Source organism: Protopterus annectens, chromosome 4.part0 (assembly GCF_019279795.1).
Source record: "Protopterus annectens isolate FY-2018-M chromosome 4.part0, PAN1.0, whole genome shotgun sequence".
In the NCBI taxonomy this organism is placed as follows: domain Eukaryota; kingdom Metazoa; phylum Chordata; order Ceratodontiformes; family Protopteridae; genus Protopterus; species Protopterus annectens.
In genome coordinates, this window is record NC_056733.1 from 1,343,801,510 (window position 1) to 1,343,873,598 (window position 72,089).

Below are 72,089 nucleotides of genomic sequence, written 5' to 3' on the forward strand. Positions count from 1 at the left end.
ATGCCACGTAGCTTCACTATGGACTGCACCTGTCACTCTTGGACTTTCGAATACTGGCTAAGGCTCTTGCTACCACCATAGTGCCTTTTTTCGGAAGGGCTCAAAAGACAAACCCACCTCCATAGACATTACAGAGTAAATGAAACTAAGGGTAATGCTGCTCAACACCAGATGTGTTACCCTCAAATTGCGCCCACACAGGACTCTCCTCAGTATGGAGAATAGCGATATCTGTGCACTAACAGACGCCTGATTCAGGCTCACAAATGCACACCAGCACTACCAGGTTATGTTTCATACCATGCTTTCTGACCACAAGTCTCGGAACGGACAACACAAATAGGGGGAGTATCTATATACATCACAGATACACACACCACCACCACCCGGAGGTGTGTGTATCTATATACATCACAGATACACACACCTCCGGGTTAGTAGCACTGCACGAAGCATCACAGACCATACATATGCAACTAACATTGTGCAAAACTGCCTTTCAGTTTGTCGCCTGCTACAGACCACCCTCCCAAACTCAGGAACCACACTCGGCTTTCCTGGCAACAATGGAGAATATGAAGGTCTCCCCAAAGACCATTATATTGGGTGACAGTGACTTCAAATACCCAAACATTGACTGGGGATACTACTCAAGCCCCAACACCCTCGCCCAACAGTCACTACTATTTGTAAACTCATATGCTATGGCACAACTGGTCACCACACCCACAAGAGGGGAAAACATATTGGACCTGATCATCACCAACATAGGGACTCTATGTTCCACACCAGCGATATACCCCTCATTGGTAAGTTCAGAACATACATTTATTTCACTGGACATCCATATCCCATCCCCACATCCATCCTGGGTAATCTTGGTGGACTTCTCATAAGCCAACGTCTCACTTCACCAAAGCAAGGTGGTATCCTTCAGAGACCCTGGGACAGTGGTAAATATGGCTCAGACTGCTGAATCCTTTACATACACATTTTATGGACACCTAGTGGACTGCATGGATTGTGCTATCCCAAATAACAACAAGACTCACTCCTCCAATGGTAGGGGACCTGTCTGGTAGACCCCAGCCATTAATAAGCTATACAACGACAGGAGGAAGCTACTACATGATAGAGCACAATCCCAGACAAGGAAGGCATCTGTGATCTGTACTAGCAGACAGCTACGATCACTCATGAATTTATCTAAGGCCCGCTTCTAACGGACAATTGCACCAGACACATAGGACAATCACAAGGCCTCCTTCAGTTATGTCAGAAACCTGGGTGGACACTCACTGATATGCTGTGAGTTACTGCATACTGACTAAACATACCCTGAACCCACTGACATTGCCAACATCCTGGCAAACAGGTTCAGTGCAGATGTCTCCCCCCCCATCCCCCCTAAGGAGCACCTATCCATCCCAACAGAGTGTAACCTCCCTGACATCACAAATTAACAGGTGAGTGCTGGCATCCCCCAAAGTGGACAACGCAGCATCAATGGGACCAGATGGTGTCCCGGCCTGCATCTTACACGAGCTTCATGACAGACGTAACCCTCACATTACGTCACTGTTCAATATTGGTGTTACTACAGGATATGTACCCAAGGAATGGCATACAGCAATAGTGGTCCCACTCCACAGAGTTGGTGCCACAACGGACCACAGACAATATCACCCTAGAAGCCTAACTAGCCTGTTCTGCAAAGCTATGGAGCGTATTGTCATGGGACTCATACACATAGACATCGGGAACCTACAGACACTGTGTCCTACACATTTCAGCGTTGTTGTGGGCAGATCTTGCCTGTTGAACCTGTTTGCATTTTTAAACAGTTATCAGGTCCATCGACGTAGGGATGGTTGTCCACACAGCCTACCTGGACCTTACAAAACCCTTCAACACAATACCCCACTCGGCCATTATGCATAGGCTCACCAGCGTCAATATGGACACATATCTCAAACGATGTATTGCTACCTGGATCAGGGATAGCACCCACATGGTCAGTATTGCAGGTGCCATGTCTGACTATACACCAGTTACACGTGGCATCCCATAAGGCTCAGTCCTGGGACCTCTCTTGTTCAGTATATATTTGTCTGACGTACAGGCTAGCACAGGGGAAATATGGCTGACCATGTTCACAGATGACTGCAAACTGGGTGCCATAATCAACTCTCCAGCTGGCACATGCATACTCAAACAGGGTCTCACAGAGATGGATGACTGGTGCCTGAGCCATGGCCTACAGCTAAATGCCATTAGTTGCATAGTCATCCCCTTTGTGAATAACAACATGCCCACACATTACCACATAGGTAGTAATCCATTACATACGGTAGGAGTTGTTAGGGGTTTGGGGACACATCTTGTTTGTACTGGCGCCTTTGACAATCACATTTCCAAAGTGGTTAGACAGACCTTCTATATAGCCCACCTTATCCCATATGGTTTCACATCTAGATCGAGTGAGGTCATTGTGCCCCTATACTCATCACGACCATGTTTGATTACAATGCCACATTTTGGATGTACCTTACCCGACACCTGCAGCAACTGTAATGGCCACAAACGTTCCTCACCAAGCAGATCTAGGGACTCACACGGATGCCCTGCACAGTTCAGATACAGTAACTCCAGCTCTACTCAGTCGCTTACCACCAACTCGAATATGATGTGTGCCTGTTGTTTACGGAAATACCCAACCCAGAATTACTGGACAGGCTCCACCTTAGGATATCTGACTCCCTTGGAGCTACACACTCCAGGGACATATACCTCAGCACAGATGTTAATAGGACATGCTGGAGGGACAGATTCTTATCCCAGAGGCTCCACTCACTCCGGATTGTAATCCTGGTTTCGCATAGGCAGAGCCACCCAATGACCACTTACAGGAGACATCTTGACAACTGGATGGGTGATCGGATGTTTACCCCTGGGATATCTTCTGGGTCCCTGCTAGACATAGACACACTAGACTAAACGTACGTGGGCTAGCTTGTGCGACTTACTATTCACAGGCACAGTGTAGTAATCTGACAGGGTTGCGAAAGCCAAACACACTCTAGCTAGGCTTGTACATGCCCTAGGGCAGATAGCCTAGTATCGACCTCTGCACCTATGATAATGTTCGGGATGCACAATGTTTATTGCTGATACTGTTTGCAGGTTTTTATTGTCTTTGCTTTCCCAGTTTCTAAGAACAACTTAGGTATCTGCAGAACATATTTGATTATGACAGGGTTCCACTATATTATATATGTGTCTGTTGTCATATAACTGTGTGCACAGGGTGGATTGCTGGATAGTGAGAGGTTCCTGGGTTAACACATGCAACTGCCAGATATGTGTTGCCCACTGCTGTACTCAGACATGGCCTAAGTGTGTGAGCATGCCCAGTTCAGGCTTTCCGTGTTTTGTTGCCTGACATTTATCTCATTTATTCAAGTGTGTGAGCATGCCCAGTGTGACCTTTCAGTATGTTGCTGTCTGAGGTCCACTACATTTGTTGATGTGTGTGAACATGACCAATAGTAACATTTATACTGTGTGTGTTGGAAGTCAGGTTCTATTCTTACTGCAGGACTCACCTTTGTGTCATAACTCGACAGGGATTATGCTGTGCCTACAGGGTTTCCATTAGATACACTGCATAGACTTATTAACATTTCTTCATTCAGGCTGACCACTGCAATACTGTCATGGTTTAGTAGTTCCGTACTATGCCTATAGTGCACAGTATCCTGGGTTCAACGCCCATCACTGCTTTATATTTTCATACTGAGGAGACCAGACTGCTTAAGGGCCAGTAGAGCAAATATGAGCATGTTGGCTTTTGTTCAGCTATGCCCTACTTAGACCAGGCTTGGCTGACATTGCTCAATATTCACCAACATTGCTGGACGTTGCCCAATATTACTCAACATTGACCACAGTTGTGTTAGTTGGTGTGTGCGATTTTGTTTGCATATACTACATGGTAGTAAATGCTGTTTAGCACTGCTTTATATTGCTTAACAAATGGCAATCATGCCTCAGGTGGTGCTGCAGGGCTGCCTATGTCAGATGCACATACTACACTCCCTATACGTTTGAAAACAAGTAGTGTCAACTTAGGCATCCCTTTTACTATATGTGCGAGTCAGAGAGTGGTATCATTTCCAGAGTTCCTATTGAGCCAGTGTATGTGCTATGTGTTGCCTCTTTGCCAAGGCCAAAGCATACTGGGCATGCCTCCTTCTGCTTACTGGGGCAGGCTCAGGTTGTTCCTCCTCTGAGTCACGCTCTGCCTGTGATGACCTTGGCAATGGTTGGGGGCTGTTTGGCCCAGGCCTATGCTGGTCCTGCTGCAGCTGTTTTCGCAGGATCATATTATGTAGCATAGCACATACCATGACAATTTGGGTACATGTAGTTGGTGAGTACTGCAAGGCTCCACCAGATGTGTCCAGGCACCAGAACCGTGACTTGAGCAGCCCAAACACACGCTCGATTACATTTTGTGTTTGTGCGCGTGCCTCATTATGGCGTTGCTGTTCAGGTGTGTGTGCGTTTCTTATGGGTGTCATCAGCCACGGCTCCAGTGCATAGCCAGCATCCCCCACTAGGTGACCATGTGGGATGTCCCCATTGGCAAATGTCTGGTACAGCTGTGTCAGATGCCAGATATGGGAATCATGGTAGCTTCCAGGCCAGCCAGCACACACATTCAGTATTATGCCCTGGGCATCACACATGACCTGGCAGTTGATGGAGAGGAAGCCCTTGCAGTTGAAGTAGACCCTACCCCACTCACCAGCTGGTGCTTTGATGCATATGTGCGTGCAGTCTATTGCACCCACTACCTCAGGGTATTCCGCTATTTGCTGGAAGAGACGCATATTGCTGGCCAATACCTCACGTGAATTGGGGAAACATACATGATCACCAACATGTGCTGACATGGCATCCAAGAACTGGTGCAGTACCCTGGATGCTGATGCCTGTGATATCCCCATCATATCACCAGTTGGTCTCTGGAAGGTACCTGTTGCTAATATTCTTAGGCCAACACATACCTTGGTTTCCACTGGGATGGGTTCCCCTCTGTTGGTTCTGTGTGTGAAGCGTGGCCTGCACAGCTCAACAATTTGCTGAAAGAGGTCTCTGTCCACTCTATAGCACTCCACTATCTCCAGCTCATGTAGCCCCTGGTAGGTTACCCTGGGTCTGTACACTCTTCTCCGTCTCCTCACTGTGGGTTGTCCAGCAGCATTTGCATTGTCACCACCCTCAGCATGTTGCATATGTCGCCTTATTACAGCAATGGCAGCCCCTAACATTTCTTTGTCTCAGTAAAGCTTTTTCAGTTTTCACTTCTATTAGCTTACTGCAGTGTTGCAGTGCCTCTTGTGAGAAACATAATGGACTGTTGTTTGCAGAGTTTTAAGTGCTGGGCTGGGCTAGTGTACTGCCTGTGTAATTGCCTGATTCTGATTATTTTCACCTGCTAGCTCTGCTAGTACTCCCTGGTAGCTTCCTACTATTTGTTGTGCTTCCTTTTTCCTTTCTGTTTCCTCAGGGGGGCAGCGTCATGCACACAAGTGCAAACACGTGCACAACAGCTCACACGCGTGCACACACGCTTACACGGACTAAAACTTGCTTATTCTTGTTAGAACGCGCGCACACCGGTGCAAACGCGCTTACATCTCCTTAAACAGCCTTATACATGCTTACTCCAGCTTACACGCGCGCACAGTGTCTTACTCGGGTTTACAGGCGTGCACATGCACGAATACCCACTCAGCAAGAAACTTTAGTGTTATCCATGGCATACACCTTCAATTTCTTGCCTTTACCTAGCATACCTGTTGACACACCTCTTTCAATGATGTGTAAATGACAGCTGACACATGCCACTCTGCTCCAATGAGCTTCACTTCTTTCATACATACCCCCTCGTGATGTCACCTATCTTCTACTCTGTTACTCCCCTTACCCTACTCCTACACTCTACTGACTGTGTTCATTTGCTATGTAAACTTGCGATTCACTATCCTAACCCTCATTTACATAGGATTGCCTACTAATGCTTGGTTGCATCTCTTAGACTGAGCATCCCCCCTTAGCAACCTCTACTCGGTGGCCATGTTGTCATCAGCCTGTGATTCACTTGCATTGTAAATTCATATTAGCATTAAAATCCACATTTGTGGATCTTCATTACTGATTTTCTGGTTTTTTGAGCGCAACGCGTTTGTGCGGCACGGCGCTGCATTACGCTTAAACCCCAGAGATCGGGATGACAAAAAAAAAGTTATTTTATTTTTATTTTGCATCACTTAACGTTGCCAATGGCTGTATTTTTGGCCATTGGCATGCTTACTCATGTGAATGCATCCTTTTTTTGGAGCTGTCACGGCTCCATTTTGCTATTTGCAGAACCGTACTCAGTTGTCAACTGAGTACATTTCTGCAAATAACACTACTCCTACTCAGACAGGTTCGGGTTTCCTGGATCACAAATGTACCTCAATTGCATAGCTTTCGCCTGCAGTTGAGGTAATTTGCATATCCCAGCCCTGTCTGTGTAGGACTCGTTTAAGGAGCTCTGTTGCACGCCCCTACCGGCTGTTCCTGGATCGCTCGCATGGAGCCATGCAAGCCTTCGTGAATCCGGCCCTGTATCTTTCCGTGGCACATCTAGTATGCTAGTGCAGTAACCTGTAGCATATCTCTGAGGATTTTAAATAATGATGTATAATTTCCATTGTAGTTAATATTGCAGCTTTTTTTCTAGCACAGATTAATGCTGTGTACAAGGCATAATGCTGATATTTGTGTGGGTAAAGAATTGTTGTATTTCACTGTTTCCAGAAGCTGATTTCATGGGATCATCTATTTTTAAAAGATGCATTTTGCTAAGGAATATTAAAGCATCATGTTGTGGAGTGTCCAGGATTTCACCTACAATTTTATTATGGGAAATTGTCCTTGCAGGTGTGTGTATAATGTTTTCTAGCAGCCATAACGCCACAATGCATTTTCAGAAAAAATTGTTAAAGCATTGAGCCCTCTGTCTAGCAGTTTCTTAATAAAATAGTTCTTCCCACAGATGCTTTTCTTAGTGTACAAATTTAAGTCCTGCAGTGACTATGTGCAAATGCCTTTATTTGACCAACTGTCTTAAACAAGATGTTCATGTAGGGATTTCAGTCTGTTGTAATTAACCTTTATTGTGTTTGCAACACAGAGTGTAATTCCATTACATTTCATATACATTTTCCTCTGCCTAGTTTGTGTTTTTGGAGCACCTTATTCAAACTCAACAATGCATTTATCTGGTGGAAGCTCTGGCTAATTCAAACAAGTAATTACCCAGTGGAGAATTCAAATCACCAGACCTGCTGCCAAATATTGCAAAATCTGTACCATGTTAGAGATAATGGTCCTGAAGTTGTTTAGGTAGATAGGAAACTTGATGTCCAGCACATACAGTAATAAAATCCACTGTTTTGACATTGATGTTGGTCATGTTGCCATGGTTATCAGGCAAATGTTCACTCTACATAAATAGTGTCATCATTAATAATCATTAATAGAGATAATACTTTATGCAATATAGCAGTCTGTCAAATGATATGGATACAGTTCTTGCTAATCAGTGATGATGAATGCATTTAACAAATTTGGAAAATTAAGGTACTTCCCAATTTTCCCCACTGTGACTTCAAAAATAGTTTTGAAATTTATGTTTTGACCAAGCTGTTTTTTATGTTTGCAACATCTAACACAATGCCTTCCTTAGCGTAGTGCTGTTAAATGCAAGCTTTATATTCATCATTGTTCTTAGTATACCAGGATGGGTTCACAGAAGTCTCATGTGTCCCACTGAGGTGCAATTTGATATACTCTGAAAAAGGATTGTGTAGTGTGGCAATGCCAAACCTCATACACATCAGATAACTTATGCCCCATATTCAATGCTGCTTGTAGCTCAGCTAAACACTGGGTACTCTGAAGGGCACCATAGTCATTGGTATGACTACATGATTCACTCTTTAAGCTTTTTTATTAATTTTGTGCCCCTAAAGATTATTGACAATTAGTCTCAGTCAACTGGCCCCTTCCTTCCCCATATAATAAGGTGAAAATCAACCAAGTAGAGCCATAATTTACACACCCATTGGGGTGGTTCAGCTTTTCTTTATTTATTACCTTAAGCCCACTGCTCATGCCCAGTAATACACCCAGGGTTCAGCATGCAATGGGTATCAGTGTGGGTGTGTCATCCATTTTCAAAAGTGACATAACCCTGCAGGACTAGCCTGTCTACATAGAAGCCAATGTTCTCATATGGTCTCTGTTCTCCACTGGCATTCAACTATAACGTGTACACACAAGGGAATGTCATTCTAAACCCTCACCTGAGAAGAGGTGACCCAGCAAAACTCCTGTCCTCCTTCACGCCAACTCTAGCAGGTGTCCAAGCTGCTAACTGAGCTCAGGTCACATGTTCTGAAACAATTCAACAAACTGACTTGCCAGGTTTATAGTCAGGTCTATTCCTTTATGCCAATAGACCTGACAAATCAGTTTGTTGAGTTGTTTCAGAACATGTGGTAGATAGCATACATTAGCTTACTGTCTTTCCTACCAGGTAAAATATATTAAAGATGTCATGGTGGATTGACTGGTCTTAATATGACCGAATAATGTCTGATTTTTTCTACAGTTATCATATATAATATAAGGGTATCCTGGGGGGGTTGTCTTTGTTTTGTTCAAACAGGGGTAGAAATGGGTGAAATTATAATAATGGATTTGTATATTCAGATTGTATGTGGTTATATAGGTGCATTGCATTTGTGCACCCTCCATTCACCAAGTCAGTTGGATCTAAGGATGATTGAAAAAATATTTACATGTCACAAACAAGTCTTTTGGCATATCACTCAGTTTGAGAGAATTCACTGATTCCTAAATACAGTGGCCTCAAAATTCTTAGTTATAAAGATAGACTGGCAGCCATTTAGTTTCTTATAGATTCCTCTGTGGAGATCTGTGTCTAGCTTTTTGAGCCAAGAAAGAACTGACTCTATTTGGCTTTATATTTCGTCATAGAACAACTTGCTCTTCGGATACCTTGTTAATGGAACTATACCTTGATCAGAAATGAATTAAGACAAGTTGATGCAGTAGATTCATATCCCAACAGATCATCCACCTCAGGAACAAACTTCCATTACATCTACTCCCTTCAAGATAATCCTAGATATTTGGATAGGCAACTTCAAATTGTCCTTCGGTCTGTCTTGCATTGCCCTCCATGAGGCTGGAGTGAACTTCTGAATATGGGTAATTGGCTGAGATTGTTATGGTCTGCAGAGTAATTGCCAAGTATTTGCCTATGAGGCTATTTTACAGACCTGCAGTATAATGTCTATAACAAAAGAAAATGGAGTAGGAGACTCAACAGACAGCATATAATAAAAATGTTCATCTCAGAAAATTTTAACCAGGAGATAAAGACATTTTGTTAGTACATACTGCTGAAAACATGTTCCATGCAAAGTGGCAATGACCCTTTAAAAATATACAAAAAGTAAGTGAAGCAAAATTCATGGTAAAGCAACAGTGAAAAAGGAAGCCAGAACTATAATACCACATAAATGTTCTGAAATCTTGAAGAGAACCCGACGTTTCTTCAGTAACTATGTTTCCAAAGGAAGACAATGGTCCTTACAGCATGTCCTGAAGCCAGGATAGATGAAACATTATCAGTGTATATTAAACTATAAGAAAAGGAATTTGTACTCAAAAACAAAGACATATTTTCCAAGTTGCCTGGTAGAACCAGTTTAATTCAGTATAATATAGAAACAATGCCTAATGAGAAGGTAAATTTGAAACTGCATGGAATACCAGAATCCTAATATCAGACAGTTAAGGAAGAGGTACAGAAAATGCTCAAACTTGGGATCATAAGAGAATCACACAGTGAGCAGAATAGCTCAATTGTACTGGTCCATAAAACTAATGAATCTATACATTTTTCCAACAACTTCAGAAAATGCAAAAGAATATTTAAATGTGATTCTTGTTTCATGCTCCAAGTGGCTGAACTGATTGAAAAATTGGGCAAAGCTAGGATTCTATCCACTTGGATTGCTTAAAAAAATTGCAAAATCTGTTTCTATCCACTTCGGATCTAGCCAAAGGCAACTTGACATCTTCCACTATCCCTACTACTGAACAAAAATGGTGTTTTCCACAACATATGAATTTTTTAATTACAGAGTCCTGTCTTTTGTTTTACACTGAGCTCCTGCAGCATTCCAGAGGCTGATTGACAACATTTTTAGACCACATATGAGATATACAGCACCTTACATAGATGGTGTCGTAATATTTTGTGAAGTCTGAGAAAGACATTGCCTTAATGTATAAGCCGTTTTAGATTCCTTCATCAAATTGGATTTACTACTAACCTATCTAAGTGTATGTTGACATTGCAATAACCCATTGTTTGAGTAATGTAGTAGTCTGAGAGACAGTGAAAGCAGAAGCAGAAAAAAATTGCAACAGCACAACGCAGACCCACACTGACAACTAAGAAACAGATTAATACTTTTTCAGGCCTGGCTAGCTATTTTTATAAATGTGTCCTCAATTTTGCTACCACTGCCTACCCACTCTGACTGACCTGAATAAGGTAAGGATAAAGCTGTCTTGAAGGTTAAGTGGACAGCTGAAGCAGCCAAACTTCTAGGCAACCAGAAGATATGAAGTGTTCATAACCAGTACTTCCACTCCAGACTTTTCTGAACAATTTTACTGGATATGTATGCTTCTGAGGCAGACATAGGAGCTATTTTGCCACTGATTATTGATGGGAATCAGCATCTCATAATAAGTCAGAAACTAAATAAAAAAAGGCTCAACCAAGAAAATAATAGAGAGTCTTTTGGCTTTTTCTAGTTATGGATCACCACAGCGGATCACCGGTCCACTATTGATTGGTAGTGGAGTTTTATGGTGTCGAGTTGCCAACCCAGCACCCAACCTTCACAGAAGGCACACATATTCATGGCCCTACCTGCATGTCTTTAAAGCTCACTCGACCACAGGGAGGACGTGCAGACTCCACACAGAAGGTGCTCCAGCTGAGAATCGAACTGAAGAACCTCTTGCTGTCTCAACCAAGATAAGAATATTTTTAATAAACAAAAATGAAACTGTCATGAACAGAAGAATGTTTACTACCAGTTGTTGAGTTTGTGTGGATTATTAATATTTTTTAATACCAAACTTTAGTTAGTTACTACTTTCATTGTGTAAATGGAAAAGACTTCTTCAGAATGAGGCATTGAAAACTGAATCCTATTTAAATAGTTAAAACGTTCATCAAATGGCTATGACATAAGTGATAGAACTGCATAATCAATTAGCATTCAATAAAAATTCCTTTCACTATATAAATATTAATGTTTTGTGTGATTTGATTTAAGTGCAGATTTAAAATGTAATGCATCATTAAGCCCAGGAAGATCAGATGCATCTAATACCAACTGTCATTTATATTCCTTATCATTAAATTCATTTTTTATATTGCCATCTCTCATTCCTACTTTTGATCACATAAATATTCACATAAACGCCATTTTTAACATCCTGCTTGTACTTCCAATATAAGAAGAATCACAAACAGAAAAAAATAGCACAGTTATTCAGTAAATTATTTTGTTCCACTGCACATTGGCATTCCTAAATCATTTTCTCCATACTGACTTCTTTCTCCCTTCAGGCATTGGTGTCACTTCCTTCTTTTCTCTAATCAAGTTGATTAAATTCTCTGGTACATAACTGTTCTATGTTGACTGGATCATTGCACTTATGGATTCCTCTGATATTTTCACATAGTTAGGACCTTTATGAAGACCACCACTCTTATTTGTTATGCAAGATGATCATGTCAGCTGTTTGCATTCTCATCAGGTTACCATTACAAGAAGGTGTGTCTTGAAGGAGAAATGGCAGAGCAGTGGGAAGGCAAGCCAAACAAAGGCACTTCTCTCCATGGCAACAAACACGGAGCAGGTGACATTAGATGTAAATTGTGGCCACTACCCCTGAGAAAATTAGATTCTTGACCTCTGGGTTTAAAGAGGGTTCTGTAGAGGGGTTCCTAGGAAACTATATGAAAGGGACAAAAGTAGTCCAGTAGGTCTCCCTGAAACCTGGAAAAGGAGGTAGGAGCTTTTGTCTTGCTGAGAGAAACTAATGAAATTGCCCATGCCTGCCTGGTAAAATCTGAGGAAGGAAGACTGAATTCATCGGACTTGTGTTTCCATTACTTGTGAGTATTGTTTATTTTATTATTTATTTGTTTGTTTGTTTGTTTATTATTGTTTTTTGTACTAATTTTTGTGAAATGTTATGTTGTGTATAATTTAATGAATACTGTACTTCTGTTTGCTGCTAAAAGAAAATACTGTTCAACACTGCAAATGAATCTCATTTAAAAATAGAACACCTGGCTCAAAATTGTTTTCTCACTGCAAGCACAACCAAATTGCAATATAGATAAACAGATAGATAAATAGATAGATAGATAGATACATGGATAGATGGATGGATAGAGAGAAAGACAAATGAGTTCCTTGTAGTTCATCAAGTGGGTTTTATCAAATAGTGGTAACTAAGACTGATAAGTTTTAAAATGTGCATATGTGGCATAGATCTCAACTCTTAAAGCAAGAAATCTGGACAAAGCCATACATAATGGGGGACAAAGGGACAAAAATAAGGACAATTTTTAAATATTGCTTTGACAAACTTAGAAAGTTGATAGAATAACAGGTTTTGTATTACCATGAATTTTCTGAAGGGTGTGAATTCTGAAACTCAAACGTCTGTCATTATTTTATGACTTCAGTGATTAATGATACACCACTGATTTTATGAATAATGGACCAAAACATGAGGCCAAAATCTGGACTTTCTGTGAAAATCTGTACAGTTTAAAGGTCTGATATGTGATGCTTTGGGGCATACCATGATGAAATATTTAAACAGCTCTCATATTGTACCCATGACATTAGATTACACTTGGACCCTACAGATGATGTTAAAAGAACTAATCAGTGATGTTAAGGATGCTAACAATCTCAGAACACCTTCAACTCTAACTAATGAAAGATGCCCTGAGGAAACAGAAATGTTATATCTTTCCCACATTCTACAGATCAGCAACTTTTCCTGCAGGATGACCAGTAGTCTCAGGGAATGGCTCCCTTACTGAACTACTCTCTGACTTCTAGGAAATGAAGCTTAAACTTTTATTAAACTTCATAAATCTAAATTAAAGTACAGGAATGACTTTTTAAGTTAATACATTAAATACATAGTAAGAATTGTTCATGTAATTGTACATTGAATGCACAATCTCCATATACACACGGCTAAAAGTTAATTTTTGGTTAACATTGTCTGATATCTATATACCTGACTACATCATGTTTCTGCTTGGTTGCTTTGTACAGTGTTGAACATAATGTCTATTTAACTGAAGGAAACAGTATGACCCACCTATGTTAATTTATTTATGGGATATGTGGAGAATGAATTCATTTACATAAGGGTCAACAGCAGGTTTCTCTGTCTCATGATCATGGAGCAGAGATATCAAGATAACTGTTGGTTGATATAGAAAGGCAATACCGAAAACCTCAGGGATTTTGTAACACACTTATACCAAAATGCATTTGGTTTCACTTTTGTGGCTAAACATGATTTGATTACAGTAGATTATTATGTGTTTCAGTTACACAATTACTAGTGGGAACTACACAGATTACTTCATGCAGGAAACCATTTACAAGAAATTCATTGTTAGCCACCTCCATCTGCCATCTAAACCATGTAGTAAACCACATCCCCATCCCTGTCACAATCCTGACATATTAATAGAATCTGTAGTGATGATTATGAGTTCAAGAGACAACCACAAGATTTTGGTAATACATTTATATCTCACAATTATAATCAACAAGATGTAACAAGTGCACATAGATACATTTCCTGTCAGGAAAGAGACGCCCTTTTGAATTATGACACCAACAGAAGACAGATACTGACTTATTAAAGCTTATTACTACCTTTGGTAACACATACATTTTGAAATACAGGTAACACATACATTTTGAATTAGAGAAGCTATCGATCAGTGTTGCCAGTTACTGAAAACTGGATAAAAAGAAAACCCACTGGAGCCACCACGACCAGTTAAAACTTTATTTAACACACAGATAAACACTTTCGAGCATTAGCTCTTCATCAGATCTAAAAAACAGTTAAAATCAACCATATTCAAACAAATAGCAACCAATTAGAATCAATAGCCGAATCTACACCCCTTCAGTAAGGGTTTTAAAGGCATACAAGCATTTAACCCAGCTTGCAACTCAGCTATCCATCTTAATTCAGTACTATGTACAATGTCACCCCCCCCCATACTCACTTGTTGAATGTATAACACCAAGAACTGAAATCTATGCTCTTTATTTCAATATGTTGATACAGAGCATTACTTCTCAAACATAATCTTATGTCACTGGTTGCAATATACGTTGTTTTAACATTCTGTTAGTATTCCCAACATAGAATGTTTGGCACGATGTGCACTCAGCTAAATACTCCACATTTTTAGTTCTGCAGTCTGTATGTTGTCTAGATATATACTCCCTGCCTGACACAGGATGTACAAAGATATTATTTTCTTTAATATATTGACATGCCCTGCATTTCTTGCATTTAAAAGTTCCCAACTTCTTCCCATGTATTGTGGACTTGTTGGGAAATAAGTTCTTGCATAAAATCTGCTTCAGATTTTCGCTGTTAGTACAAGCAAATGTTGGTGGGGACCTACTAGTGCTTTCAGCTTGTCATCAGTATGTAAAATCTTCCAGTTCTTTTTTATCACCTGGGATATGACCTCATTACCTAGAGGAAAACAGTTTTTGTACTTACTCTCCTCACTTGCTTAGAGAAAAACAGCTCTTGTAGTCACTTTCCTCACTTGTCTAGAGGAGAATAGTTTTTTATTCAGGCATGTCCAAGGGTCAGCTCCCAGTTTTCTTTCCTGTTTATCTGATGAATCTGGGCATCTTGGGCAACGTAGCAATTGCCTCGTGTACACAGAAAACCCTCTCTTCCTACCACCTAACACTACAACCTGTGAGAGATGCACTTATCTATTCAAACTGGAGGTAAAGCTCTCTCCAACCAAGACTGAACTTGACAGTCAAGAGGAGAAGGTAAACACTTGCACCACACCACACTCATCACATAGTCCCACTAAACCTGCACCACCAAAATCCACACATAAAAACACAAAAACATTCACGGAGGGTCTCAATAATAATCTGCTCAAGCAACAGAGACCTCCAAACAGAAACACAAGCAACCTCCAGCCCCCAACACAACCCAAATGACACATAGCCGACAGACTCAGTGTGCCACTCAACTACAGCCCATAAGGCAAAACAACGTACCCAACACACTAGTCACAGGGGACTCTATAGTCAGGCACACTGATGACCCACTCACCAGGCTAAACAAGGAGAAGGTTACTGTCAGCTGCCTGTCGGGTGTCAGGATCCACCACATAACCCACGCACTCAGGTCACTCCACAACAAGTACAAATATGACTCTGTCATTGTCCATGTTGGTGTGAATGACCTGAGACGTACCTCCCTGGACTACATGAAAAGAGACATGGAAGAGCTCTCTGATCTTGTAGCTCAGGTAGGAATGACCCTAGCCCTCAATAGCTTCCTGCCATTGCCCAGAATGATACCGCAGTACAAGGACAAAATGACTGACTTCAACAATTGGCTAAGCTTCTGGTGTCATTCTAAGGGGATCCGGTATCTGTCTGTCTAGGATGACATGGTCGACAGACCACGATGCTTTGCCAGAGATGGCCTGCACCTGTCACCCCTGGGATTCTGAATACTGGCTAAGGCTCTTGCCTCCCCTATAGTGCCTTTTTAGGCAAGGTTCAAATGACAAATTCATCACCATAACAGGAACAGGCAAGCAAATACTGAGGGTAATGCTACTCAGTGCTAGACGTCTAAATCTCAAAATGCACTCCCTCGAGGCACTCCTTAAAATGAAGAACACCAATATCTGTGCAGTGACTGAGACCTGGTTCAATGCTTCAGAGAGCACCCCTGCATTACCAGGCTATAACTCATACCACACTTTTCAGCCCCCTAACATGGACCAGAACACCAAAGGCGGAGGTGTGTCCATATTTATTAAGGATATCCACACCTCCAGGCTAGTTGCTCAGCATAATGCATCCGAGGTTATCCAAGTGCAAATAACTTTGGGCAAAACTGCAATCCAAATTGTAGCTTGCTACATATCCCCCACCATGCCTAAGGATTCCCACTCCTCTTTTCTTGATATACTGGAAAATGTTAGGGTTCAACTAAACACACTAATAATGGGCGAGTTCAACTACCCCACCATTAACTGGGAAAACTACTCATGTACTAATTCCTTTGCTCAACACTTTCTGGAATTCATAAATTCCAGTGCCATGGATCAACTTATCCACACCCCCACCAGGGGCAACAATATCCTATATTACCAACATGAGTGACCAGTGTTCCACACCAGAAGTCAACTTCTCATTGGTCAGATCCAACCATAAGCTAATCACCCTAGATATCCAAATCCCGCCCCCACCCCCCATTAAGGAAATCATGGTAAAAAATTTCTCCAAAGCCAACTTCATGCTTCTTAAGACAGAAGTGGTGAACTTCATGACACCCATGCAGATGGACAATACAGTTACGACTGCTGAATCCTACACAAATGCACTCTATACGCACTTACACGAGTGCATGGATCATGCTATCCCAAACAGAACCAAGATGCGATCCTCCAAAAAAAGGAAGCCAATCTGGTGGTCCCCTGCCATAAACATACTCTACAACAAAAGGAAGAAACTGTTGCAAAAGAGAGTAAAATCCCATGAGTGGAGGAGCTCCCTGGTCAGCCTCAGTAAGAATCTGAGATCCCTTATAAGATCCTCCAAAGCTAGCTACAAAAACAAATTTGCCACTGATTCTAGGAACAACCACAAAGCATTCTTTAGCTATATCAAGAATCTCAATGGCAACACCCAGATCTGCTCTGAGTTACAGCACAATGGCACAAAAATTACAGAACCAACTGATATTGCCAGCATCCTGGAAGATAGGTTCAGTGCTAACTTTACCCCGCTCTCACCCCTTAAAGGGCCCATAGCTATACAGGAAGAATGCAGAGTCCCTGTAATCACAACTATGCAGATAAAAGATGCACTCTCTAAAGCCAAAAACACAGCATCCAGGACAACATCCCAGGCTGCGTTTTACACGAACTTCAGAACAAATTGGCTCCCCACCTAAGCACCATGTTTAATCATGGCCTCACGTCAGGCTTTGTGCCCACTGAATGGCACACAGCAACAGTTATCCCACTCCACAAAGGAGGAGCCCCCACTGATCCCAGGAACTATCGCCCTATTAGCCTGATGAGCTTTATCTGTAAGGCCATGGAATGTATCATCATGGAACTCATAAACAAAGACATTGGTAACCTCCAAACTCTGGACCCCACCCAGTTCGGGTTTGTGAAAGGCAGATCATGCCTCCTGAACCTGATCAACTTCTTTGAGGCAGTCACCAAAGCCGTAGACAAGGGTAAGGTGGTTCACACAACCTATCTTGACCTCACCAAGGCTTTCGACACCATCCCCCATTCTGAAATTATAGCTAAACTCACTAAACTAGGTATAAATCCCTACATCACAAGATGGGTTGCCAACTGGCTCACTGACAGGACCCACACTGTAAAAGTTGCAGACTCCAAACCTGACTTCAAACCAGTGACAAGTGGAGTACCACAGGGTTCAGTCCTGGGACCTCTCCTGTTTGGTATCTACTTCTCTGAAGTACAGGCTAACACAAAAGGCCTTTGGCTAATGAAGTTCACAGATGACTGCAAACTAGGAGCCATGGTCGAGTCCCCAAATGATGTGGACATCCTACAGAAGGGCCTCACTGAGACAGATGCCTGGTGTCAGAGCCATGGCCTCAAGCTTAATGCCAAAAAGTGCATTGTCATCCCCTTTGGTAAAAGATTTGTACCCATGAACTACTGCATAGTTGGCAGTCTACTACTTAATGCCGAATGTGTGATAAGAGACCTTGGGACCCAGGTGGACAGTAGTCTCTCCTTTGATAATCACATCGCCACAGTAGTCAGGAAATCCTTCTACGTGGCACACTTCATCACAAAAGGGTGCTCATCCAGGAAAAAAGAGGTCATTGTTCCCTCTACTCGACACTCATTAGACCCATTATAGAGTACAACGCCCCTTTTGGAATGCACCTCACAAGACATCTGCAGTAGCTGGAAAGGCCATGGAAGTACCTCACAAAGAGGATTACTGGCCTCAAACAGATGCCCTACACTGACCATCTCAAAAAACTCCAGCTTTACTCCATAGCATATTGCCTATTCCGAGGTGATCTCTGCCTAACATATAAAGCTATGTCAATCCCAAAGCTCTTGAACATGCTACACCTAAAGAAATCCCAATCCCTCTGAGATACACACTCTAGGGACCTAAACCTTGTCACCACAATAAACAAGACATGCTGGAGATATAGATTCCTGCTCCAGAGACTTCCCATCCCCTGGAACAAGCTACTCATCTATGTCAAGCAAAGTTCCTAATTAGCACTGATCAAGAAAAATTCTTGATGAGTGGGTGGGAAATGGGAAATAGGAAATACACCCCGGGGATCACTTCTGTGCCTCTGCTTGACAGGGGCACAGGAAAATAACTTTCTTGGGTGGCGTAAGCCAGGGAACCTTGTTGGCTAGGCTTACTTAGGCCCTTGGGCCGATAGCCTAGTACCTACCTATGAACCTATGAATCAATATTACTATTATAGAGTAAATTTATTCTCACAAATGGGTTATTTCTTATCTTCTGTTCATTAACAATATTCCCATTGTCAGAACTGGCCATATTACATTCACAACATGGCTTGCCTCTATTCCTAATGCTCAAAAGGACTTATCTGTGTGTTAAATAAAGTTTTATCCGGTCATGGTGGCTCCAGTGGGTTTTCTTTTTATCCTGTACGGTATATTGTACCCCTGTGGACTTTACTTCTTCCTTAGGTGCTTTGTATCTTTATTGTTGTCACTGTTGTTGCTGCTTCACATTCTGCTGAGGAGGCAGACATGGCTTGTGCTGATCCAGAAGCTATTGAACTTGAATACTGTCCTGCGACACCATGAACAAGGACATTCAAGAAAAGAGCAAAGAGAATGGTAAATATGAACAATAACCCCCTATTATTTGTTCAACTGAATGCTAATGGACAATGCAGTGACCTTGATATGTGTGAGAATGAGGGCCTCAATGAAAAAATTGTGGAACTAGAAAAAGAACTGTTTAAACTTAAATGCATGCAGTGGCAAAGACTTCACTTAGAAGCATGCCTCTATTTTAAAATAGTTCCAAGAGGACTGTGTATTTTATGTATACCTTCCTATGGGGAGGCTTATCTGAATTGTTGGCCAGATGGCAACCCCTTAATTTTGACACCAGCTGTAAGTATATACAGTTGTCGCTGAACTTTTTTTCACCTATTGAAAATAAACTGGTTGAAAAAATAGAGAAAATGCAGAATAAAATTGAAAAGAACTTGGACAGTGATGTGTATTTTGCAAGGCTAGACACTCTGTTTCATTCCTGTAATACTTATGATGAAAAACTTCAGCGTATTAAAATATGGAAGTTACAAAGAGACTATACTGATTTTTCTAAGGGGAATGTCTTTGTTTGGCCTAGATTCAACCCTGGTACTAAAACATGAAAGAAAATGCAACTGAGGTTGAACATTCAGAGGGAAGGACTCAACCGGAATTGAAAGGACCTAGCACTTCCGGTTTGGCTGCAACAGTATGAGAAGTACCAGCATTTTCTAACAACATAGTGGTGAATGAAAATGAGTTACAAAATGAAAATTTGAGTAAAAATGGCTGTATACTGCAGTCTCAATGTGATGCAGCCATTAGCAATGACAAAAGCTCACATAAAGAACTGGGAGCCAGACCGAAAGTGATGCCTTTGATTGGTTCGGGTTTTCCTACCCTTCCAGTCTCCATGAGGATGAAAAACACACAGCAGAAAGAAAGATCACCCAGCAGAGGCAGGAAAAGAAGAAAACTGATGAGATAAAGGGTACTGGAGTTCATACTGATGAAAGTATTGCTTACAATCTTTCTAAATATGTTTTATCAGACTCTGAGCTTACCCTGCTGAACAGAGGTATGTCTTTTATACCAGCACAAAGTGTCAGAACACATGGAGTATTTTCTGACTTACATTTATTTGGGAGAAAAGTTCTCCTTCAATTACTGTTTGGTCAGCAGAATAATGATAGTACTGAGATACCTTTGAAGAAACCAAGTACATTTATACCAGCTGCACATCCTGTTATGGACACTTTTTTAAATGTATGTACAATGGAAATTTCTGATATGTTAGCTACAAAGAAGAGACATGGTTATTATAATTTAACTGAGTGTGAACTTTAAGCTTTTTAACAATTTGAAGAACAGCTTTGATGTTACTATCAGATCAGGTGATAAGGGGGTGGAATTGTAATACTTGATAGAGGCGATTACTCAGAAGATATGTTGAAAATGCTTAGAGAAAATGTTACTTATCAGAATATAACATGCAACCAAGAGAGTGATTTTACTGCACATGTAAAACATACTTTAGATGATTTATTGCAATCTAATGTTATAACTGAAGATATATATAGGTTTGTGATAGCTGAAAAACCTATGTTGAAAGGTTTACCTAAGATTCATAAGAATCTCCTCAAACTCCCTATAGACCAATAGTGGGCCGGATTCATGAAGGCTTGCACGGAGTCTAAGAGTAGAGTAAGACTCCATGCAGCCAACATGTCTGACGAGCGATTCAGGAACAGCCGGCAGGGGCGTGCAAGAGAGCTCCTAAAACGACTCTTGCACAGACAGGGTTAGTTTATGCAAATTACCTCATTTGCTGCTGAAAGCTATGCAAATGAGGTAAATTTGCGATCCAGGAAACACTAACCTGTCCGAGTAAGAGTAGTGTTATTTGCAGAAATGTACATGGTTGGCAACTGAGTACTGTTCTGCAAATAGCAAAACGGAGACATGACAGCTCCAAATAAAGGATGCATCCAGTCAAGGAAGCATGCCAAATATACAGCCATTGGCATTTTTATTCGTTGCAAAATAATAAAAAAATAATTTTTTTTTCCTTGATCTCCGATATTTAAGCATAGCGCTGCGCCGCGCAAATGTGCAGCACTCTAAAAACCAGAAAAACAAAAAATAAAAGCCACAAATAGGGATTTTAGTCAAAATATTCATCTGCCATGCAAGTGAATGGCAGGCTGAAGACAACATGGCTACTGAGTAGAGGTTGCTAAAGGGGGGGAAGCTCAGTCTGAAAGATGTAACCAAGCATTAGTAGGCAATCCTATGCAAATGAGGATAAGGATAGTGAATCCTAATTTTTCCTGCTATGTGAACCATGTCCCTAGAGTGTAAGAGTAGGATAAGGGGAGTAACAGAGTAGAAGATGGGTGACATCATGAGGGGGTATGTATCAAAAAGACTGTAAGCTTATTGGAGCAGGGTGGCGTGTGTTTGCTGTGAGTTACTCAGGACTAAAAGAGGTGTGTCTACAGTTGTCTAAACTGAAATCCAGAAACCAAAGGTGTATGCCATGGCTATCACTAAAGTTTCTTGCAAAGCTGCCTACACTGTGTGCATGTGCGTGCGCGCGTGTAAACCCGTCTAAGCCTGTGTGCGCATGTGTGCACCCGTGTAAGCCTGTGTAAGGCCGTCTAAGCTTGTATACACGAATGTGCACCCGCCTAAGCCTGTATAAGCTTGTGTAAGCATGTGTGCGCGCGTGTGCGCTCGTGTGTGCATGTTTGCGCTTGTTTACCCCCTGTGGAAACAGAAAGGGAAAAGGAAGGAAAAGAAGTAGTAGGAAGTAAACCAAGGAGAACTAGCAGAGCTGCCAGGTGAAATCAATCAGAATCAGCAAATTACACAGGCAGTACAGTAGCCCAGCCCAGCCCAGCACTTAAAACTCTGCAAACAACATCCCTCCATGTTTTTCTCAGAAACACTGCAACACTGCAGTCAACAAAGAGAAGTGAAAACTTAAAAAGCTTAAACTGAGACATAAAAATGTTAGGGGCTGCCATTGCTGTTATAAGGCAACATGTGCAAAATGCTGAGGGTGGTGCCATTCCGAATGCTGCTGAGCAACCCACAGTGAGGAGACAGAGAAGAGTGTACAGACCCAGGGTAACCTACCAGGGGCTACATGAGCTGGAGATAGTAGAGCGCTATAGAGTGGACAGAGACCTCCTGCAGCAAATTGTTGAGCTGTGCAGGCCACACCTCACACACAGAACCGACAGAGGGGGACCCATCCCAGTGGAAACCAAGGTATGTGTTGGCCTAAGAATACTAGCAACAGGTACCTTCCAGAGACCAACCGGTGATATGATGGGGATTTCACAGGCATCAGCATCAAGGGTACTGCACCAGTTCCTGAATGCCATGTCAGCACATGTCGGTGATCATGTATATTTCCCCAATTCCTGTGAGGTATTGGTCAGCAATATGCGTCTCTTCCAGCAAATAGCGGAATACCCTGAGGTAGTGGGTGCAATTGACTGCACGCACATACACATCAAAGCACCAGCTGGTGAGCGGGGTAGGGCCTACATCAACTGCAAGGGCTTCCACTCCATCAACTGCCAGGTCATGTGCGATGCCCAGGGCATAATACTGAATGTGTGTGCAGGCTGCCCCTGAAGCTACCACGATTCCCATATCTAGCATCTGTCGCAGCTGTACCAGACAGAGTCACCTAGTGGGGGATGCAGGATACGCACTGGAGCCATGACTGATGACACCCATCAGAAATGCACACACACACCTGAACAAGAACTCCATAATGAGGCACACGCACAAACATGAAATGTAATCGAGTGTGTGTTTGGGATGCTCAAGTCACGGTTCCAGTGCCTGGACACATCTGGTGGAGCCTTGCAGTAGTCACCAACTACATGTACCCAAATTGTCATGGTATGTGCCATGCTACATAATATGATCCTGCGAAAACAGCTGCAGCAGGAACAGCATGGGGCAGGGCCAAACAGCCCCCACCATTGCCAAGGCCTGCACAGGCACAGCGTGACTTGGAGGAGGAACAACCTGAGCCTGCCCCAGTAGGCAGAAGGAAGCATTCCCAGTATGCCTTGGCCTTGGCTAAGAGGCAACACATAGCACATACACTGGCTCAGTAGGAACCCTGGAAATGATACCTCCCTCTGACTCGCACATAAAATAAAAGGGATGCCTAACTTGACACTACGTGTTTCCAAACATGTATAGGGAGTGTACTATGTACATCCAACATAGGCAGCCCTGCAGCATCACCTGAGGCATGATTGCCATGTTTTAAGCAATATAAAGCAGTGCTAAGCAGCTTTTACCAATATCTAGTATATGTAAACAAAATTGCTCCTGCAATGTTGGTCAAGGTCGGACAAAGTTGAGCAAAGTCAGTTAAACATGCTCATATCTGATTTACTGTTCCTTAAGCAGTCTGATCTGGCCAGCATGAAAATAAAAAGCAGTGACAGGGCTTGAACCCAGGATACTGTGCACTATAGTCACAATACTGAACCACTAAGCCATGACATCACTACAGTGGGGCAGACTTAGCAGGACAATTGTACACTAATGTAAACACAAAGCAATGCTGCATCATGCCCCTAATGAGGCAAATGGGTAACCTCACCCACATGCCTATGCAGACAGAGAACATCAGGCCAGGTGTTGTGATGTGGGTTGTGTAGGCTATGAAGTCGCAAGCTAATGTATGTGACAATGGACACTAAGATCTGTAGTACAGTAGTATGCCTCAAGCCAGTATGATAGGCAACAATACATACTGTAATGGTGTCCTGTACATAGCAGTGCAGGTACAACAAATGTGTATAAGTGTCAGGTGAAACCCACATCCTATGTACACCCACAGTAACAATCCAGTGTGCCCACGGGTAGAAATGCACAAAGAATAGCTGTCCCCCCTGTATGTAGAAATGTTGATAAGTCTATGCAAAGTGTCTCATGGAAGCCCTGCAGGCACAGCATGATCCCTGTTGATCTATGACACAAAGGTGAGCCCTGCTGTAAAAATACACCTTGATTTACCATACACATATAGTATAAATGTGTATACTGTGTGTGCTCACACACTCCAACAAATGTAGTGGATTTCATTCAGCATCACACTGAAAGGTCATACTGGGCATGCTCACACACAAAGAAACGAAGCAAATGTCAGGCAGGAAGATACTGAAAGGTCATACTGGGTATGCTCACACACTTAGGCTAAATACAGATGTGAGAATAAGGGATCTATGGACAAATGTGTATAGTCATCTCTACTTCCAGAAACACATTCACAAAGTGGTCTGAAAATCCTGCTATGTGTTCACACAAACTGCCAAGGTCTGTGCATGTAGGTCAAAGGAGGTTGCCACTACTCAGCAGTCATCAGACCTGTCAGAGAGTATCACAACACACTTGCAATGAATCTGACTAGGCACGTTCAGCAGCTAGAAAGACCAATGAAGTACCTTAACAAGAGGGTTACTGGCCTCAAATAGTTGCCCCATACAACAAGAATGACTGTAACCCAAGCTGTACTCTGTTGCATACTGTCTACGCAGGAGATCTCTGCCCAACCAGATAGGTCCATGTCATGGTTACACTCAGATCTGTTCTGAGTTACAGCTCAATGGCACTAAATGTACAGAGCCAACTGATATTGCCAACATCCTGGCAGATAGGATCAGTGTTAACTTTATCCCCCTCTCACCCATGAAAGAGCACATGTCTATAATGGAAGACTGCAAAGTTGCTGTCATCACGGCTGCACAGGTAAAAAACACTCTCCGAAGGCAGTATCACAGCAGCCATGGGACTAGATAACTACCAAGGCTGTGTAGTATCTACTTCCCTGAAGTAAACATTAACATGGAAGGTCTGTGGCTACTGAAGTTTCCAGAGGACTGAAAACTATGAGCCATCATTGTAAACACTAAAGATGTGGACATCCTACAAAAGGGCCTCACTGAGACAGATGGCTGTTGTCCAAGCCATGGGCTGTAGCTCAATGCCAAAAGGTGCATTATCATCACCTTTGTTAAAATCTCTGTAGCCAAGAACTACAACATAGGTGATAGTATACCTCACACTGTAAGTGTGACAAGAAACCCTGGGTCACAGGTGGACAGTGGATACAACTGTGATAAGCACATTCCCACATTAGTCAGGAAACCCTCTTATGTGGCACACCTTATCACAAAATGTGTCTCATGCAGAATAAAAGAGGACATTGTTCCCCTCTACTCACCACTCACTAGAACTATAAAAGAGTACAACGCCACTGTTGCCATGTACCTCACAAGACAACTGGAAAGCCAGCAGCAATAACTCACAAAGAGCATTAGTGGCCTGAAATACATGCCATACACAGACCATCGCAAAATGCTCCATCCATACTCCCTTGCATATTGCCTACTCAGAGGTGTTCACTGCCTAACATACAAAGCTATGTCAAACATAGAGCTGCTGGATATGATCCACGTAAAACACTCACAATCACTCTGACCTTTAGACCGAAAACCACAAGTGAAATACAAAAGGAAGGGGTGTAGCCATTTACCTTATGGATATCCACACCTTCAGGTTACTGGCACAGCATGAGGCCTTGGAGACCATAAAAGTGCAACTAACATTGGGCAAAGCTGCCCATCAGATTGTAGCCTACTACAGATCGCGTACCTTGTCTCAGGAACCTCAATCAGTATTCTGAAGAACAATGGCAAATATAAAGGTTCTATCAAACACCATTATATGAGGAGATTACAACTACCCAGACATTGAGTCTGTGAATTACTCGTATACAACGTCGTTTGCCCAATGTGTCCTACAGTTAAGAAACTCTAACACCCTGGAACAGCTGGTCAGCACATCCACTACAGGTGACAACATACTGGACATGATCATCACCAACATGGGGTACCAGTTGAGATAAACCCCTCGCTGGTAATATCAGATCATGAAGTAATCACACTGGACATCCACATCCCACCCCCACATCCAGTCAATGAAACCACTGTGAAGACATTTGCAAAAGCAAACTGCACACTTCCCAAGACCAAAGTGGAAAGTTCCAAAGACCTCTTGCTATAGGATAAGGGTATGCAATCTGCAGAAACATTTGCAAGTGCATCCTATGAACATCTACAGGGATGAATGGAATGAGACATCACAAATAAAACCAAGATGCACTCCTCCAAAAATAGGACAGCAAGCAGGTGTTTGTTGTCCATAAATAAGCTAGACAAGAGAAGGAGGAAACGAACACATGATAGATCCAACTTCACTAAAGGAAAGGCATCACTGATCATTATCAGGAAGAAACAATGATCGCTCAAACAATAATCAAAGGACGGTTTCTAAAGACAAATAGCCAAGGAATGTAAGAATAACAACCACAAAGCCTTCGGTAGCTATACCAGACATGTAGGTGTCAACTTCCAAATATGCTGTCAGCTACTGAAAAAAGGAATGAAATACACCAAACCAACTTTCATTGCCCACATCCAGGGGGACAAGTTCAGTGTAAACTCCCCCCATCACCCCCAAAAGGGCCTGTGTCCATCACAGAAGGATGCAGAGACCCAGATGTCATGGACATGCAGGTAAAGACAGCCCTCACCAAAGCTAAGAACATAGCATCAATGTGACTATATGTTGTCCCAGGCTGCGTCTTACACTAGACCCATAAGGAACTACACACTCACCTACATTCACTGTCCAGACTCAACCATACCACAGGCTATGTACCCAAAGAATGGCATACACTAACAGTCATCCAGCTCCAGAAAGGGTGTGCCAAAACAGAACCTGGAAACCATTGCCCAATATGTCTACTCAGCCAGGTCTACAGAGCTATTGAGCCAATTGTCATGGAACCCATACACTGAGACATTGGAGATCTCCAGACACTGGACTCTACACAACTTCACCTTGTTAAAGGCAGAGCCTGGCTCCCAAACCTAGTTGAGTTATTTAAAACAGTTACCATGAACATAGATGAAGGTGAAAGTAGTCCACACAGCCCACCTGGACCTCACTAAGGGCTTACTACACCATTCCCCACTCTGTCATCATGGACAAGTGTACCAACTTGAACATTAACAGCTATGTCACAGGATGGGTGGCCAAGTGGCTCACAGATCAAACACACATGTTCATAGTTGCAGGTGCCATGTCCAACTCTAAGCCAGTCACAAATGGCATCACACAGGTCTTGGTCCTGAGACCCCACCTGTTCAGTAGATACTGCTCAGAGGTACAGGGAAGCACGGCAGGTGTATGACTGAACAGGTTTGCAGATGAATGGTAACTGTGGTCCATAATCGACTGTACAGCTGGCACAGACATCCTCCAGAAGTGTCTTACAGAGACAGATACCTGGTGTCAAAACAATGCCCTCAAGCTAAATGGCAAACAGTTCATAGTCATCCCCTTTGGGTAAAACAAAGTGTACACAAATTACCACATAGGTGGTAATCCGGCGTGTACGGAGAAAGTCATTATAGCCCTGGGGACACAGGTAGATAGTAAACTCACCTATGATGATCACATGCCCAAAGTGTTTAGACATTCCTTCAATGTAGCCCATCTAATGTCACCTAATGTAACCCACTTCGTATAGTCTGATGATGTCACCATCCTACAAATATACCTGTGGAAAAGATAATTCCCAATAATGTGTATAGCATGTCGTGTTAATGTGTACTCCTGTAGTATCATGAAGTCGTTCGATAGGGGTTTGAATCCTGCACTGGACAGCTGTGTGTGTGTTTGTGTGTGGTCTCCTTGGGAAGGAGCAACTTTTTAGGAGAGTAGTAAAAGACCTCAAAAGCGGTAAACTAACGTTTGTCAAGTCTGATGATGTCATCATCCTACAAATATACCTGTGGAAAAAATAAATCTTAGTAATGTGTATAACGTGTCGTGTTAATGTGTACTCATAAAGTAGTTAGGTAAAGGTTTGAATCCTGCACTAGACAGCTGTGTTTGTGTGTGGTCTCCATGAAAAGAAGCAACCTTTTTAAGAGAGTAGTAAGAGACCTCAAAAGCGGTAAACTAACCTTTGTCAAGTCTCATGATGTCTGTGGAAAAGAAAACTCCCAGTAATGTGTGTAGTGTGTCGTGTTAATGCATAGTCCTCTAGTGTCGTTGAGTAGGGGTTTGAATCCTGCACTGGACATCTGTGTGTTGTCTCCTTGGGAAAGAGCAACATTTTAGGAGAGTAGTAAAGACCTCAAAAGCGGTAAACTAACCTTTGTCAAGTCTGATGATGTAAACATCCTACAAATATACCTGTGGAAACAAGACTTCCCAGTAATGTGCATAGCGTGTTGTGTAAATGCATACTTCTCTAGTATCATGAAGTAGTTAGGTAGGGGTTTGAATCCTGCACTTGGAGAATGTGTGTGACACTGTTGGTCAATGTGTTGTGGGTTTTGCTTTTACCACTGTATGACATATCAGTATGCATTGCACATGTGAGCTAGCTGTGTGGCAAATACATATCCGTACATGTTACCTCAATGATCGCATGTGTGGGAACCCTGCTTTCTCCAAGAACACAGCTGTCATCCTTGCCAGACTGTGCTGCTGCTTCTCAGACCTTAGGTCACATCTGTATGCTTGTGACAAGCCCAGCCACTGCAGTGATCCCTGGCCTAGGTCATCTGTGTCACACAAAGTCATTAGGGTTCCTATTGGAATGTGTGAGTGAGGGTCTATGGCCAAGGTATATGTCAGACCTGTTCAAACGCAGCAAAGTCTGCCAATGATGACTATTCATAACAGGTGTAGAACAACCTATGTGGATATGCATGCAGACCCCTTATTGCTTATGTGATCCACCAAGGGATTCCAAAATACCTTTGAAAATGTGATTAACAAAGGAGAGATGACATAACACTTGGTTGCATGTACACATCGGTACCTGTTCATCATGTTGGTGGCCACTACCTATGTGGTACTGTGGGGATAATATGTTCTGTAAAGGTGGATGACTATGCTTAGTTTGGCCTACAGCTTTACAGCATGGGTTTGACAACAGGCATCTGTCTGTATGATACCCTTGTGGAGGATGTGTGTGTGTCATCTGGAGAATGCATTATAGGCCACAGTATGCATTACCAGACGTGGACGGACATATCCCTTCTGTGATTGCGTGTACCTAAGAGAGCTATATGCCAAACAGGAGTCATCTCAGTAATGGGTGCAGGTGAATACCAGTGGTTACTGGCATTGTATAGTACCTGAAGGATCCAAATGTTGCTGTGTGTCCTACATCTGTGTGTTGGTTGTCAAGACATCATCTAATGATTGGTTATGATCAGGCTGTTGAAGTGATGTATTCTACCAGAATGCAAAACAATGACAGATAGTATCACCCACAGCACAGTGTCAAACCACGTTATACACACATGTGTAGACAGGTTCCGGAATGTGTATAGTACAATGCATACTGGCCACCAATAGACACTATGGAGTGTTACTGTGTAATACAGAACATGTCACCCTGGCCATGTGTCCACTATGCACGTACATGCAGACAGTGCATCTCCGCCATGTTCACAACTGTACACCTGCAAATCTGTGCTACACACATCCCACACATACTGTCCACTCTCTAACACATGCTGCCAATGCTGCACACATCAGCCAAGTGGCACGTGGCCGGACAATACACAATTGGAACCTACACTGGTGTAAGCAACACTACGATGACAATCATAGCTTTAATGCATCATGCCTGATCAGCTACACCTTCAAGCATATCATTACACTCTACTGCTGACAACATGCTAACATTGCTATACTGCTATACAGACACCCTGTGCATCAGCACCATGGTAGCCTGTTCCTGCATCGATGTTACAGATGACAGGAGGCGGCAAAGTTTTCATCATATGCACAGGGTGTGTTATTGGTTTGCCAGAGGCCTACAGTGAGCCATCCAATTGACATGTATGTGTGTGTGTGTGTGTGTGTGTGTGTGTGTGTGTGTGTGTGTGTGTGTGTGAGGGACAAGAATACTGGAATGGGCCAATGTTGTTGTCATGTGCATAGGTATGTGTTAGCCCTAGGTGTCTGGAGTATGTGTGTGAGTCTGCATGCACACAGTTCCACCATGTGGCTGCCATATACGGGTATTTGTGGGACAGCCACAGACTGTACCTGCAAGGCTTTACAGATCACCATCTCTGGCCATGGATACGGTACCTGTGCCTGGCAGGGGTGCTACTTACACTATCAGGTACTAAGCCAGACTGGATACTATCCCCAGAGGTGGATGGATGTACACTGGACACAGGTCCCTGCTGGGACTGTCCAGAGCCATGTGCACGTGGCTTTCTAGGATGTTCTATGGACAGCCCACCCCCAAAATTGCTTGGGCTGGTACTGGCACTATGGGAGTGTCTGTGGCTTGAGGGACATCCGCGGCGACTGCCAGCTGCTGACATTGCTGGCATACATCCACATCGATGTCTCAACCATCCCGCACTGTCCTAACACATGGACATCACATTGCGGAGGATATCTAATGTCTCTCCCCAATGTCTATCAGTGACCTCGGTGTAATGATGGATGGCACCTGCTAGGTCAAGGATACTGTCAATGATGGTGGTGTTATGTGCCCTCTGTGCCCTTAGTCCCTGTCTGGTGTACCGTTACATATGTGACTGTGCCTCCATAACAGCCTGGAACATGCGTGACGTTGTCAGACCTGTGGCATGTCTGCCAGTGGCATGATGAGCAGCAGTGCTCCTACAAGAACCCCTGGACATCTGCCTATGTGGTACCCTTCCAGACATCTGGGTATGGCTGCTGTGTTGGGATGCATGTGCCATGGATACCACACTGTCCTGCCCAATGCCAACTGTACGCTGTCCCTCAGCTATGGGCATTGGTGATGGATGTATTGGCAGTATGACTGTATGCATGGATGGGGTGGACAGCTGTGTACTGTCAATTGGTGGCCCAATGATAGACCCTGGCAAACATGCCTGTACCTCAACACACCTATCTTCATCATCACTATGTGGCTCAGTGACATCAGTTTCCCTGCTGCAGTGAACCAGCCCTAACACAGCACCTGTGGGAGGAAGACAGGAAACACACTTTACGACCTGTACATGATGTCGGCACACATGCACACATGCACACATGCACACATGAACACATGCACACATGCACACATGAACACATGAACACATGCACACATGCACACATGCACACATGAACACATGCACACATGCACACATGGACAAATGCACACATGCACACATGCACACATGAACGCATGCACACATGCACACATGCACATGCACACATGAACACATGCACACATGAACACATGCACACATGAACACATGCACACATGAACACATGCACACATGAACACATGCACACATGAACATATGCACACATGCACACATGCACACATGAACACATGCACACATGAACACACGCACACATGCACACATGAACACATGCACACATGAACACATGCACACATGAACACATGAACACATGCACACATGAACACATGAACACATGCACACATGCACACATGCACACATGAACACATGCACACACATGCACACATGCACATGCACACATGAACACGTGCACATGCACACATGAACACATGAACACATGCACACATGCACACATGAACACATGAACACATGCACACATGCACACATGAACACATGAACACATGCACACATGCACACATGAACACATGCACACATGTACACATGAACACATGAACACATGCACACATGCACACATGAACACATGCGCACATGCACACAGATACACTCCTCACTACAGCAGATACCCATACACACCACCAGCAATCCAAAACATACTCAATAGTGGTTGAAGGTGGGTTACTGTATCACAAGGCAAACAGTCATATCACAGGTGTCAGCATGCAGAAAATTTGTTGCTCAAGACCATGCAGTGTGAGTGTAGACAGCCCTTGTTAATAACAGTATACATGGTTTTGATGCATTTGTGTTGTTGTTCAGTGATTGGCCTCACCCTGGAATGCAATGTGTACATGGACACAACATTGCTGTGCAAGTATTAAAAGGTCTGCAATGTCCTGTGCACCATCACTCACAGGTATACATACCATGGCTGGATGTGTATCTGTGTGTCACATAGACATCCATTTCTGATTAGTGTCTGTGTCTCTAGCAGATAATTGTGGACACAGGTTTAGCACATGCATGCTATGTATACACACAGGATGAGTGTTGCTTGTATACGTGATGGAATACCATTGCTCAACATGGCCATTGTACAGTGGTTATGGTGAGTGCAGGACATATTGTGGACATGCCAGTGCCAGCCATGACATGGCATGCTACAACATGACTGCAACATTGAACATCACACATACCCAATGTGTGTCATGTGACCTATACACTCAATAGCATTACAAGACATATATGTGTCACTTTGTACAAATGGTGATTGCTATGCATATTGTGTATAGGTGCATATGTTTGCACACACACAACATTGAGGTGCATAGCAATGACTGCTATGTGTAGTACTGTGGTCACTGTAACTGGATGGGGTGTAGTACCATGAGCCATCATCATCATGCATCATGTGGTCACTCAAGGCTACTAATGTGTGCCAGACCACCACCTAGCATGCTGTACCTGAACTGCAGTACCGTGACTACATTCACAATTACACAGCCACTTGTTACATGCATTTGTAAGGTGCCCAATAGGGAGCATTGCCTAACATGAATGTGTTATGTGTTGAAGAGTGTCGCACAGCCCCATGATAGGTCTCTACCCCTCAGGTATATTATGTGTGCTGTGTGGATGACATGTGGGATACTGAAGTGTGACCTTACAGCGGGTGTCTGGATATGCCATGTGTGTAGCATGTTAAGGTGTACTGCATATGACAAAGTTGTGTATGTTGTGTACATGTGTATCAACTATGCCTATCTAATGTCCAGTATGGTGTTGCCACAATTGTGTGCGATGCTCTGTGTATTGCATGTGATTGATGCAGCTACTGACATTACTGAGATGTGCATAGTCTCACAGCAAACATGCACAGCATGCATTATGTGTAGGTGTGTTAGGTGTACATGGCCTACACCTCACCTATGACATGCACATTTCATTAGTAATATTACATTTATAACACACTCACCAGCATCGATTGGCTGCCTTGCGGTCACACCAGAGGGACCTACAAGAATATGAGACAGTTTGTCAGTGGCCACAACTATAGCATTGCTACTGTGAGTTTGCTAAACTACAGTAGTACAACAGTCGACAGTCACAGGGGTACAGATTATATTCCACATATCAGTATTGCACAACACTAGGCAGCACAACTGCTAAACACACAGTACACATCTCACATATGCATAATCTACCAATACAGGTAACAGTAGTCTACAGATAGGGCATGTTACCTGCACGCTCCATGTCAACATGCTGGGTGGCTCTGGCCTCCATGATGACACATGTATGTTGCTGTTCCTGTTGTTGGCCAGGAGCCACCATGCTTATGAGTAGCTCCTCCACTCTGGTGAGGGGGGGATGAACGGCTACCCCACCACCTGTGGCAAGCTGTTGTCTACGGATATCAGACGCACACTACCGGACATGTCTAATTAAATCACTGCAGTGATGGCGTACCTGCTCATATTTCCAGTTATGCATGCCTATGTCATTTACCCGACGAACAAGATCTTGCCACAGTGCAGTCCGCTCATGCTGGTCCTGGCTGGTTCTAGAGAGCAGCAGGGTGTAGTGCTGCACCAGGCTGCTGTGTATTTCCTGTTCCTCTGCAGCTGTATAACATGGGTTGCGTTGATGGGCCATGCCCCTGGAAGGCAATTAAACAATATGTGTGAGCAAGTCATGTGGCACACTTAACATTCTAAAGTACAGATATTAATTAACTGCCATATATAGCATCTGATTGGCTGTCAGAGGATACACACATTCAATACCACATATTAGTGCTCAGGCCACAACTGGCTGACAGTGCCTGGCACGCTCTATATATCAAACCATGTTCTGCACAGCAGCAAAGAGAAGCCAGTATGTATACCAGTACATGGCACACTGTATGTGACACAATGCACCACCTAGCCACAGGAGGTATATATAAAGCTAATGCATAAAGAAAGATGTCATCCATTGCAATGAATGTAAAGTACAGTTACAGTATTACCAGTATACCACCCTAGTCGTTGATGCCAAACCCCTGTCTAACATATGTGCACAGTTGTTAATATAGGTGGCATACTGCTGTACTAGACTATACATGTTGCTAGATACACACTTATACCCTGTAACACACATATGATTGAGGGCATGGTACCAGCATAATTACCCACACATCAGACATACATACAACACACAAATGTATGCCAACCCAGATGAGCTTTACCTGTGTACCATACAGTACTGTGTGTCACAACTTACAAAACCTTATGCCTGAGGTATGTAATCTGTGAGGACTACAGGGAACACACAAAACAGTGTTTCCAAGCAATGTGAACATACACCATACTGTACTGTTTAGGCCTTTAGCTTCAGGTAGTACTTCAGTTCATATGGGAGTTGGATTCACCAGCAGTACCACTCACTAAGCATACATGTATTGCTTTAGCCTACAATGGGACACCACAGTCGACAACAAGGGACTATGTCACACCGTATGCCATACTACGTTTTCTGCCTAGCAATAGCATACACATATTTTGCTGGGATCACAGCTAGGACACAAACTACCATGACAGAAACAATTTCACACTAAGCTATCACACCTTTGCAGACCTTGCACACATTCACCAACACATTCACCATCACACTCAGTCAACCTCACATTGCAATTATTGCACTAAGTACATGTGTGTGTGCATCGTGTCATAGGTAGGTAATATGATATTGGCCCTAGGGCCTACAGCAGCCTAGCCATACACTACCATGGCCTTTGACACACATGTAATTTAATTTCACTTACCCCTGTCAACCAGAGCCACAGAGGTGATTCCCGGGGTGTATTTCCTATCTCCCAAACAATCATCAAGAGTATTTATGACAACTGCTAATGAGGAGCTTTGTTTGCTATTAATAGGTGTTTTTTCCAGAGTATGGCATGTCTCTGAGATGGGAATCTATCCCTCCAGCATGTGCTGTTTAGTGAGCTGACAAGATTTAGGGCTCTAGAGTGTGTATCTCGGTGGGATTGTAATATGTTTACGTGGAGGATGTCCAACAGCTATGGGTGTGACATAGCTCTGTATGTTAGGCAGAGGTCACCTCTGGGTCGGCGGTATGCAACACAGTCTAGCTCTGGTTTTGTGAGTCGGTCTGCATAGGGCATCTGTTTGAGGCCGGTATTACTCTTTGTGAAGTATGTCTGTGGCCTTTCCAGTTGCTGTAGTTGTCATGTGAGGTACATACCACATGGGGCATTGTACTCTATTATGGGTTTTAAGTGTGATGAGTAGAGGGGAACACTGACATATATTTTCCTAGATGACACACCTTTTGTGATGACATGTACCACGTAGACAGTTTACATGACTAGTGTGGCACTGTGATTATCAAAGGGGAGGCTACTGTCCACCTGTGTCCCATGTTCCCTTATAACAACTTCGGTGTTAGGTAGACTACCACCTATGTGGTAGTTAATGGGTGCAGTGTTTTGGCAAGAAGGGATGGCACTGCAGTGTCAACACTGAGCTTCAGTCCATGCCTTGGTCACCAGGCACCTGTCACAGTAAGTATGACCCCTTGTCTCTCTCTTTCTCTCTCTCTCTCTCTGTGTATATATATATATATATATATATATATATATATATATAGATATAGATATATATATAGATATAGATATAGATATATATAGATATATATACACATATACATACGCACATACATATAAACATCCATTGCTCTACATATAGATGTACATACAGGCACATATACAGTCCACTTTTCATGGTGGGAATATTAATTATGCGACAGTTGTGAGATATACAGTTATGTAACAATATTGCACAGCATTGTGCAGAATGCATTGAAGGTGTCCTCAGCCCATGTAGCTTTAGCAGGCCTCACTGGCTGCAACACTGCAAAACTGGACAAATCATACCCACAGCATTTAACCACCACATGTCATGTACTAGCACTGCATGCTGTTTTCTTTGCCACACACTACAACCTACATAGAAATATGCACATAACAACCTTCAACAACATATATATATATATATATATATATATATATATATATATATATATATATATACACCCTTCACAAACAGTTGCAGTATGTCCCTTGCCCTATGCACATGTACAGATACATATAGATATGTACTGCTGCCACATATGGATGATTCACAGTACGTAGAGTACTCTTCAAAAACATCTACTACATGCCAGCAAATACATATGTGTTACATACCTTTCCTTTGTATTTCTCTGTTCCGTCTGTTTTTAAAGGAAATAATTTTTTGGGGTTTTCTCTGTCTGTTGATGTTGCTCTTTCTTTTTCTGTGTCTGTTTCTGTCTCTTTGTCTTTGTCTGTGTCTGTGTCTCTGTCTCTCTCTTGCTCTCGCTCTCTCTCTTTCTCTCTCTCTCTCTCTGTTGCTGCAGTGATATTATTGCATGTGTGGACAGCAAGTACAGCCTGCTTTTCTAGGCATCTGCACATGTGCATTTGATGGCCTCTGCACCAATTGGTGCCCACCATTTAGTAATTGCATGCAGCCTGCTGTGTGGTAATTGCAGTACTCACTGCATAGCAGCCCACTGCTATAAAATGCTAAGTTAGGTAGGCATAGCCCTTTCAGCTTTCCAAAGTGGGGCCCATGCTTGTTTGCTGTGGACGTTGTGTCATTCAGAAGGTTGGTATGCTTCTTATATCTGAAGCTAGGGTTGTAGCCAGTGATTTGCATGTTATACTCATACCTGAATGTTGCTGTTTCTAGTACACGCTTGTCAGTGTAGAGTTTTACTCACCCCTCCAAATGCTAACACAAGATACATGGGAGTATGCACTTTCTTTTCTAATTAGACAATTAACTGCCATACAAAAGTAGTTATTGCAATGTATTCTTCTGGCACATTAACTATTTGTGAACTACTATACTGTAAATATTAATTTACTCACTTCTGAACAGTTTGTGTTTTTTTTGTGTTGACATTAGCAGAGGCTGCTCAAGACAACTGGACAAGTTTCAGTACTGAATATGCCTATCTACATCCTTGGTAGAGCCTGAATACATAGGTATATTGTTCTTTTGGGTAGGGGTGCAGAAGTACAGAGAGCATTATTTATTATTGTGTGATGTTTATCTTGCTGACATACAGGGTTGCTGTGTACCTGTTAGTCTATCAAGGCAAGTAGTCTGTCTGCGTAGCTCCCACCTGTGGACATATCCAGATGGTAGCCAGAGGTTAGCCTATTATTCTTTGTCTGTGCACCACACTGGTCTTTTCAGCACTGGAACAATGGCATTGTCACAGTTGGTTGCTACCAGTACATGGCTACATCCTTTGATATTTCTGTGTTGTACTCCTACATAAGGGTATGTTTGTGGGACTCCTTCCAAAGTTATTTGCAGAGTGTGTAACAGCAGAAAAGCTGATATGCCTGTGTGTTTCTGCCTCTGCCAGGCCTCTGATACACTCAGTTATATATTTGAACAGCCTCAGGGAAAGGTACATATAAGTGAGGTACACCTGTAATATATTGCAGACATTAAGTTGAGACTGTGAGAGAATCAGAGCATATGTATTAATACACCTTTTCTGATGTGCAAGCAGTGTCTACTCTTACTTATTGACATTATTCATTAAGTGTAATTCCCCACTTTTCTGCCTAACGTCAGTACTTTTCAGAGGGATTCAGAGGGACACAGCTAACATTTGTTTACGAATCAGGGACATCCCTGACAAGCAGTCACAGTTGGGAAGTATGGCCTCTGCCCTATTCAAATATGCAAGTGTTTATCCTGCTCTGATACTGTGTGGAGTTTGTAAAGTGCTACTGTAACATTATTTTTGCTAGAATGGCTGGTTCTCTTTTCACAGTCATGTCATGCAATTCCACAACAACTGCTGGTAAAGATCCACAGAATAAGATTTGTGTTATGGCATTCCTATTTTCCCTTTACATTCACTCACTATAATGCATGATATATTTATTACAGCACCAACTTGTTGTATGTCTACTGTGGCTTAGTGGTACTTCATGCAGTGTAGTGTGTCTGGGGTTCAAGATTGACAGAGGTGTTTTATTTTGCTGCCCAGCAGAAAAAGGGCCCTGCCATGCAGAGTGACTAAGGCACTTTTAAGCAGTTGTAAGCAGGTTTGTGTGGGTTTGCGATGCTTAGCTAAGCGAACACAAGCGCACACTCGCACACACCCGCTAACTACTGCTTAAAAGTGTTTAATCCCACTAACCCCCATGCTAATTTCTTTGAAAGAAAAGAAAATGGGGAGATAGGAAAGTGGTGAAAAAGTGGGCACAAGAGGGAAAGACAGTAGGGAAACCAGCTCAGGATGTGCAGGACGGGTGTAGGGAAGGTCCATAACTGCCCATTTCTTTACCAGCAACAGCTGTGCATATGTTAGAAATTTGGAGTGAAATTTGAAACCTTCCACCCCTGAGAGAGGGGTGAGGACAACAAAGTATGTTGTACTGCCAATTATAATTATCAGTTTACATGTCCAGCGGACATGTGTGCAAAATGGGCAGCTATGTATGGGGCGTAATTTTTTTGTGGGAACAGATTGCCCTTTTTTTTTTTTTTCAGGTGAGAGTGGAATGTGAGGTAGAGGAAGTAGGTATATTTGGGGAGGTAGGTTGGGGAGGTAAACAGACTAGACAAACAAGACGCATACAGGGGCGGAATATGACACATGTGGTGGGTGAACACAATTGACGGGGATGGATGTTTGGATATCGCAAGCCCATGAACCCACAGATGGCAACAGTGGAACTGAGATACCCACCCCTGGGCAGTCACCACTGCACCTTCACAGCCCAGAGGGTGGCTATGCTGGGGGCTGAGTAGGAGGGGCAGGCTCAACCATGAGTCGTGCCACTAGCGCCTCGAGCTGGTGTAGAGGCTCAGTGACTGAACGCTTGATCTCCCTACACACCACAGCCTTGACCGTTCAGAGGATGATAGGTGGCCCTCCTCCAGCCACACTTGCATGGGGGGGATGAGCCCAGCCCCTGCAGTGCTTCCACCCGAAGGTGGCACAGGGCCACCGGAGGAGGAGGAGGTCCCAGGCTGGGCATCGGACATGCTGGTGCCAGGTGCCATCGCCAGCTGAGGTGGGAGAGGAGGGTCCGCTGGGACCGGCGTTCCCATACATTCTGTGTTTAGTAGGATTTAATGACAATATGGGTTAGTTACAGACAACAGCATTCCAAATTAGTTGTAACAGCATTCAGTAATATTCCCATTAACCCAACACACAAGAATTCCAACAGTTGTACAGCAAGCATAACACATGCATATTTAGAACAACAGTGGACATTCCAACAGCATGCAGGGTTGATTGGTGGCAACAGGCCACCAAGATTGTGGTATGTGAACAGGGCACATGCATCAAAGTACATGCAGATATTTATAAACCAATAGGACATATGTCCCAACAAAGTTTTTCAGATTACACATACTCATTTAGGTGTGGAATGGCATTATTTATGACCATAAAGTAGGGTGTAAAAAGATCACTCCATTAACAACTTATATATACTTATAACTTTACTCTACATTCCTACTGACTGCAGGTATATATCCCCTACATGTATTATTACACTAGGCAGTGTCCATTAAATTGTGAAATGGGTTTTGATAGTTGTTTATATACCTGACCTGTATCTGACATACAAACTGTTCAAGATGCAGATGTTACTGATACGTATTTATATATTTCATTTATATTCGTATATATCTACATATCTGGCTGTCTTCAGGTGACATTATCAACTACATTTAAACAGACCCCTACATTTCTAGCAGCACACTGACATTTCTGGGGAAAACAATCACAAGCTACTCAAAGTGCCAGATTAACCTGTACATGCTAGCCATGAACCAACAGTTGAGGACTGTATATATGCTTAAGAGCTACTGGCATTACCTTCATCCACTTTATATGGACCTACCCAAGTGTGGATTGACAGCAATAAATACAACTGTACTATTTCCATAATGCAAGGGTACAATGACATATCAAAGAAAGTGACATGGACACAGTCTAGGAATTATACCTTTATTAATTACATTACAAACTTTTGTAGTGGCTCTCTCATTCATTTCATATTTTGGTGCATGCAGAATACTTTTATTCCAGACTTATTATACCTTTATTAATGGGTTACAACACTTTTTCATGCTCTCTCACTTATTTTATATTACATTACATGCAGAGACTTTATTCAAGACTTATTATACCTTTATTAATGGGTTACAACAATCTTTTTAAGGCTCTCTCACTTATTTTATATAATAATACATGTAGAATAATTACTAACCTGTCTGGTGGTGCAGCCTTAGCAGCCTATCTGCATAGGCTTGCCGATCAGCAGCACGGACACCTGCAGCTGTGAAATAAATTAAAGGATATTGAGACATACCTATCCATTATAAAGACTACAATAGCATTTCTTACATACTTCATTCCATGGCTACCTACTCAGTAGTGGGGCATCTTGCATGTCACAGGCCTCCTGTATCCATCAGTTCAGTCGGTCCTGCTGGCGTCTCTTCAGGTCTGCATGGTGGTGATGGACCTGCTCACCAGTCCGAGGGATGCCTGTGGCACTGGTGAGATCATGAGCTAACCGGTTCCAAGCCTCCACTTTGTACTCCGTCCCTTGAAACTGGCCCTGCAGGAGTCTTGACTCATGATGGTGGACAAGGAGCCAAACCATGTATTTTGACTCCACGATGCCCCACCGTTGCATTCAAAAGCGAGTACCCTCTCCAGCACCGGCCATTCTGACTGCAGATGGGAGCTACAATCAGTTATGGTGAGTTTTCCCACCTATGGAGCTTAAATATGCCTCATTTCCCGCACTTATTTGTGATTGGCCATTTTTGAAAATTCTCAGCTAACAGCAAACCTGCTTAGCAATGGTTAAACTTCCATTTATAAGTATATGTATGTTAACAGTGCATGCTTGTGTTAAGCTGGCATGGCTTAGTGGTTCAGTGCTTTGATTATGGTGCACATTGTCCCGGGTTCAAGCCTTGTTATTGCTTTTTATTTTACTACTGTCCAGACAGGCTAGTTTGTGTGGCTGTTTAGGCGACTTTGCTCAACTTTGCTCTACGTTGCTCCACGTTGTCCGACGTTGCCCGACGGTGCGCTGGTTAGTGCGGTGCTTAGCTCTGCACAAACCTATTGCACTAGGTAAAGTGCTGCTTAGCTATGGGCAACTATATTGCGCTGGGTACAACGCTGTTTAGCTATGTGCAACTATATTGCACTGGGTACAATGCTGCTTAGCTATGGGCAACTATATTACACTGGGTGCAACGCTGCTTAGCTATGGGCAATTATATGTCAATATCCTTAATGCTGCTCACCTTCTTATACAGACCTCTCAACCAACTGGGGACAAATTTCAACACAATCAGAGGCAAGCAAAGTAAAAATCAGGGACAATCAGGGACACATTTAAAATATTAGTGCTAATTACTTGAAACATTGACAGAATTAGAGCATATGAATTAATACACATTTTCTGAAGTAAAAGAAGTTTATAACTCTTAATTATTGTCATTATTCATTAAGTGTAATTCACCACCTTTCCTCTAAAAGTCACTAGTTTTAGGAGGGATTAAGAGGGCAGAGCTAAAATTTGAGTCAAAATCAGGGACGTCCCTGAAAATCAGGGACAGTTTAGAGGTATGAATTTTATATATATACATTTTGTTCACTAATACATAGGCCATTTCAATGCTTTTTACTAAAATTTCATTCATATATGTCAGGAATTATTTTATATACTAATTTAAAACATTAAATAGAAAGGGGAGTGGTGGGACTAGAACCGGGAATGCCTCCTCTTTGTGCAAAGGCGCTACCACTACACTATTGCTATTTGGCTTAATTTGCATAAACATTTCTTATTATGCTCTTCGATGTCAAAATTGCTAACTGCAGCTAAGCAATGGGCACACCCACGCAAACACGTGCAAATATGGGCAGCTATATCGGGAATTATAAAAAAAAAAATAAAAAGTTTACATTTTACAATTACAAAGGGGTCTAGTATGTGGGGTTGTGTAGTGTTTGCTATGTGTACATTTCAGCGGACTCGCTCATTGCACTTGTCATTTTCACATATATATAGTTGCAGGGGCGTGGATATTTGGACTGCTCGGCAGACCGACACACCCCCTGCAGTCTTATACGCTCCGTGTTAGCCTTCCAGTTGAGTCAGCACGCCCTCATGAATATGCATGGCACGCTGACATCATAGTCTTAGACGGCAGTCTCCGAGTAAGACTTGGTTAGTCTTACACGGAGGATTACTAAATCCCCCGCAGTATCTGTCAGAGGCTGGGTTACTGAGTTCCTCTCCATATGGGTGGAGAAGAAACTTAAAATAATGTTAGCTTGTGTGCCAGCAGTGATAAATGATACTTTCTCTTTCGTACAATCGCTGAGTGATTCTCATGAATCTATAACTGGTCATGAAAGTTACATATTTGTGACTTTAGATATAAATAATTTATTTACTGTGATTCTGAATTCTTATGGAATCACACTTGTTAAAGATTTTATTCTAGCTTATGCAACATTTGATGAAAAGAAAGTTACACAGATATGCACTTTTCTTGAACTGATCTTGGGCAATAATTTATTCATGTTTTATGACCAATATTATTGGCAGAGAGATGGTGCAGCCATGGGTAGCCCCTGTGCCAATACCTATGCCATCTTAGTGTTGGCACAGTTGGAGACTACCCATGTTTTATCTAGTACTTGTCCATGGAAGGCAAGTTTAAAAATATACCATCATTTTGTGGATGACATATTTATTTTATGGAGGGGTACAACTGAAGAACTATTGTTTGTTAGATACTTGGAACACACAACAGATTTTTCATGTTTTACTGTGAGTTATTCTGCTGAATCAATAGATTTTTTAGATGTGAAGATTTACAAAGATTTGGCTGGCAAACTGCAAACCAGAGTGTATAGGAAAAGGTGTTTGTTAACCAATATGTTAATGTTCGACAGTGGGCACCCAAGGCACATTTCTGATAATATAATGAGTGGGCAGGGGCTAAGAATTTCTAGACTATGCACTGAAGATAGTATATATGAAAGTGAGCTAGATAACATGCATTATAAGTTTTCTAGCCGTGGCTATCCAACACAAAGAGGTAAGAGAACAATAACTAGGACAAAAAACTGGAGAAGGAATAGAGACAAGCCATGGTTTGAATGTAATATGTGCACTTCTGACAATGAGACTGCTGTTAATGAACAGAAGCTAAGAAATAACCTGTCTGTGAGTATAAGTTTACACTATAATAGTGATATAGATGCCATATCCCAGGTGATAAAAAAGAACTGGAAAATTTTACATACTGATGACAAGCTGAAAGCACTAGTAGGTCCCCACCCACATTTGCTTGTACTAACAGCCAAAACCTGAAGCAGATTTTATGTAAGAACATACTTCCCAACAAGTCTGCAACACAGAGGAAGAAGTTGGGAACTTGTAAATGTAAGAAATGCAGGGCATGTCAATATATTAAAGAAAATAATATCTTTGTACACCCTGTGTCAGGCAGGGAGTATATATCTAGACAACATACAGACTGCAGAACTAAAAATGTGGAGTATTTAGCTGAGTGCACATCATGCCAAGCATTCTATGTTGGGAAGGGTAACAGAATGTTAAAACAACATATATTGCAACATATGAGTGACATCAGATTATGTTTGAGAAGTAATCCTCTATATCAACATATTGAAATAAATAAAAAGCATAGATTTCAGTTCATAGTGTTATACATTCAATAAGTGAGCATGGAGGGGTGACACTGTACATAGTACTGAATTAGCTGAGTTAAGATGGACAGCTGAATTGCAAGCTAACCATATACCTGGGTTAAATACTTGTATTCCTTTAAAACCCTTATTGAAGGTGTATACGTTCTGCTATTGATTCTAATTGGTTGCTATTTGTTTAAATATGGTTGATTTTAACTGTTTTTTTAGATATGATGAAGAGCTAATGCTCAAAAGCACTTATCTGTGTGTTAAATAAAGTTTTAACCGGTTGTGGTGGCTCCAGTGGGTTTTCTTTTTATCCTGTATGGTATATTTTACCACTGAGGACTTTTACTTTTTCCTTGGCTGCTTTGGATTTTTATAGTTACTGAAAACTGATAACTTTTTCTGTGACCTAGTCCATGTTTCATGCAACTTTAGTTTTTGTAAGGGAATAAATATAAGGGAACATCCACATTGCTTTTAAAAAACTGAAAAATATTGGGGATACTCAGAGATACATATGTATTACTCATTAACAATGTGTTCCATATTGTTACATTCATTGCAAAGATATTTATAAGTCCAAACATTTTATATTTGCAAGCACTGGCAGGACATATGGTATATAGCAATTAATTGCACTTACCGCTGATTATGTGATATAAATCCATGGTGGTACAGCGGTAGTGTTGTTGCCTCACAGCAGGAGGTCTTCTTGTTCCATTCTTGGCTAGAGTGCCTTATGTTTGAAGTCTGCATGTCCTCCCTGTGGTTGAGTGGCCTGTGAAAAATATGTGTGAATGGTTGTGCCTTCACTGAAGATTGGATGTCAGGCAGGCAACTCAGCACCATAAAAATTCACAGCCAATCATTACAGACTGGAGTTCTGCTGTGGTGATCCCTAACTGGGAAAAGCCGAAAAGACAAACTTCTGAAGAGGTGATATACATGGTTGTTTGCTCTTGCAGTGCTTTTTATGTGAGATAAGCATCAAGAGAGCGGAAGCAGAGGTTAGCTTTCCATCTGAGTGACACTAAATGCAAAAGAGATAGAAACACACTCTATAAACATAAATTGGAACACAGATGTACTTTCTTCAGTTTTGACAGATAGGTTCTCTAACTAAAAACTTCTAAGAAAAAAATGTGGATTATTAATTTACTGGTGTTGTATAAACCTAGTATGAATTAAGATTATTAAAATTCTTACTATATTACTACTGCCTGTTCTGATTATTATTTGCATTTCTAAGCATGTATAATTAATAATCTGGTTTGGGCTAAAATGAAGAGTAATGTACATTCTTGCAATGAACAAAAATGACCACTAGGTGGCATTCTACTCCATGTAGTCCTACATAAAGCTTCCTAATAGTGCTCGATTTAATAGGGGTCTGTGGATTGAAAATGAAAAAGAAATATTAAATGTTTGCTGGTACTTATAATGTAATTAACTGTCTTATATTGTAAAAAATGTCATGCTCTTTGTAAGTGTACTTCACTGAGAAAAATGACATTTTGAATTTGGTATTTCTGTTTTTTTTTTTCATAAGTTTATGATAGTCATATACATTTGTTTGAACACTAAGAAAGATTGTGTTTTAGTTCATGTGGTAGTTTGCACTGATGATGCTTCTGTGAAATCAGTCTGTGTTTTGCAATAATGGAGTTGCTTTAAGTAAACTAGTTTGTACTTTCTAACAGAGTCAACTGGTTTTGATATCGTAAGTACTGGATTAATTGGTGGATGTATTGGTTTGTCTACATGAAACAGGTTTGGGTGTATGCACCTTTTTCAGTGGTATGATACATACACACACACACACACATGCACAAATAGATATATAGATGACAAAACCTAGTACCAAGGAAATGTAGTCTTCCAACCTTAAGGGTGGTAAACACATTCTTTAAGGAAGAACAAACCAAAAAAAGGTAAAGAAACGATATTGGCATACAAATTATTAAAACAGACTATTATCATACATTCTAATGTAAGGTCCATGTTAAAAATCACTTTGCATTCCTATTAAAAAAACAAGAAAACATGATTCAAGTAAAGACTAAAGCACTGACAAGGGAGAACACGCATCTCTTGTTTTTAACTTAAACCATAGTTTAAACAAGCAATGCTAACTTGAATCCTGTTTTCTTGTTTTTAATAATAATGTAAAGTGACCGCTGACATGGATCTTACATTAGAATTTATGACAACAGCCTATTTTAGCAATTTCAATATCAATACTACTAGTTTTCCCTTTTTTGGTTCAAATAAATAAATGCATATATGTATCTCTCTCTCTAGATATATATATATATATATATATATATATATATATATATATATATATATATATATATCTTCTTTACCTTTTTTTCCCATTTTTTTCTACATAGGGTCAAGGTGTCATGTTAATTATTACCATCTCTGTCAATTCAATGCCACTCTCTTACCTTCTTCAGCAGTCATCCTCACTGTCATAGGTCTTCTCTCACACAATCCATTCATCTTTTTGCTGGACACCCTCATTTCCTCTTGCCTTTTTTCTGTCTGTACCAAATCCTTTTCACCAGACTGTCTTCTGCTTTTTTGCACAGGTGCCCAAGCCACCGTAATCTGATATCTTTGACATTCTCTGCAATTGGAGCTACTTTGACTTCTGCTCTTATGTTCTCATTTTTTGTCGGTCCTACAGTGTGCATCCTACCACCCATCTGAGACACTTCATCTCTGTCAGTGTTAACTTCTTCAGCTGGTCTGTCTTTACAGCCCAGGTTTCTGTACCATACAGTAGTACTGGTTGCACCACTGTTTTGTATACCTTATTTTTCAGCTTCTTTGTATTCTTCACTTGACACTCTATGTCAGTTGGCTGCAGCCCCTCTGATTCCAGATTTGACCTGGTCAGACTTCCATTCTCTTCGACCATTCTTTACAGATGCTTGAAGTCGTTAACCTGTTTCACTATTTTCCTGCCTATCTCAGTTCTCACCTTCTTCTGATTTCCCCTATTTGCTGCCATTACAACTGTCTTATCTGTATTTAGTTTCATCCCAAGAGCCTTAGGTTTTGCATTGCATTCCTCTATCCTTTGCTGAAGTTCTTGCTCAGAGCTGCCTATAATACCACATCATCTACATAGAGCAATTATGTTGATCTGTCCCCTCCAACCTGTTTTTGCTAATGTATTTCATTACCAGTATGAAGAGCAGTGGACACAAAGCTGAAACCTGATGAACACCCTTTCATATTGGATACCCCTTTGTGAGACCAAACATTATTCGTACTTAAGTCAGTGGGTCCTTGTACATAGTCTGCATTAGTTCTACCAGTGTTTCTGGGACTTTGAACTACCACAGGACTACCTAAACTGGCTTTCTTGGGACCTTGTTATATGCTGTCTCCAAGTCTGGGAATGCCCAGGTGTACTCATTTCTCATATCTAGCTTCTTCTCAACTGACTGTCTGTCTCACTGGAAACACTGGGTCAGTTCTTCTGCAGCCTGATCTGAATCCAAACTGATCATCTCCCATCTTACTTTCTACTACTCTGTTTATTCGTTTATCAATTACCTTCTCCAGGACTTTCATGGAGTGTGACTGGAGTTTGACACCTCTGTACTGAACAAAGTTGTTCTTGAACACTGGCACTAGTATGCTTATTCTCCATCTCACTTGGGGCACACATTTCTCCCCATCTCACCCAACATCTTGATCATAGCAGCTGTGACCTCATCTGAGTCTGCTGCTTTCTCTGACTTCATTTTCCTCAGTGCTGTTCTTACTTCGTACTTCTTACGGTGGGCTCCTCCTCTTCTTTCATCGCAGCCTGTGTCTGAGTCAGTACAGCGTCTGAGGAGTATTCTTCGTTCAGAAGCTGCTGGAAGCACTCCTTCCATCTGCTTTTAATTTCCAATGAGCTGGTTAGCAGGTTGTTACCGCCATCCCTTATGAAGGGTACCTGCCTAGTTTCTTTATATTTCTGCATTTATCTTGCAACCTCATAGATCTTCATTGTACAAGCTTCCACATCACTTTCCAAAAGCTCATAGAGTGCCTCTAAATCCATCTTCTTTGCTATTATAACTCCTCTTAGCCTGGCCTTCTTTTCCACCTCCCACTTTTTTCCTGTACCCTTTCTTTCTTGTGTGTGTGTGTGTGTGTGTGTGTGTGTGTGTGTGTGTGTGTGTGTGTGTGTGTGTGTGTGTGTGTGTGTGTGTGTGTGTGTGTGTGTGTGTGTGTGTGTGTGTGTGTGTGAGTGTGTGTGTGTCTGTGTGTGTGTGTGTGTGTGTGTGTGGATGGGTGCATAAATGGGTGTATTGTGTATGACCAAACTACCCAAATGTAAAAAAAAAACAAAATAAATTTGATCATACACAATAGTGAATTAAAAAAAATAAAATAAAACAATAATAGCCAAAAAAAAAATACAGTCATTTCGAAAGAGAAAACTATTTGTGTCCCATTTTTAAAACTAACCCCCCCATAACACTAGCCTCACATTTGTTTGAATAGTGGCAGTGTTAAAGGAAGGTTTTGATAACCTTAAGGTGTAGAGTTAGGATTGGAGGAAGGGGCAACATTAGGGTTAGGGTTAGCACCCATTACTAAGGAGGGCAGGTGGGCATAATCTGTGATCTAGACAAAATCTCTTCCTTAAAAATAATATTTCATGGTGGTTTTGGCCAAGTTAATGGCTAGCTATTCACTTTCTATAGCTGAGTAATGTTTCTTGAGAATACTAAGCTTATTCTTAATTTATTAAATTGGATGTCCTGCCACCTCTACATCATGAATCAGAACTACACCTAACATTTGAGGTACCTGTATGCAGGGTTGGATCAAGCTTGAAGGTGACCTAGGCACCTGCCTAGGGCCCAGTTGTAGTTGTGGGTCTCATAAACATCAGCATTAAAAAAGCAGCATTTGTTCCACTCCTTTTCTCACTTTTGACTTATTACTACAGTTGCTTCCCTTTCATTGGCTAAAATGTACAGTCAATGAGATAGAGATGGAGAGAAAGAGAGATTTCCTGGAGCTTGTCACAGCTAATCTGGGCCAGTATAGGACAAGCCTGGAATTTAGTACCAACATAGTCTTTTGGAAAAGCCAGTACTGCACAGTGCCATAGTGAAGGCATTGAACCACTTAGTACTTATGACATTCACCATGTATTTATCTGTGAGTGTTTGTGTGTGTGTGTGTGTGTGTGTGTGTGTGTGTGTGTGTGTGTGTGTGTGTGTGTGTGTGTGTGTGTGTGTGTGTGCTTGTGCAAGCATGTGTGTGAGTAAGCATGCAAATGTGTATATGCGTATGTGCAATTATGTGCATGGGAGTTTTTCTCGGTGCAAGTATCCATGTGTGTGTGTATGTGTGTGTTTGAGTGTTTGTGTGTAGCCTTTGGTAGGACTTTCCATCATTCTTCCCTGATCTTGTAGAAAGTTAAAATATTTTGGGTTTGCCTTCATCTTTATAATTTAAGATGCTGAATATATGGTATATCACTGAGGATTCAACCATTAATGTCACTGGTTCTCATTTCATAGTTGTTATTTTTCAAAATATGCATGTCAGTGGATTCCAAATCTTTTGGATTGTAAACTTTCACTAGTGCCTTATCTAGCTGGATAGTGGGATTGTAGCATGTTCATTGTGAGAAGTGACAGTTTCAATGAAAAGTGTGCAAATACTCTTTTTTTTTCACTTGCTTGATGGAAGAATAACAAAGGTGAGTTGAGCTGGCAGCGTATGCACGGTGAAGTCTTGTGTTCCTTCTATATGACTGTGCATAATTCTCAACTGCCCAGAATTTTGCTGAATATCTAGATTTTTCTCTCATAGTTTTGGTTTGCCTTCATCTTTATAATTTAAGATGCTGAATATATGGTATATCACTGAGGATTCAACCAATAATGTCATGGTTTTCCTGGCAATTTATGAGGATGGCAGTCACTAAATGAGGACACACATTTCAGTTACAGACCATGTCCTTCAGAAAATGCATAGTAAAGCAAAATCTGTTATTCTAACAACTGTCTAATTATAGTAGAGCAATATTTAAAACCTCTCCCTGATTCTGGGCATTCATTCCCCCCATTATGTTTGGCTTTGTCCAAAATTCTTGATCGAAGAGAGTGAGAGATGTGTGATTGTGTGGGCTAGAAGTTGTCATCTTTCACAATTCCCATCTGACTGACTGCTACATTTAGGGCAGAGAAGTGTGTTGTTGAAGTCCTAACTCACCCTTCATTTTACTCATAGTAAGATAATTAGCATATTGTCTACTAAATTAAAATGTAAGTAATGACTTGCAATTATAAAATGCAGCCTAATTATACAAAGTAATAATGTACAATATGAGGCCTAATGCTTCCATATTACTTAATTTGATTTATTCACATAACGGAATCTGATAGTCGAACTGGTGTGCTTGTGTGTGTGTGTGTGTGTGTGTGTGTGTGTGTGTGTGTGTGTGTGTGTGCGTGTATGCGTGTGTTTGTGTGTGTGTGTGTGTGAGATGTTGGTATTTTAGTAGATCATTTTTCATAGAGTACTTGTTTTTTCTTAATAATGACTTGACTTCTGACGTTTTGTTTATATATAGATCAATTGAATAATTGAGTCATAAATGGGTCTTGGCTTTCATTAGTTTAAAATGCTGCATTACTGAATTACTTTCAAACCATGGTTTAACAGTTGACTCATTTTAAAATTTTAGAGCTGAATGGAATACAACACAAGATGCATTATCTTGTAATTTCTAATATGCTGCACCATTTTTTGATGGCCCACCTAATTTTGAGAAAATTACTACTTGTTATGAAAGTGAGATGTGTGTTTTGTGATTGTGCAGACATTTGATCTTATTCACCCAGGAACTAGTAAATTAATGTTTTTTAATACCATTTTAGTTTTTCGTAAAGTAGATGTAGTGACCAATAATAAACATTTAATGTACATTTATTTGCTCCAAAGTCAGAGGGCCGGATTCATGAAGGCTTGCACGGAGTCTAAGAGTAGAGTAAGACTCTATGCAGCCAACATGTCCGCTGAGCGATCCAGGAACAGCCGGTAGGGGCGTGCAACAGAGCTCTCAAAACGAGTCCTAAATGGACAGGGCTTGGATATGCAAATGACCACAATTGCAGGTGAAAGCTATGCAAATGAGGTAAATTTGCAATCCAGGAAACCCGAACCTGTCTGAGTAGGAGTAGTGTTATTTGCAGAAATGTATTCAGTTGACAACTGAGTACGGTTCTGCAAATAGCAAAACGGAGCCGTGACAGCTCCAAAAAAAGGATGCATTTACATTAGGAAGCATGCCAATGGTCAAAAATTCGGCCATTGGCAACATTCAGTGATGCAAAATAAAAATAAAATAACCTTTTTTTTCATCCTGATCTCCGGGGTTTAAGCATAGCGCAGCGCCATGCAAATGGGCTGCACCCTAAAAAGCAGAAAATCAATCATTAAGATCCACAAATGTGGATTTTATTGCTAATATGAATTTACAATGCAAGGGAATGGCAGGCTGAAGACAACATGGCCACCGAGTAGAGGTTGCTAAGGGGGGAAGCTCAGTCTAAGAGATGTAACCAAGCATTAGTAGGCAATCCTATGCAAATGAGGGTTAGGATAGTGAATTGCAAGTTTACATAGTAAATGAGCACAGTCAGTGGAGTGTAGGAGTAGGATAAGGGGAGTAACAGAGTAAAAGATAGGTGATATCATGAGGGGGGTATGTATGAAAGAAGTGAAGCTCATTGGAGCAGAGTGGCATGTGTCAGCTGTCATTTACACATCATTGAAAGAGGTGTGTCAACAGGTAGGCTAGGTAAAGGCAAGAAATCAAAGATGTATGCCGTGGATAACACTAAAGTTTCTTGCTGAGCATGTATGCGCGCGGGTGCACGCCTGTAAACCCGAGTAAGACTGTGTGTGCACGCGTTTAAGCCGGAGTAAGCATGTATAAGGCTGTTGAAATAGTTGTAAGTGCATTTGTGCCGGTGTGCATGCGTTTTAACAAGAATAAGCAAGTTTTAGTCCGTGTAAGCATGTGTGTGCGCGTGTGAGTTGCTGTGTGCATGTTTGCACTTGTGTGCATGGCACTGCCCCCCCACCCCCGAGGAAACAGAAAGGAAAAAGGAAGCACAACAAATAGTAGGAAGTTACCAGGGAGTACTAGCAGAGCTAGCAGGTGAAAACAATCAGAATCAGGCAATTGCATAGGCAGTCACTAGCCCAGCCCAGCCCAGCCCAGCACTTAAAACTCTGCAAACAACAGTCCATTATGTTTCTCTCAAGAGACACTGCAACACTGCAGTAAGCTAATAGAAGTGAAAACTGAAAAAGCTTTACTGAGACAAAGAGATGTTAGGGGCTGCCATTGCTGTTATAAGGCGACATATGCAACATGCTGAGGGTGGTGACAATGTAAATGCTGCTGGACAACCCAAAGTGAGAAGACAGAGAAGAGTGTACAGGCCCAGGGTAACCTACCAGGGGCTACATGAGCTGGACATAGTGGAGTGCTATACAGTGTACAGAGACCTCTTGCAGCAAATTGTTGAGCTGTGCAGGCCACACCTCACACACAGAACCAACAGAGGGGAACCCATCCCAGTGGAAATCAAGGTATATGTTGGCCTAAGAATATTAGCAACAGGTACCTTCCAGAGACCAACTGGTGATATGATGAGGATATCACAGGCATCAGCATCCAGGGTACTGCACCAGTTCCTGGATGCCACATCAACACATGTCGGTGATCATGAATATTTCCCCAATTCCCATGAGGTATTGGCCAGCAATATGCATCTCTTCCAGCAAATAGCAGAATACCCTGAGGTAGTGGGTGCAATAGACTGCACGCACATATGCATCAAAGCACCAGTCGGTGATCGGGGTAGGGTCTACTACAACTGCAAGGGCTTCCTCTCCATCAACTGCCAGGTTGTGTGTGATGCCCAGGACATGTGTGTTGGCTGCCCTGGAAGCTACCATGATTCCCATATCTGGCATCTGACGCAGCTGTACCATTCATTTGCCATTGGGGACATCCCACATGGTCACCTAGTGGGGGATGCTGGCTATGCACTGGAGCTGTGGCTGATGACACCCATCAGAAACGCACACACACCTGAACAGGAACGCCATAATGAGGCACACGCACAAACATGCAATGTAATCGAGCATGTGTTTGGCCTGCTCAAGTCACGGTTCCGGTGCCTGGACACATCTGGTGGAGCCTTGCAGTACTCACCAACTACATGTACCCAAATTGTCATGGTATGTGCTATGCTACATAATATGATCCTGTGAAAACAGCTGCAGCAGGACCAGCATAGGCCCGGGCCAAACAGTCCCCCACCATTGCCAAGGCCATCACAGGCAGAGCGTGACTCGGAGGAGGAACAACCTGAGCCTGCCCCAGTAGGCAGAAAGAGGCATGCCCAGTATGCTTTGGCCTTGACAAAGAGGCAATGCATAGCACATACACTGGCTCAGTAGGAACTCTGGAAATGATACCTCTCTCTGACTCGCACATATAGTAAAAGGGATGCCTAACTTGCACTACCTGTTTTCAAACATGTATAGGGAGTGTAATATGTGCATCCGACATAGGCAGCCCTGCAGCACCACCTGAGGCATGATTGCCATGTGTTAAGCAATATAAAGCAGTGCTAAACAGCATTTACCACCATGTAGTATATGTAAACAAAATCGCACACACCAACTAGCACAACTGTGGTCAATGTTGAGTAATATTGGGCAACGTCCAGCAATGCTGGTTAATATTGAGCAATGTCGGACAAGCTTGGTCTAAGTAGGGCATAGCTGAACAAAAGCCAACATGCTCATGTTTGCTCTACTGGCCCTTAAGCAGTCTGGTCTGCTCAGTATGAAAATGTAAAGCAGTGATGGACCTCAAACCCAGGATACTGTGCACTATAGTCATAGTACTGAACCACTAAACCATGACAGTATTGCAGTGGTCAGCCTGTATGAAGAAATGTTGATAAGTCTATGCAAAGTATCTCATGGAAACCCTGCAGGCACAGCATAATTCCTGTCGAGTTATGACACAAAGGTGAGTCCTGCACTAAGAATAGAACCTGACTTTCAACACACACACAGTATAAATGTTAATATTGGTCATGTTCACACACATCAACAAATGTAGTGGACCTCAGACACCAACATATTGATAGGTCACACTGGGCATGCTCACACACTTAAATAAATGAGACAAATGTCAGGCAACAAAACACTGAAAGTCCGAACTGGGCATGCTCACACACTTACGCCATGTCTGAGTAAAGCAGTGGGCCACACATATCCGGCAGTTACATGTGTTAACCCAGGAACCTCTCACTATTCAGCAATCCTCCCTGTGCACACAGTTATATGACACCAGACACATATATAATATAGTGGAACCCTGTCATAATCAAATATGTTCTGCAGATACCTAAGTTGTTCATAGAAAGTGGGAAAGCAAAGACGATAAAAACCTGCAATCAGTATCATCAATAAACATTGTGCATCCCGAACATTATCATAGTTTCAGAGGTTGATACTAGGCTATCTGCCCTAGGGCATGTACAAGCCTAGCCAGAGTGTGTTTGGCTTTCGCAACCCTGTCAGATTAGTACACTCTGCCTGTGAATAGCAGGTCACACAAGATAGCCCATTTATGTTTAGTCTATTGTGCCTCTGTCTAGCAGGGACACAGAAGATATCCCAGGGGTAAACATACGATTACCCATCCACTTGTCAAGATGTTTCCTGTAGGTGGTCAGTGGGTGGCTCTGCCTATGCAAAACTGGGATTACATTCCAGAGTGAGTGGAGCCTCTGGGATAAGAATCTGTCCCTCCAACATGTCCTATTAACATCTGTGCTGAGGTTTATGTCCCTGGACTGTGTAGCTCCAAGGAATTCGGATATCCGGAGGTGGAGCATGTCCATTAATTCTGGGTTGGACATTTCCTTAAACAACAGGCACACATCACATCCGAGTAGGCGGTAAGCGACTGAGTAGAGCTGGAGTTACTGTATCCGAACTGCACAGGGCATCTGTGTGAGTCCCTAGATCAGCTTATTGAGGAACTTTTGTGGCCACTACAGTTGCTGCAGGTGTCAGGTAAGGTACATCCCAAATGGGGCATTGTAACCAAGCATGGTCAAGATGAGTATAGGGGCACAATGACCTCACTTGATCTAGATGTGAAACCATATGGGATAAGGTGGGCTATATAGAAGGTCTGTCTAACCACATTGGCAACATGATTGTCAAAGGCAAGAGTACGAACAAGTCGTGTCCCCAAACCCCTAACAACTCCTATCGTACGTAATGGATTACCACCTATGTGGTAATGTGTGGTCATGTTGTTATTCCCAAAGGGGATGACTATGCATCTAATGGCATTGAGCTGTAGGCCATGGCTCTGGCACCAGTCATCCATCTCTGTGAAACCCTGTTTGAGTATGCATGTGCCAGCTGGAGAGTTGATTATGACACCCAGTTTGCAGTCATCTGCGAACATGGTCAGCCATATTCTTCCTGTGTTAGCCTGTACATCAGAGAAATATATACTGAACAAGAGAGGTCCCAGGACTGAGCCTTGTGGGATGCCACATGTAACTGGTGTATAGTCAGACATGGAACCTGCAATACTGACCATGTTGGTGCTATCCCTGATCCAGTTAGAAATCCATCCTGTGAGATATGTGTCGATATTGATGCTGGTGAGCCTATGTATAATGGTCGAGTGGGGTATTGTGTTGAAGGGTTTTGCAAGGTCCAGGTAGGCTGTGTGGTCAATCTTCCCTACATCTATGGACCTGGCAACTGTTTAAAGAATACAAACAGGTTCAAGAGGCAAGATCTGCCCACAACAAAGCTGAAATATGTAGGACCCAATGTCTGTAGGTTCCCGATGTCTATGTGTATGAGTTCCATGACAATACGCTCCATAGCTTTGCAGAACAGGCTAGTTAGGCTTATAGGGCGATATTGTCTTGGGCCCATTGTGGCACCACCTCTGTGGAGCAGGACCACTGTCGCTGTACGCCTTTCCTTGGGTACATATCCTGTAGTAACTCTGATATTGAACAGTGACTTAATGTGAGGGTTACTTTTGTCATGAAGCTTGTGTAAGATGCAGGCCGGGACACCGTTTGGTCCCATTGATGCTGTGTTGTCTGCTTTTGGGAGGGCAGCACTCACCTGTTCATTTGTGATGTCAGGGAGGTTACACTCTGTTAGGATGGACAGTTGCTCCTTAGGGGGGATGGGGGGGAGACATCTGCACTGAACCTGTTTGCCAGGATGTTGGCAATGTCTGTGGGTTCAGGGTATGTTTAGTCAGTATGCAGTAACTCACAGCATATCAGTGAGTGTCCACCCAGGTTTCTGACATAACTAAAGAAGGCCTTGTGATTGTCCTAAGTGTCTGGTGCAATAGTCGTTTAGAAGCGGGCCTTAGATGAATACATGTATGATCATAGCTTTCTGCTAGTACAGATCACAGATGCCTTCCCTGTCTGGGATTGTGCTCTATCATGTAGTAGCCTCCTCCTTTCATTGTATAGCTTATTAATGGCCGGGGTCCACCAGACAGATCCCCTGCCATTGGAGGTGAGTGTCTTGTTGTTATTTGGGATAGCATGATCCATGCAGTCCAAAAGGTGTCCATAGAATGCGTTTGAATAGATTCAGCGGTCTGAGCCATATTTACCACTGTCCCAGGGTCTTTGAAGGATACCACCTTGGTTTGGAGAAGTGTGACATTTGCTTTTGAGAAGTTCACCAAGATTACCTACGATGGGTGTGGGGATGGGATATGGATGTCCAGTGAGATAAATGTATGGTCTGACCTTAACAATGAGGGGTATACCTCTGGTGTGAACATAGAGTCCCCATGTTGGTGATGATCAGGTCCAATATGTTTTCCCCTCTTGTGGGTGTGGTGACCAGTTGTTCCATAGCATTTGAGTTTACAAATAGTAGCAACTGTTGGGCGAGTTTGTTAGGGCTTCAGTAGTATCCCCAGTCAATGTTTGGGCATTTGAAGTTACCCAATATAATGGTGTTTGGGGAGACCTTCATATTCCCCAGTGCTCCCAGGAAAGCTGAGTGTGGTTCCTGAGTTTGGGAGGGTGGTCTGTAGCAGGCTACGAACTTTAAGTCAGTTTTGCACACTGTTAGTTGCACATGTATAGTCTGCAATGCTTCGTGCAGTGCTACTAACCTGGAGGTGTGTGTATCTGTGATGTATATGGATACTCCCCCTATTTGTGTTGGCCGTTCTGAGTCTTGTGGTCAGAAAGCATGGTATGAAGTATAACCTGGTAGTGCTGGTGTGCATTTGGGAGCCTGAACCAGGTGTCTGTTACTGCACAGATATCAATATTCTCCATACTGATGAGAGTCCTGAGTGGGTGCATTTTGAGGGCAACACATCTGGTGTTGAGCAGCATTACCCTTAGTTTCTTCTACCCTGTAATGTCTATGGAGGTGGGTTTGTCTTTTGAGCCTCACTTAAAAAAGGCACTATGGGGGTGGCAAGAGCCTTAGCCAGCATTCAAAAGTCCAAGGGTGACAGGTGCAAGCTGTCCATAGCGAATCTACGTAGCATGTCGAGCATGTCACCCCAGGCTGACAGACACTGGATCCCCTTTGAATGACACCAATATGTTAGCCAACTGTTAAAAGTGATCATTTTGTCTGTATACTGTGACATCATTCTTGGCGAGTGTAAGATGCTACACAAGGTCAGGGTCATACTGGCCTGGGCTACATGATCAGAGAGTTCCTCTATGTACTATGTCATGTGGTCCAGGGAGGAACGTCTGCGGTTATTCGCACCAGCATGGACAATGATGGAGCCATTTCTGTACTTGATTTGGAGTATCATAACATAGCTAGATAGGGGTTTGAATCCTGCAATTGCTGACTGTGTATGTGGGGGGGTATGATTACCTTTGAGAGGAGTGCTCTTTTTGGAGAATGGGAAAACACATCAAAAGAGGTACATTCCTCTTTGGAAAGTGTGCTGATGTCAGCATCCTACAAATATAGCAGGAGAAAACAAAACACCCAGTAAAGCATGTAGCATGTCGTGTTAATGCATATTTCTCTAGTATCATACCATAGTTAGGTAGGGGTTTGAATCCTGCAAATGCTATGCGTGTGACACTGTTGGTCAATGCGGTGTGGGTTTTGCTTTTACTATGGTATGACATATCAGGATTAAAACAGTATGTGCATTGCACACATCAGGTTTCTGTGTGGCAAATAAATATATGTACATGTGACCTCAATTAGTATATAGGTGTGAAGCCTGCATACTACATGAATACATTTATTTCCTTTGACAGATTGTGTTTCTGCTTCTCAGATCATAGGTCACATATGTATGGATGTGACAAGGCCGGCCACTGTAGTGACCTGTGGCCAAGGTCATCTGTGCCACACACACCCATGACAGTTACTATAGAGTAGTGTGAGTGAGGGTACATGCCTGGGGTATATGCCAGACATGTTCATACACAACAACGTCTGGCAATAATGGACAGTCATTATAGGTGTACAACAGCCTTGTGGATATGCATACAGGCCCCTAATGTCTTATGTGATACACTGGAGGACTCCACAATACCTCTGGATATTTGGATACCAAGGGACAGATGACATAACACTTGGCTGTATGTACACATTGCTACCCAACATACATGTTGGGGGCTACCACCTATGTCGTACTGTCGGGATAGTGTGTATAGTAAATGTGGATGACTATGCTATAGTTGGCTTAGAGCTATACAGCATGTGTCGGACAACAGGTATCTGTCTGTATGATACCCTTGTGTAGGATATGTGTCCAATCCAGAGAATGCATTGTAGGCCAATGCATGCATTTACAGATGTGGATGGACATATCCCTAGTATGTTTGCATGTACCTAAGAGGGCTATATGCCAAACAGGTGTGGTCCCAGGAACGGGTGGCGGTCAATACCACTGGTTACTGTTGTAGTATAGTACCGGAAGGATCCAACTGTTAATGAGTTCCCCACATCTGTGTGTCAGTTGTCAGAACATCATCTAATGATTGGTTATGGTCAGGCTGTTGAGGTTGTGTATACTACCAGAATGCAAAACATTGACAGATATTAACAGTATCACCCACAGCATAGTGTCAAACCATGTCATACACACACCTGTACCCATGTTAGAACATATCTGTAGTAGAATGCATACTGGCCATCGAGAGATACTATGAGATGTTAACAATGTGTAATACAGGGTATGTCACACGTCCCATGTGTCCACTATGCACGTACATGCAGACCGTGCGCACCCACCATGTTCACAGATGTACACCTGCTAATCTGTACTGCACACATCACACACGTACTGTCCACTCACTGACACATGCTGGCAACACTATACACTTCAGCCACGTGGCACATGGGCGGACAATACATACTCAGACTTAACACTGGTGTAACTGAGTTCCCCACATCTGTGTGTCATTTGTCAGGACATCATCTAATGATTGGTTATGGTCAGGCTGTTGAGGTTGTGTATACTACCAGAATGCAAAACATTGATAGATATTAACAGTATCACCCACAGCATAGTGTCAAACCATGTCATACACACACCTGTACCCATGTTAAAACATATCTGTAGTAGAAAGCATACTGGCCATCGAGAGATACTATGAGATGTTAACAATGTGTAATACAGGGTATGTCACACGTCCCATGTGTCCACTATGCACGTACATGCAGACCGTGCGCACCCACCATGTTCACAGATGTACACCTGCTAATCTGTACTGCACACATCACACACGTACTGTCCACTCACTGACACATGCTGGCAACACTATACACTTCAGCCACGTGGCACATGGGCGGACAATACATACTCAGACTTAACACTGGTGTAAACAATGCTACATTCACAGTCATAGCTTTGATGCATCATGCCTGCTCAGATATACCTACAAGGATATCATTACACTGTCCTGTTGACAACATGCTAATATTGCTACACTGATATAATGTCACCCTGTGCATCAGCACCATGCTAGCCTGTTCCTGCATCAAAGTTACAGATGACAGGAGATGGCACAGGTGTCATCATATGCACATGGTGTGTTGTTGATTTGCCAGAGCCTGACATTGACCCATCCAATCGACATGTGTGTGTGTGTGTGTGTGTGTGTGTGTGTGTGTGTGTGTGTGTGTGTGTGTGTGTGTGTGTGTGTGTGTGTGTGTGAGGGACAACAGTACAGCATGGGCCAATGTTGATGTAATGTGTGTGTGAATGTGTGAACCATAGTTGTTTGGTTAATGTGTGTGTGTCTGCATGCACACAGCTCCACCATGTGGCTGCCATATATGGGAGGTTGTGGGACAGCCACAGACTGTACCTGCCAGGCTGTACAGATCATTGTCTCTGGCCACGGACATGGTACCTGTGCCTGGCAGGGGTGCTATGGACATTATCGGGTACCAACCCTGACTGGGTAGTATCATCAGAGGCAGAGGTATGTCGAGTGGACCCATGTCTCTGCTGGGACTGGCTAGAGCCATGTGCACGTGGTCTACTAGGATGGTCAATTGATAGGCCAGCCCCAGCATTGCTGGGGCTGGTATTGCCACTACAGGAGCGGCTGTGATCTGTGGGCCGTCCGCAACGACTGCCAGCCATTGATGCTGCTGGCATACATCTGCGTCAACATCTCAACCATCCCGCATGGTCCTGGCTCATGGAAAACACATTGTGGAGGGCATCTAATGTCTCCCCCCAATGTCTATCAATGACCTCGGTGTAATTTCGGATGGGACCGGCAAGGTCACGGATGCTGTCATTGATAGCAGTGTAATGGGCCCTCTGCGCCCTTAGTCCCTGTCTGGTGTACCATTCCATATGTGCCTGTGCCTACATTACAGCCCGGAACATACTTGAGGTCATAAGACCTGTGGGGGCACGTCTGCCAGGGGCATTATGACCAGCGGTGCTCCCACAATATCCCCTGGACATCCGCCTATGTGGTACCATTCCAGTAATCCGGGTATGGCAGCTGTGAGGGGATGCAAGTGCCATGGATACCACACTATCCTGGTCAATGCCAACTGTATGCTGTCCCTCGGCTAAGGCCATTGGTGATGAGGGATGTATTGGCAGTATGAGTGTGCGAATAGATGGGGTGGAAAGCTGTGTACTGTCTATTGGCAGACCAGCAACAGACCCTGTCAAACCTGCCTGTGCCACAATACATGTCTCATCATCTCCACTATTTGTGGCAGTGGCTTCAGTTTCCCTGCTGCATTCACATTCAGCCAACCCAACCTCAGCACCTGTGAGAGGAAGACAGGAAACACACTTTACAATCTGTAGATGATGTTAGCACACATGAACATGTGCACACATAAACACATGCACACATGCACACATGCACACTTGCACACATGAACACATGCACACATGCACACATGCACACATGCACACAAGAACACATGCACACATGAACACATGAAAACATGCACACATGCACACATGAACACATGCACACATGCACATATGTACACATGCACACATAAACACATGAACACATGCACACAATACACTACTCAGTCAAGTTGAGACACACACAAACACACACTCACCAACAGCAATACAGAAAATATCCATTAGTGGTTGATGGTGCAGTACAGTATCACAAGCCAAATAGTCCTATCACACATGTCAGCATGCAGGATGTGTGTTGCTCAACAGCATGCAGTGCAAATGTGGTGAGCCCTTATTGATAACAGTATACATGTCTTTGATGCATGTGTGTTGTTCAATGATTGGTCTCACCCTGGAACACAACGTGTACATGGACACAATATTGCTGTGCAAGTCTGGAACACTTTCCAATGTCCTGTGCACCATCACTCATAGGTATACATACCATGGCCGGATGCACACAACTGTCAGGTGTATAGCAATGAATGCTATGTGTAGTACTGTAGTTACTGTAACTGGATGTAGTGTAGTACCATGAGCCATCATCAGGCAGCATCATGTGGTCAACCAAGGCCAATAATGTATGTCACACTGGCAACTATCTTGCTGTACCTGACCTGCACCACTTTGGCTACATTAACCATTTCACAGCCAGTTGTTACATAGGTATGTAAGGTGTTCAATAGGGAGCATTGCCTCACATGAATGTGTTGTGTGTTGAAGCGTGTCACACTGCCCCATGATAGTCCTCTACCCCCAGGTATAGTATGTGTGCTGTGTTGTTGACATTTGGGATACTGGAGTATGACCTTACAGCAGGTGTCTACATATGCCATGTGTATCAAATTACCACTAACTGCATATGACAAAGTGGTGTATGTTGTGTGCATGTGTATTGACTCTGCCTATACAATGTCCACTACAGTGTACCACAATTGGTTGGGATGCTCTGTGTATTGCATGTGTTTGAGGTGGATACTCATGTTACTGGGATGTGCATAGTCCCACAGAGAACATGCAGAGCATGCATTATATGTAGGTATTTTACATGTGTGTATGGCCTACAGGTCTCCTATGACATGCACATGTTATATGCTATATTAAATCTAGAACACTCACCAGCATGGGTGTGCTGTCCTGCTATCACACCAGAGGGACCTACAAGGATATGAGACAGTTTGTCAGTGGCAACAACTATGGTATTGCTGCTGTGTGTTTGTAATTCCACAGTTGTACAAGAGGTGACAGTCACAGGCATACAAATTATGTTCCAAATTATCAGCATTGCTTGACACCAGGCTCCACATCTTCTGAATACACAGTACACAGCTGGTAAATGCATGTTTTAACAATTGATCTTACAGTAGTCTACAGATATGCCATGTTACCTGCATGCTCTGTATCTACATGGTGGGTGACTCCAGCCATCATGATGACACGTCTGTTGTACTGCTTGTCCAGGAGCCACCATGCTGAGGAGCAGCTCTTCCACTCTGGTGAGGGGGGATGTGTTGATGCACCACCACCTGTGGCAAGCTGTTGTCTGTGGACATCGGAGGCATGCTGCCGGACATGTCTGATTAAATCACTGCAGTGATGGCGTACCTGCTCATACATCTGGTTATGCATGCTTACATCATTCACCCAACGGACACCATCCTGCCACAGTGCAGTGCTTCCATGCTGGTCCTGGCTAGATCTGGAAAACAGCAAGTTGTAATGCTGTACCAGGGCATCATAGATGACCTCCTCCTCCTCAGGGGAATAGGCAGGCTTCCTGTTGTGAGACATATTCCTGTAAGACAATAAAACAGTTATTGTGAGCATGTCATGTGGCACACTTAACATGCTAAAGTACAGACATCAATGAAATGCCATATATAGCAACCTATTGGCTGTCAGTAGATACACACCTGTCATACCTCATAGGACTGCTCAGCCCACAACTGCCTGACATTGCATGGCACATACTATATTCCAAAACATGCTCTGCACAGCAACAAAGTGGAACCAGTATGTAAAACTATACAACAGTACATGGCACACTCTATGTGACACAATGCACCACCTAGCCACAGGGGGTGTATGAAGCTAATGCATGCAGACATTTGTCATCCATTGAAATGAATGTTAAGTACAGTTTAAGTACTATCAGTACATCACACTACTTGTTGATAGCAAACCCCTCAGTAACAAATGTGCACATTCATCACTATAGGTGGCATACTGCTGTAATACACTACACATGTTGCTAGATATGCACATATATCCTGTGACACACATACCACCAAGGCCATGTTACAGGCATACCCACGCACACATCAGACATACCTACAGGACACAAAGGTATAGCAACCCAGATCAGTTTTACCTGTGTAACATACAGTACTGTGTGTCAGCACTTACAAAACCTCATGCCTGAGGTTTGTAATGTGTGAGGACTACAGGTAACAAACAAAACAGTGTGTCCAAGCAATGTGGATGTAAACCATACTGTGCTGTTTAGGCCTACAGCTTCAGGTAGTACTACTGTTCATACAGGATTTGAATTCACTAGTGTTACCAATCAATAAGCATACATGTACTGCTTAAGCCTACAATGGCACACTCCGGTCAACACCATGGGACTACATCACACCATATGCCTTACTGCTTTTTTTGCCTAGCAATAGCATACATATCCTTTGCTGGGATTTGAGCTACAACACTATATACCATGATATACACGGTTTCACACTAGGCTATCACACATATATACAACTTTGACACATTCACCTACACATTCACCATCACACCCAGTCAACCTCACTTAGCCAATAATGCAACAAGTACATGTGTGTGTGTGTATCAGGTCCTAGGTAGCTAAAAGGCTATTATCCATAGGACCTGTGGAAGCATAGCCATATGGTACCCTGCCCTTCTGCACCCATGTAATGTAGGTTCATGTGCCCCTGTCATGCAGAGCCACAATGGTGACTCCTGGGTTGTGTTTCCTATCTCACACCCACTCAACATGATTATTCATGACAACTGCTAATGAAGACCTTCATTTGCTATTGATAGGTGGTTAGTTCCAGAGTATGGTATGTGTCTGAGATGATAATGTACCACTCCAGCATGTTCTGCTTTTTCACGTTACAGGGTTTAGATCAGTACAGTGTGTAGCTTGTATGGAGTGTAATCAGTATAAATGGAGCATGTCCAACACCTGTGGGTTTGGCATAGCTTTGTATGTTAGGCAGAGGTTGCCTCTGGGTAGGCGGTATGTGACACAGTGAAGTTGTGGTTTTGTAGGACAGTCTGCATAGATCATCTGTTTGAGTCCGGTAATACTCATTGTGAGGTATGTGTCTGGTGTCTACTGTCGCTGTGGATGTCTTCTGAGGTACATACCAACAGGGCCAATGTACTCTATGATAGGTGTTATGACTGATGAGTACAGTGGAACACTGACCTCTTATTCCATGGATGACACACCTTTACTGTTGACATGTGGACCTTACTCAGTTTACATGACTAGTGTGGCACTGTGATTATCAATAGGGACACTACTGTCCACCTTTGCCCCATAGTCTCTCATCACACTTTCGGTGTTGAGTAAACTACCACCTATGTGGTAGGTCATGGGTACAGGGTTATTAACATGAGGGATGGCAATACGTTTACAACATTGAGCTTGGGCGTACATATGAACATCCATCGGTGTACATATAGATATACATATAGTCACATATACAGTCCAACTTTCATGGTGGGAATACCAATTATGCAAAGGTTGACAGGGATGCAGTTATATAATGATATTGCACAGTCTTGTGCAGAATGCATGGAGGGTAGTCTCAGCCCATGTACCTTTAGCAGGACCCCCTATCTGAAAGACTACAACCTGAGGAATCATACCCACGGTGATTAAACGCCACATGTCATATGCCAGCACAGTATGCTGTCTTGTTTGCCACACACTACCACCTACATATAAAAATGCACATAACAAACTGTAACAATGTATAACTGTCCACCCTTCACAAACAGTTGCAGTATGTCCCTTGCTCTATGCACATGTTCAGATGCTAATTTATCAGACACATACATATCTCTCCATATGTGCGTGCCATACACACACAGGGTCCACACTGTTGTAAGTCTGTACACCTCACAGATGACCTGTTGGGCCTTGCTACAACATGGACGCTTGTCACATGTGTGCATACAGTAATAGTACAGGGAGTATATATAGCTGCAAATGATAACACTACTATACTAGCCTGGTACAGCAGTTGTCAATGCTGAGCTACAAATTATGTTACTATCATGCATGTCTTACTCTGTTACATCCAAGTTTATATAGGTGTTTGCACTACTCCCCCAAACTGCCATTATAGGCAGTACTGTACAGACCATAGATAACATGTTCAGATGTTCGATATATAATGCTGAGATACATATGTCACAGTTATGTCCCACTGCACATAACTACACACTAATTTGTCCATGGCAGTAGCTATGCATGGCATCACTGCATACATACCTACTGCTACCACTTATGCATGTTTCTGAGTATGTACAGTACTATTCATAATCATCTACTACTTGCCGGTAACTACAACTCTGTTACATACCTGTTACTCACTGTCAGGTCCGTCTGTGTATGCTTTTCAAGGTCTTTTTTTTTTTAAGTAAAGTTTTTTACTTATTAGTTGTTATTGGTTATTAATTAAGTTTTTTTTCTTAATTAATATATTTAGTTTTTCAAGAAGTAAATATAATATTTACTGAAGTAAGGCGTCTGTATTCAGTAATAGAGTTTGTCAGTATTTGTTGACATGTGCAATGTAATGATTGCATGTGGGGATAGCAAGTGCAATCTGCTTTTATAGTTATCTGGGCATGTGCATGTGATGCCCTCTGCACCAATTGGTGCCCAGCATTTGGTAAATGCATACAGCTTGCTGTGTGGTAATTGAAGTACTCACTGTCATAGCAACCCAATGCTATAAATTGCTTAGGTATGTAGGCATAGCCCTTTCAGATTTCCAGAGTGGGGCCCATGCTTGTTTGCTGTGGACACTGTTGTGTAAGTCAGAAGGTTGGTATACTTCTTATATCTGAAGCTAGAGGTGTAGACAACGATGTACACGTTGTAATCAGGCCTGACTGTTGCCACTTGCAGTACAGAGCTATCAGTGTAGAGTTTAACTCACCCCTACAAATGCTTACACAACATTTCTGTGACTATGTAGTTTCTTTTCCACTCATATAAGTAACTGCCATACAAATGTAGTTATTGAGAAGTATTCTTTTGGCACATGAACTGTTTGTGAACTGTTACACTGTGCATATTAATGTAGGCACTTCTGCAGGGTTTGTGGTTTTATTATTGACATTAGCACAGGGTTCATAGGACAACTGGACAATTCCAGTACTGTGTATGCCTACCTACATCCCTGGTAGACCCTAAACACACAAGTGTATTTACAGTGTGGGAGGGGGCTGTTGACATGCAGAGAGCATTATGCATTATTGTGTGAATATTATCTTACTGGACTTTAAGGATTGTTGTGTACCTGTTGGTTTATCAAGGCAGGTGGTCTGTCTGCATAGTTCCCAACTGTGAACCTATCCAGATGGTAGTCAAATGTTACACTGTTATTCTTTGTCTGTGCAATCCACAGGTGTTTTCATCACTAGTACAATGGCATTGTTACAGTCAGTTGCTACCAGTACATGGCTACATCCTTTGGTATTTCTGTGTTGTACTCCTACATAAGGGTATGCTTGTGGAAGTCCTACCACAGCTATTTGCAGTGTGTGTAACAACAGGATAGCTGCTATGCCTGTGTGTTTGTGCCTCTGCCAGGCCTATGAAACACTCATATACATCTTTGCATGGAGTCAGGGATAGGTAGTTAAATGTGAAGTACACCTTACACAGCATAGAGACAGTAAAAGTCTAGACTTGCGTGAAGAAGTGCATATGGATATGTACTCCTTTTATGAAGTACAAGCAGTGTCTACTGTTATTATTGTCAGTATTCATTGTGTAATACCCCACCTTTCTGACTGACATCAGTACTTTTCAGAGGGATTCAGAGGGACACAGCTTCAATATGTTTCACAATCAGGGATATCCCTGTTAAGTAGTCCAATTGGGTAGTGTGGCCTCTACCCTAATCAGATTTGCCACTGTTTGTCCTGCTATGATACTGTGTAGGGGTTGTAAAGTGCCTCTGTAAGTTTATTTTCTGCTAGAATGGCTGCTTCTCATATCACACTCATGTAATGCATTTTACAACAATTGCTGGTAAAGATCCACAAAACAAGCTTTGTGTTGTGGCCTTCCTATTTATCCTTTACATTCAGTCAATGAAATGCCTGATATAGTTATTTGAGCATCAGGTTATTGTATATCTGCTGTGGCTTAGTGACAATTCATGCAGTCTATTGTGTCAATGGTCTGGGGTTCGAGACTGGCAGAAGGATTTTATTTTGCTGCTGAGCAGAACAAGGGCCCTGACATAGAGCGGCTAAGGCACTTTTAAGCAGATGTAAGCGGGTTTGCGCAGCGCTTAGCAATGCTTAGCTAAGCGCACACATGTGCACATTCGCTTAAACCCGCTTACTACTGCTTAAAAGTGCTTACTCCTGCTAACCCCCGCGCTAATTTCTTTGAAAGAAAAGAAAATGGGAAGATAGGAAAGTGGTGAAAAAGGGGGCACGAAGAGGGAAAAACAGTAGGGAAATAAGCTTGGGATGTGCAGGACAAGTGTAGGGAAGGTCCATAGCTGCCCATTTCTTTACCAGCAACAGCCGTGCATATGCAATACATTTGGAGTGATATTTGAAACCTTCCACCCCTGGGAGAGGAGTGAGGACAACAAAGTATGTTGTACTGCCAATTATAATTATCAGTTTACATGTCCAGCGGACATGTGTATGAAATGGGCAGCTATGTATGGGGCGTAATCTTTTGTGGGTACAGATTGTCCTTTTTTTTTTTTTTTTTTTTTTTTTTTTTTTTTTTTTTTTTTTCATGTGAGAGTGGAATGTGAGGTAGAGGAAGTAGTTATATTTGGGGAGGTAGGTTGGGGAGGAGAACAGACAAGGCAAACAAGACACATACAGGGGCGGTGTATGACACATGGGGTGGGTGAACACAATTGATGGGGACGGGTGTTTAGAAATCACAAGCCCATGAGCCCACAGATGGTAACAGTGGAACTGAGATCCCCACCCATGGGCAGTCACCACTGCACCTTCACAGCCCCGAGGATGGCTGTGCTGGGGACTGCGTAGGACGGGCAGGCTCACCCATGAGATGCACCACTCTCACCTCGAGCTGGCATAGGGGATCAGCGACTGAATGCTGGATCTCCCTACGCACCACAGCTAGGACCCTTCGAAGGGTGACAGGTGGCCCTTCTCCACCCACGCTTGCATGGGGGGATGAGCCCCATCCCCTGCAGCGCTTCCACCAGAAGGTGGCACAGGACCAACGGAGGAGGGGAGCCCGGGCTGGGCACTGGACCTGCTGGTACCATGTGCACTCGCCAGCTGAGGAGGGACAGGTGGGTCCGCTGGGACCGGCCTTCCCATACGTTCTGTGATTAGGTGTGTTTAATTACAACATAAACAACAGCATTCCAAATTAGTTGTAACATCATGCAGCAATATTCCCATTAACCCAACATACCAAGGTTCCAACAGTTGAACAGCAAGCATAACACATGCATAAATTGAACAACAGTGGACATTCCAACAGCATGCAGGGATGATTGGTGGCAAGAGGCCACCATGATTGTGGTGTTTGAACAGGGCACATGCATCAAAGTGAATGCAGATATTTATAAAACAATAGGACATATGTCCCAACAAATGTTTTGAGATTACACATACCCATTGAATTGTGGAATTGATTGTTTATGCACATACAGTAGGATGTAGAAAGAAACTCAGTTAACATCTTATGAGTACTTTTAGTCTACACTACATTCCTATTGACTGCAGGTGTATATCCCCTACATGTATTATTACACTTGGCAACATGCATTAGGTTGGGTAATGGGTTTTGCTAGTTCATTATATACCTGACCTATATCTGACATAATAACTGTCCAGGATGCAGATGTTACTGCTACATATTTATTGTTGTATTTATATTTCTTTATCTACATATCTGGATGTGTTCACATGTCATTTTCAGTTCAATTTGTACAGAACCCTGCATTTCTTGTAGCACACTCACATTTCTGTGGAACACATTAACAAGCTACTCATGTGCCAGATTTACTTATGCATGCCAGCCAGTAATTGACTGTTGAGGGCTGTATATATGCTTCACAGCTACTAGCACTTCCATCACCCACTTTAGATGGGACTGCCCAACTGTGTGTTGCCAGCACTTATTAAAACAGTACTATTTGTATAATGCAAGGGTAAAACAACATTTCACAGTAAGTGACACAGACACACTCCAGGTTTTATACCTTTATTAATCACACTACACACTTTTCCACAGGCTCACTCCTTTATTTGATATTACAGTGCATATGGAAGACATATTCAAGACATATTATACCTTTATTAATAGGTTAGAACACTCTTTTTCAGGCTTGCTCACTTATTTTATATGACAGTACCTGCAGTGATATTATTCCGGACATATTTTACCTTTCTTAATGGGTTACTATGCTCTTTTTCTGGCTCTCTGACTTATTTCATATAACAGTACATGCAGAGGACTTATACAGGGCATTTTATGGCTGTATTATTGGACTACAAAACTTTCTTTCATGCTCTCTCCCCTATTTTATATAACAATACATGCAGAATAATCACTAACCTGCCTGGTGGCACAGCCTTAGCAGCCTATCTGCATAGGCTTGCTGATTCACAGCATGGTCACCTGCAGCTGTGAAGTAAATGAAGGGATATTGAGACATACCTATCCATTATACAGAATCAATTATCATTTCTTACATACTGCATTCCATGTCTACCTACTTAGTTGTGGGGCATCTTGCATCCCACGGGCCTCCTGTATCCATTGGTTCAGTCGGTCCTGCTTCCATCTCTTCAGGTCTGCATGGTGGTGACGAACCTGCTCACTAGTCCGAGGAATGCCTGTGACACTGGTGAGGTCATGAGCTAACCGGTTCCAAACCTCTGCCTTGTACTCCATCCCTTGGAACTGGCCCTGCAGGAGTCTTGACTCATGACAGTGGGCAAGGGGCCAAATCATCTATTTCGACTCCTCGATGTCCCAACGTTGCGCTCTGAAGCATGTACCCTCTCCAGCACCAGCCATTCTAACTGCAGATGTGAGCTACAATCAGTTATGGCGAGTATTCCCGCCTATGGGGCTTAAATATGCCGCATTTCCCACACTTATTTGTGATTGGCCATTTTTGAAAAATTTCGGCTGACTGCTGACCTGCTTAGTAATGGTTAATCTACCATTTATGAGTATATGTATGTTAACACTGGCTGTTTATCCTAAGCTGTCATGGCTTAGTGGTTCAGTACTTTGATTATGGTGTGCAGAGTCCTGGGTTCAAACTTTGTCATTCATTTTATTTTAATAATGTCCAGACAGGCTAGGGGGTGTGGCTGTGTTTAAGCAGCTTTGCTCTACGTTGCTCCACGTTGCCCTACGGTGCTCTAGTTGGTGTGGGGCGCACGTCCGCGCAAACCTATTGCGCTGGGTAAAGCACTATTTAGCTATGGGCAATTACATTGCGCTGGGTAAAGTGCTATTTAGCTATGGGCAACTACATTGTGCTGGGTAAAACACTATTTAGCTATGGGCAACTACATTGCGCTGGGTAAAGCGCTGCTTAACTGTTATTATATATCAGGATCCTTTATAAATATATATTTTGTTCAGTGATACATAGGCCATTTTGCTGCTTTTTAGTACAACTGTAATCATATATGTTGGGTATTATTTTATATAACTGATTTAAAACATAAATAGGAAGGGGAGTGGTGGGACTTGAACTGTGAATGCCTCCTCTTTGTGCGAACGCTCTACCATTACGCTATTGCTATTTGGTGTAATTTGCATAAACATTCCTTCTTATGCTCTACCATGACGGGATTGCTAACTGCAGCTAAGCAATGGGCACACCCGCGCACACACGCACAAATATGGGCAGCTATTTCGGGAATATAAAAAAAAAAA